The following is a 70,204-nucleotide window of genomic DNA, read 5'->3' as shown; positions in this document are numbered from 1 at the left end:
GAGCTGTGTCCCCAAAGCCCCCGCTGTTGTCACCTCGGGAAAAGCGCGAAAAAAGCGGCCCCGGGGGTCCCCGCGCTTCGCTTCGCGCTCTGAGGGAAAGCGCGGGAAAACGAGCGGAGACGGAAAGAGCCGAGCGGAGCCGAATGGGCCCGAGCGGAGCCGAATGGGCCCGAGCGGAGCCGAACGGCGCCCGAGCGGAGCCGAGCGGCGCCCGAGCGGAGCCGAGCGGCGCTCGAGTCCCGGCCGGGGCCGAACGCACCCGAAGGGACCCGAAGTCTTCCCGAAGGGGTCCGAGTGGAGCCGAACGCACCCGAACGCACCCGAAGGGGCCGAACGCACCCGAAGGGACCCGAAGTCTTCCCGAAGGGGTCCGAGTGGAGCCGAACGCACCCGAAGGGACCCGAACCCACCCGAAGGGGCCCGAGTGGAGCCGAACAAACCCGAAGGGACCCGAACCCACCCGAAGGGACCCGAACGCACCCGAAGGGACCCGAACGCACCCGAAGGGACCCGAACGCACCCGAAGGGACCTGAACGCACCCGAAGGGACCCGAACGCACCCGAAGGGGTCCGAGTGGAGCCGAACGCACCCGAAGGGACCCGAACGCACCCGAAGGGACCCGAAGTTTCCCCGAAGGGGCCCGAACCCACCCGAAGGGGCCCGAAGTCTCCCCGAAGGGACCCGAAGTCTCCCCGAAGGGACCCGAAGTCTCCCCGAAGGGACCCGAACCCACCCGAAAGTGCCCCAAAAGGCGCCAAACTCCCAAATCCCCCCCTTTTTACCCCAAAACCCGTGTTCCGCTCCCCCCCCGGCCCCTCCTCTTCCTCCCCCCGCCCCCTTTCTTCCCCTTTTCCCGCCTCACGATCGTTTCCCGCCGCGGCGGTGGCTGCGAGCGAGGCCACGCCCCCTTCCTCAGGCGGCGGCCAATGGGAAGCGGGGGGGGTGCGTGGCCACGCCCACTGTGCGTGGCGTGCGCGGAGGCGGCTCCGAGAGGAGCCGAAGATACACGAAGGGAGCCGAAGGGACCCGAGGGGACCCGAAGGGACCCGAACGCACCCGAAGGGACCCGAACGCACCCGAAGGGACCCGAACGCACCCGAAGGGACCCGAGTGGGGCCCGAACGCACCCGAAGGCACCCGAAGGGACCCGAAGGCACCCGAAGGCACCCGAAGGGACCCGAGTGGGGCCCGCACTCACCCGAAGGGACCCGAAGGGACCCGAACACACTTAGGGGGCTCCATGAGTCACTTATGGGTCACTATGGGGCACTCCTGGGTCCCTAAGGGGGAAATTATGGGGGTCTATGGGGAGTTCAGGAGGGACCCAGGAGTACCCCAAGGGACCCAGGAGTGCCCCAAAGGACCCAGGAGTTCAGGAGGGACCCAGGAGTGCCCCAAAGGACCCAGGAGTTCAGGAGGGACCCAGGAGTGCCCCAAAGGACCCAGGAGTACCCAAATGTGTTGTGTTTTGTTTTTTCTCTCTTGTTTATGTCCTCTTTTACCTGAAATGGGACAATGGGGGCAATGGGGGGCAATGGGGTCAGTGGGGGGCAATGGGGTCAGTGGGGGGCAATGGGGTCAGTGGGGGACAATGGGGGCAGTGGGTACAATGGGGGCAATGGGGGGCAATGGGGGCAATGGGGGGCAATGGGGGGCAATGGGGGGCAATGGGGGGCAATGGGACAATGGGGGGCAATGGGGTCAATGGGGGCAATGGGGGCAATGGGAGTCAATGGGTCAATGGGTCAATGGGGTCAATGGGGTCAATGGGAGTCAATGGGGGGCAATGGGGATCAATGGGTCAACGGGGTCAATGGGGGTCAATGGGGGTCAATGGGTCAATGGGGGCAATGGGGGCAATGGGGATCAATGGGGGGCAATGGGGGGCAATGGGGATCAATGGTGATCAATGGGGGGCAATGGGGGGCAATGGGGGGTCAATGAAGTCAATGACTCAATGACTCAATGGGGGTCAATGGGGATCAATGGGTCAATGGGGTCAGTGGGGTCAATGGGTCAATGGGAATCAATGGGGTCAATGGGGGTCAATGGGGTCAATGGGGATCAATGGGTCAATGGGAGTCAATGGGGTCAATGGGTCAATGGGGTCAATGGGGATCAATGGGTCAATGGGGTCAATGGGGTCAATAGGGATCAATGGGGGGCAATGGGGATCAATGGGTCAATGGGGTCAATGGGGTCAATGGGGGTCAATCGGTCAATGGGGATCAATGGGGGTCAATGGGGTCAGTCAATGGGGTCAATGGGGTCAATGGGGTCAATGGGAGTCAATGGGGTCAATGGGTCCCACGGTCGCATTCCCGCTGTCCCTGTCCCCGCTGTCCCAGGGCTCAGTGCTCACTCCTCATTGGTTCCTGGCCTTTTGCATTCATTAATATTCGGTTAATTATTCGTTAAGGTTTTCTTGCCATAGTTGAGCCCAGCAGGAACCCCCGGGGTCCTAAAACCCTCCCTCTCTATGGGTCCCTATGGGGCTCTATGGGTCCCTATGGAGCTCTATGGGTCCCTATGGGTCCCTATGGAGCTCTCTAGGTCCCTATGGGGTTCCATGGGGCTCTGTGGTTTCCTATGGGCCTCTATGGGGCTCTATGGGTCCCTATGGGTCCTTATGGGTCTTAATGGGTCTCTATGGGGCTCCTTGGGTCTCTATGGGTCCCTATGGGTCTCTATGGGTCTCTACGGGTCCCTATGGGTCTCTATGGGTCTCTACAGGCTCTATGGGTCCCTATGGGGCTCCTTGATGCTCTATGGGTCTCTATGGAACCCCCAGGGTCCTAAAACCCTCCCTCTCTATGGGTCCCTTTGGGTCTCTATGGGTCCCTATGGGTCTCTATGGGGTTCCATGGGGCTCTGTGGCTCCCTATGGGCCTCTATGGTCTCTATGGGTCCCTATGGGGTCCTACGGAGCTCTATGGGTCCCTATGGGTCTCTACAGGCTCTACGGTCCCTATGGGTCTCTATGGGGTTCCATGGGGCTCTGTGGCTCCCTATGGGCCTCTATGGTCTCTATGGGTCCCTATGGGGTCCTACGGAGCTCTATGGGTCCCTATGGGTCTCTACAGGCTCTACGGTCCCTATGGGTCTCTATGGGGTTCCATGGGGCTCTGTGGCTCCCTATGGGCCTCTATGGTCTCTATGGGTCCCTCTGGGGTCCTATGGAGCTCTATGGGTCCCTATGGGTCTCTACAGGCTCTACAGTCCCTATGGGTCCCTATGGGTCTCTATGGTCTCTATGGGTCCCTATGGGTCCCTTTGGGTCTCTATGGGTCCCTATGGGGTTCCATGGGGCTCTGTGGCTCCCTATGGGCCTCTATGGTCTCTATGGGTCCCTATGGGGTCCTATGGAGCTCTATGGGTCCCTATGGGTCTCTACAGGCTCTACGGTCCCTATGGGTCCCTATGGGTCTCTATGGTCTCTATGGGTCCCTATGGGTCCCTTTGGGTCTCTATGGGTCCCTATGGGGTTCCATGGGGCTCTGCGGCTCCCTATGGGCCTCTATGGTCTCTATGGGTCCCTATGGGGTCCTATGGAGCTCTATGGGTCTCTATGGGTCCCTATGGGTCTCTACAGGCTTTACGGTCCCTATGGGTCTCTATGGGGTTCCATGGGGCTCTGTGGCTCCCTATGGGCCTCTATGGTCTCTATGGGTCCCTATGGGGTCCTATGGAGGTGGGTGCTTTTTTCCAACCAAAGTGATTAATGAGTTTTTAGGGTTTATCCCAAATGATGGGAACCCCCGGTTCCTTCCTTCCTTCCTTCCTTCCTTCCTTCCTTCCTTCCTTCCTTCCTTCCTTCCTTGCCCTCTCATAACCGCACGCGAGCCCCGATGCTGAGGGCCCTTGAGCTCCTCCTCGCCTTTGAAAACAACATGGACGACCTCACCTTGTTGATGATGGGGATCTTCTGGAGCAGGCCAGGGATCCTCTGGAGATCCTCGCAACGTGGTGCTTTCCTTTGAGCCCACGACTTCTCTGCCTGGGGCCTCTTCCCATTGGACGCTCTTGGAGGAGCCACTGAGTTTTTGGAGCTCGCCACCTCTTTTGGATGAAGCTGGAGCAGCTGGGGATGGGCCTGGGATGCTGGGCAGGAAGAGCCAGGGCCGGTGCTGGACCCTCCCCAGCCCATTTCTCTCTGTTCGCTCCTCCAGAATCCTCTGAATCTGATGGCGAAGATGACGAAGATGACGAAGATGACGAAGATGACGAAGATGACGAAGATGACGAAGATGACGAGCGTGTCCCCACGCGGGAAGACATCAAGAAGCTGATGGAAAGCAAGAAGAAGCAGCAGTCGCTCCAGGAGAGCTTTGGATACCCCAGACCACCCCTTGTGCTTCGGATGCCCACACCACCCCTTGTGTTTTGGATACCCCAGACCACCCCTTGTGCTTCGGATGCCCACACCACCCCTTGTATTTTGGATACCCCAGACCACCCCTTTGGGGAAGACCCTCCGTATGCTGAGGTGTTGCGTCTCCTTCCTCTTCATCCTCTAAAAGGTGTTTGGTGAAGAGCAGAGCTGGAAGCGGGGGTTCCCATCATTTGGGATAAACCCTAAAAACTCATTTTGGTTGGAAAAGACCCTCGAGGTCATGGAGGCCAAGCATAACCCACCCCTGGCACTGACCCGTATCCCTGAGGACGGTGTTTTGTGACACCATGGGGACCCCGCCTTGTCCCCAGAGCCCATTGTGACATCCTGGGGACCCCCTTTGTCCCCAGGGCCCATTGGACGTCCCATGACTCCCCCTTGTCCCCAGGGCCCATTGTGACATCCAGAGGACCCCGCTTTCTCCCCTGGGCGCATTGTGACTTCCTAGGACCCCCCATTGTCCCCAGGGATCATTGGGACACCGTGGGGACCCCCTTTGTCCCCAGGGCCCATTGTGATATTCGGGGGACCCCCTTGTCCCCAGGGCCCATTGTGACATCCCAGGACCCCCCATTGTCCCCAGAGCCCATTGTGACATCCTAGGGACCCCCTTTGTCCCCAGGGCCCATTTTCGCACCATGGGGACCCCCTTTGTTACTGGGTCCCAATGTGACATTCCAGGACCTTACTTTGTCCCCAGGGCCCATTGTGACACCATCGGGACCCCCATTTGTCCCCAGGGCCCATTGTGACATTCAGAGGACCCCTCTTTGTCCCCAGGGCCCATTGTGAATTCCCAGGGCCCCATGTTGTCCCCAGGGCCCATTGTGACATCCTGGGGACCCCCTTTGTCCCTGTCGAGGGTTAAGATTCCTAACCCCAACTCCTAACCCCAACTCCTAACCCAGACCATAACGCTAATCCTAATCCTAAACCTAAGCCTAATTCCTAACCCTAAACCCAATCCTAACCCAATCCCTTAACCCTAACCCAATCTCTTAACCCTTATCCCAATCCGTTAACCCTAACCCAAACTCCTAACTCTAAGCCTAAGCCCAACCCAGACGCCTAAGCCCAACCCAGACGCCTAAGCCAAACTCCTAACACTAAGCCTAACCCTAACGGAAACTCCTAACCCTAACCCAAACTCCTAGCCTTAAGACTAACCCTAAATCCTAACTCAAACTCCTAACCCTAAGTCTAAGCCTAAACCAAACTCCTAAGCTTAAGACTAAGCCTAACCCAAACTCCTAAGCCTAACCCTAACCCAAACTCCAAAACCTAAGCCTAACCCTAACCCAAACCCAAACTCAGTGGCCACTAAGCAGGCCTGGAGCTGTCAGGAGAAAGGACTCCCTGGAGCTCACCCAGCTCTAAACTCAGCCCCAACCTGCTGCTGCCTCGGCAGCCGGCACTGCGAGCGGCGCAGAGATGGAGCAGTTGGCAAAGAGCTTTGCAAGGCAGAGCCCTCTGGGGCACAGCACTGAGCTGGACCCACTTCCCCTCTGCGTGACCGAGCGTCAGCCAAGAAAGCAGCAAGCTAAATTTCACAGGAACGGAAAATTAACATGGAAACGCTCATTTGTTCCCAGGTCGTACCTGTGGGATTGCCCCGAGGCTCACGGACACACTCAGGTGAAGCAGTCAAGGAGCCGCTGCCTACAGGGACGGCTGGAATCGAGCAGAAAGGAAAAGCGTTTCCATTTCACGTTGTGAAATGACCTGCAGCGCCTGGACGGGGGTCAGGCAACAACACGGGACCCAGACGCATGCTGAAATTGCCAAAGCTGCAGAGGGGCTGCAGACCCCTTGTCTGGGACCTGGCAGCTTCCAAACTACTGTGTCCAGGCCACATGCAACACCCCTCAAGGACCAGATGGACCAACACGGGGCCTCTCAGGGCCTTCTGACCAGGAGACCTCTCACACACACAAAAGGAAACCCACACTAACGTGGGAGCATGGAGCACCAGGGCAAAAAATGATCATCCATGTTTCTCCTAAATCAGAGCCTGCTGGCTACTGCAAGGCTCAACTATTGCAAGAAAACGTTCACAAATAATAAACCAAATACTAACAAACGCAAAAGGCCAGTAACCAATGAACACTGAACACTTACCCCTGCGATTCCCCTCAGGCTCAGGAACAGGATTACACCAAGAGGCTTGATCAGCATGGACTGCAGGAACCAAACAGGGAGTCAAACACGGGTGGGGAGCTTCCATGGCACGTTGTGATCTCCTGCTTCCTCAGTCACCTGCTGTGATGGGAGAGGGTGAGATAATGACACGAGACACATACAGAGGTGTGTGTTCCCACAGCTAGAAACAGAGCACGGGTGACCTTTTTGCTGAGACCTAGCAGGTTTTCAGGCAAATTGAACATTCATGACTTGTCTGTGTAATACCACCAAGGCACAAAAAGCTTTTGGAAAGCCTCTGAGAGGATCTTGGGTACAATCACACATGAATAACCTATTAAAACACGAGTGTTTATTCGCTCAAGCAGACAGACAGTGACAACTCACCTCTGGGACAGCCCAAGGCTCCTAACCAGGACCCAGCTGAGAAGCTCGATCAACTCTGCCAAGGCCATGTCCTGGAGTCAAGCACAGATCAGAGAGGTTTCCAGGCTCACCGAGCAACACTCCTGCATTCCAGGTAAAAGAGGACATAGACAAGAGAGAAAAAACAAAACACAACACAACATATTTAGGACAACAGTGCCCATATCTTGCAGAAAAATAGCCGTATTTGGGGAAAAAACTGGCAAAATGACAAAATATTCCAAATATTTGGGGGCTAAATTGGTCAATACAGGCAAAACAATCTGAGTATTTGGGCAAAAAGTGGCCCAAAGAGGCAAAAACATCCACACTTGGGTGCAAAGCTGTCGGCAAACATGAAAACATCCCATATTTGGGATCACAGCGCCCATATCAGGGGAAAAAATGGGCAAAAGCACCTGAGTATATCGGGTCAAGAGAGGCAGAAAAAACCAAAGCACCACTAGATTTGAGCAAAACTGGCCAAAAAGGGGTATAACATCCCCAGATTCAGGGTGAAACTGGACCAAAGAGTCGAAGTATGCCCAGATTTGGGTAAAAAAATGGCCAAAAATGGCCCAAACACCCCCAGATTTGGGTATAAACAAAACTGGAAAACCAAAGAACTCCCAGATATAGGCAGAAACGATCCCAAAGGGCACAAATGTGCCCAGGTTTAGCTCTAAAGTGGCCCAAAGAGCCAAAGCAATCCCAGCTTTGATTTGAAACGGGCCCAAAGGCTCAAAGCGCGCCCTGGGATGGGGCCGTGTGGCACGAGGCTGGGGGGCAGGGAGGGCCCCACAGGGACTCAGTGCTGGTTTCTGCCCTGTGCCAGCACTCCCAGCCCCTGCTTGCCCAGAACCTGCCCCTGAAGCAGCCGCAGCCCCTCTCCCCTCCCTGCGGGTGTCTGCCCCCTGCCCACACCCTGGTGCTGCCTGGCTCGCCCTGCCCGGCCCAGCCCGGCTGCTCTCCCGGCCCCAGCCCCAGCCCTGGCCCCACTGCTGCCCTGCTGAGCTGCTCGGGGCTGGGTGCTGCCCCTGCTCGCCCACCTGCTCCCTGCGCTCGGCTGGAGCAGCCTGGGCGTCCCGGGCTGGCAGGGACACCAGGAGGAGGAACAGGGTGAGGACCATGGCCCCCACGCTCGCCCCATGATGCTGCTGCTGCCAAGACACAGCACAGCACGTCACCGAGGGGCTCTGACCTCACAGTCACATTGGAATCACCACATCTGCACACTGCTGCATGGCCTTGTGCTACACCAGCATGGAAGGAACAGAAGTGGAGAAGGGGGCACCTATTTTGGGAGGCAGCTCTGCCTGTGGGAGTGCACAGGCTCTCACTTCTTGCTTCCCAGAAATCAATCAATCAATCAATCCCAAAAGCTACATATTAATAGTAAATTTAAATAAAAAAAGCCAACTTCAAGGGTCTTTACTTGTAGCTATATTTGTCAGGCAGCTCTCTGGGAAGAAACCAGCTTTTCCTGCTAGTTTGACCACAGCTTCAACGCCTTTAAAGCCACCACTTCTGACCTCTGCTGCTCCAACACAGCCTCACAGCCCAGCAAAATCATAGTGCAGGCAGAAAGCTTCACCATACAGAGATGGAGACAGTCAGGAATACGTTCCTCTCAAAAGCAGACACTGCAAGCCACTCTTCCTCTTGCTTACCAAATTCAGACAGCGTTAGAAAACAACAACAACAAGGAAGCGAGATTCTTCTTTTATGCACCCCATTGTATGGACCATTCAACATCAAGTCCAACCGAAGTCTGAACCTCCGAATGAGAAATGCCATCTTCAAATTTCTAGGAAAATGAAGGGCTTTGAAGTGGCAAGACCATAAAATGTTCATTAAAGCACTGCCATGCAAGTCCGCACCCCTGATCACAGACCACCTGCCCTGGTACCAAAGGCAGTGATGTTCTCAGCTGACATCTGGAACGCAGCACAAAGTCTCATGTTCTCCAGTGCCAAACATGTAGTTTGGAACTGAAACAGGGCAGTAAACCATCTCCAGTCAGTCTGTTTTCATTCGAGTACATCAGGACAAGTTCAGTTCACGTTCACCAGGAATCACAGCAGGTCCCACCCGTCCCTGCAGACCCCAACACCGCTCCTGTGCAGGGTCCCCAGGAGCAGTAAGCACAGAACAAGAAACCTCCCTTCCAAAGAAGGCCCACAGCTGCTCTTCCAACGAGCTGCATAAGCAGCAGCTGAGAACAACCTCTGCTGTAGCTGCACCAGGCTCTGCTGTCTGCAGAAGGAGAGCAGCTCCTAAATGATCCCCAGCCCTACAGACACAGCCCAGGGCAGTGATGAGGAACCACCAGAGTGCAGGGACACCTGGCCATTCAGTTGAAGCTGCTGGGGAGAAGGACAGAGGACCAGCAAGAGACAAATCAGACAAGAGAGAAGACAGAGGAGCTGAGAGAGAAACAAACACACAGGGAAAAGGATGGAGAGATGAAGGCAAAAAGGCACAATGAGCTGGGATGAGACAGGGAGGAAGAACCAGCAGGGCTGATGAGCAGGACAGAGGGATGGGGAGGGGGGAGGAGGAGAAGCAGGAAGGGGCTGGAGAAAGACAGGGAGGGGGATGCACAGATGGAGAGACAAAAAGAAAGACAGGGAACAGAACAAAGGGAGTGAGAAATAAAGCAAAGTGGGGATCCAAATGAAGAGACTGGAAAGGGGAAACATGCAGCAAGGAGCTGGAGAAAGAGGAAAAGAGGGCTGAGCAGCAGGAAAGAGGAAGAGAAGACAACGAAAAGGCAGAGCCAGCTGGACAGGGGTGATATAGCGAGAAGGGATGGCACTGGGAACAGGGATGGGAGACAGAAAGAAAACCAGGACAGAAAGACATCAAAAGGAAGAGGAGCAGTAATCTGGACAGAGCTGGAGAAAGAAGCAGCCGGGAAAGGGAAGACAGGCAGAAAGACAGAAGGGGAGCAGGAGAGAGAAAGAACAACAAGGGTTGGGGGCAGGACAGAGATTGGGGAAAAAATCCTGGGGCGGGCAGCAAGATGGAGAGGGAGTAAAAAAGAAGAGGGGCAGGAATAGGTGCAGGGAGCAGGACAGAGGGATACAGTGAGAAATGATGGGGCAGGGAGCAGGACACAGCAACAGAGCAGAATGGTGACAAAGAGAAACCAGGGATGATGAGAAGCACAGAGCAGCGGAGACAGAGAGGGAGATACGAGAAACCCTGCACAGAGGTGGAGACGGGTGGAGGAAACGGTGAGGAAGAAGCAGAGAGGGGCAGAGAGAGAAGAGATGAAGAGGGAGAAGGACACGGTAGGAAAGAGGAGGGAGCAGGGAGGGAGGGAGGGGAGCACAAAACAGGATGAAATGACCCCAAGGGCCCAGCACTCACCACAGTTCCTGCTCTCTGCACTGCCAGGCAAGCTGTGGAGTTCAGGCCCTTCTGTCTGCCTGTCTTTCCCTCCCCTCCTATTCTGTAGCTCCAGCCGTTTGTCCATCCCGCACCTAAGAGAACACATGGGTGTCTGACAGCTCTCACAGCACGAGGCTCCCCAGACGCACCCCACACACACACACACTATACGGCCGGACAGTGATTTTCCCCACTTACACAGGCCCTGCGGTGCACCTTTGTGATCTGCTCTGCTGAGGCTGCTCACAGGGACTCTTCCTCACCCAGAGGGGCAGCTGTCTCTGGTGCAGCTGCAGCAGCAGCTGTGGGGATCCCCTGCACTTCACCCTCCAGCTGCTTCCCCTTCTCCTGCTCTCTCCAGCTCCAGCCCCAGCCCCAGCTGCTCCTCTCCAGCAAGTGCCCCCTGCCCCCTCCCCCGCCCAGGAGAACAAGGCCAGAGCAGCCCACACACACCTGGGCCAGAGGCAGCAAGACATCTCCAGGGCCCCAGAGGGAGGAAAAAGGGCCCCAGGGCTGGGCCGGGGGCTGCTCGGCCTCGGGCAGCTCCACGGGCGCCATGGCAAAACTCACGCTGGCCGCCTGCAGAGCAACCGCCTGCTCAGCCTGGGCTGCGCCACCATTGGTCAGGAGGGCTGTCAGTCTCCCCCCCTGAGCTGATCCTGCAGCTGATTGGCTGCCTGGGCAGTGATTCTGTCCTGCTTTGGGGCTCACCCTGCCCTGAGGTGATACTCTCTCTGATTGGCGACCTGAGGGGTTACTCCCTCCACAGTGTCCGCCTTCCCTGAGCCGCTGTTTCCTCTGATTGGCTGTCTGGGATTTCCCACTGGCTCCCCCCACCAAATGATTGGTCAGACTATTTGTCAATCATCCTGTGCTGCACTCCCACCAGGTGTGATTGGTGCAGTCAGCACAGCCCACCCCTCAGGGCTGCCCAGTTTGTTCAACTGTCGCCAACTGTCCTGCAGGTCTCAAAGCTCGATTGGCTGCTTATGTTTCAATCACATGACTTGCCCCGCCTCCTCAAATGTGATTGGCTGCATTTCATCCACTGGCTGTCCACAGACTTCCGGGCGGTTGTTGCCAGGCAGTGGCTCCACCTGAAAATGAAGCTGTGGACCCTGACCAAAGGCCGTGGGTGATGAAAGACGCGTTGGGACCCTAAACATGAGGATTTGGCCCCAAGAAGAGGGCTCTGGGCACTCAGAAAGACGGGCAGATGCTACAGATGGCGCTTTGGGCCCTGCACACGAGGGGACCCTCTTGGCTCCACCCGAGCTGGGTTTGGTGCCCGTGACCCCACGTTCCAGCTCTGCTCTGCTTTCTGACCTCATGGGCCCTCTTGTCCTGCCAAACTTCTGCTGCCAAACCCTGCTGTGGGAAACAATCCCCTTGCCAAGAGAACAGCCCCGGGCAGGATCTCTCAGCAAAGCGTATTTTATAAACGATTTGGCAAGACCAGGTGTTCTACCCAAAGACAGCACAGGGAATGGGACAAAAAGCCCCCGCTTACACATCCACCAACCCCAGCTGCACATTCCCTGCCCTGCTCCCCAGCGCTTGGCACTGCAGGGGTTACAGACTCCCCAGGGCTGGCCTCAGTTTACCTGTCTCATTCATCTAATTAACAACCCTCTCACCTTATTATTTGAAATATGGATTCCTGGCTCTTTGGTTGCCCTTCCCCCTCGATTATCTTTTTAAACACAGTGATCAGTTTGGACTGTGAGCACCTTGGTGCCACCCTCGCCACCCTTGGCCACCGCCACCGCCACCCCAGTGACCCCCACGGCTCCACCAATGAACTGGAATGATGGCACGAGGCGTGCGTGTGTCTCTGGGGTCCCTGTGGCCAGCTGTGTGTCCCACGGGTGTGTGTCTGTGCTGGGGCACGTATCCCATGGCTGGCATGGCCAGGACAAGCACGTCTGCAGGATGGAGCTGCCCCAGCCTCCCTGCTCCTGTGCTGGCTCTGACTCGTGCCCATGACCCAGCCCGTCTGCACATCCCAGCAGTCTCTGTGACCCAGGCCATCCATGTCCCAGCCTATCTCTATGTCCCAGCCCACCCCCGTGTCCCAGTCCATCTCCATGTCTCAGCAGCCTCTGCGCCCCCACCTGTCCTGGTTTTGGTAAAAACAAGTTTCTCTTTTAGTGAATTTTGCCTGTCAGCCAAAGCCTTCATGTCAGCTGCATTTTCCTGGAGAACCAGACACATGTTTTGGCAAACCCAGCAATGCAATGGAAACTTATTGACAAGCACAGATGGACATCTCGCGAGAGGGGCAACGAGAAACCGGTGAGCAACTGTGTATAACATTCCGTTCACGTGAATACTTCATATAAAAGCGGGAGATCACGAGGATCTCGTCCCTTTTTCCCTTCCCTTTTGCCTTTTTCCTTCCCTTCTGCTCATGGCCGACATCAGGAGAGGACCTTGCTGGTCGTCCCTGCGAACGGAGGCCAGTGAGAGACTGAATCCAGCTCCGGTTGGCTGCAGAGTCTGATCCAGGACTTTGGGTGCTGGCTCTGCAGTTGCTCAGACTTACAAGATGGGTTTTGTATATTTGTATTATTTTCTCTGTTCTCATCAGTAGCATCAGTAAAACATCTTGAACTTTTCCAACTCTCTCCCCTCTGTGCTTCTTCCCCTCCCGATCGCCTGTGCTGAGTGGGAAGGGGGGAGAGGGAGGGGCAGAAGGGGGAAGTGGGGGGCAGAGGAGGTTGACAACACATCTGCCAGGGTTTGATTGTCACCCCGCAATCTTAACCCTCGACAGGGACAAAGGGGGACCCAGGATGTCACAATGGGCCCTGGGGACACCGGGGGGTCCTGGGATGTCACAATGGCCCCTGGGGACAACGGGGGGTCCTGGGATGTCACAATGAGCCCCAGTGACAAAGGGGTTCACCATGGTGCCACAATGGGCCCTGGGGACAAAGGGGGTCCCCATGGTACAACAATGGGCCCTGGGGACAAACGAGGTCCCAAGGATGTCACAATCGGCCCTGGAGACAAAGAGAGGGTCCCCTGAATGTCACAATGGGCTCTGGGGACAAGGGGGGTCCCCAGGATGTCACAATGGCCCCTGGGGACAAAGGGGGTCCCCAGGATGTAACAATGGGCCCTGGGGACAAAGGGGATCCCCAGGATGTCACAATGGGCCCTGGGGACAAAGGGGGGTCCCCATGATGTCACAATGGGCCTTGGAGACAAGGGGTGTCCCACCCCGTCACAATGGTCCCTGGGGACAAAGGGGTCCCCAGGATGTCACAATGGGCCCTGGGGACAAGGGGGGGTCATGAGATGTCACAATGGGTCCTGGGGACAAAGGGGTCCCCACGGTGTCACAATGGGCCCTGGGGACAAAGTGGAGTCCTGGTATGCCACAATGGGCCCCAGTGACAAAGGGGGTCCCCACGGTGTCACAATGGGCCCTTGTGACAACAGGGTCCCCAGGATGTCACAATGGGGTCTGGAGACAAGGGGGGTCCTGGGATGTCACAATGGGCCCTGGGGACAAAGGGGGCTGCCCAGGATGTCACAATGGACTCTGAGGACAAGAGGGGTCCCAAGGATGTCACAATTGGCACTGGAGAAAAAGGGGAGGGTCCCCACGGTGCCACGACGGGCCCTGGGGACAAGGGGGTTCCCAGGATGTCACAATGGGCCCTGGGGACAAAGGGGGTCCTGGGATGTCACAATGGGCCCTGGGGACAAAGGGAGTCCCCAGGATGTCACAATGGGCCCTGGGGACAAAGGGGGTTCCCCACGGTGTCACAATGAGCCCTGGGGACAATGGGGGATTCTGAGATGTCACAATAGGCCCTGGGGACAAAGGGGGTCCCCAGGATGTCACAATGGGTCCTGGGGACAACGGGGGTCCCCACAGTGTCAGAATGGGGCCGGGGGATAAAGGGGGACCGCAGGATGTGCATAATGGGGCCTGGGGACAATGGGGGGTCATGGGATGTCACAATGGGCCTTGGGGAAAAAGAGGGGGTCCCCAGGATTTCACAATGGGCCCGGGGAACAACAGGGGGTCCTGGGACGTCACAATGGGCCCTGGAGTAAAGGGGGGTCTCCAGGATGTCACAATAGGCCCTGGGGACAAAGAGGAGTCCCCTGAATGTCATAATGGGCCCTGAGGACAAGGAGGGTCTCCACGGTGTCACAATGGGCCCTGGGGACAAAGGGAGTCCCCAGGATATCACAATGGGCCCTGGGGACAAAGAGGGTCCCCATGGTGTCAGAATGGGCCCTGGGGACAATGGGGGGTCCTGGGATGTCACAATGGGCCCTGGGGACAATGGGGGGTCCTGGGATGTCACAACAGGCCCTGGGGATAAAGGGGGTCCCCATGATTTGACAATGGGCCCAGGGGACAATGGGGCATCCTGGGACGTCACAATGGGCCCTGGGGACAAAGTGGGTCCCCATGGTGTCACAATGGCCCTGGGGATAAAGGGGGACCCCAGGATGTGTATAATGGGGCCTGGGGACAATGGGGGTTCCTGGGATGTCACAATGGGCTCTGGGGACAATAGGGGGTCCTGGGACATCACAATGGGCCCTGGAGAAAAGGGGGGGTCCTGGGATGTCACAATAGGCCCTGGGGACACAGGGGATCTTCAGGATGTCACAATGAGCCCGGGGGACAAAGGCGGTCCCCAGGATGTCACAATAGGCCCTGGGGAAAAAGAGGGCTCCCCAGGATATCACAATGGGCCCTGGGGACAAAGAGGGGTCCACAGGATGTGCACAATGGGCCCTGGGGACAAAGGGGGCTCCCCAGGATATCACAATGGGTTCTGGTGACATAGGGGTCCCCAAGATGTCACAACGGGTCCTGGGGACAAGGGGGTCCCCAGGATGTAACAATGTGCCCTTGGGACAATGGGGGCTCCTGCGATGTCACAATGGGCCCTGGGGACAAAGGGAGGCCCCAGGAAGTCACAATGGACCCTGGGGACAAAAGGGGTCGCCAGGATGTCACAATGGGCCCTGGGGATAAAGGGGACTCCCCAGGATGTCACAATAGGCCCTGGGGATAAAGGGGGTCCCCAGGATGTCACAATGGGCCCTGGGTACAAGGGGGGTCCCACCCTGTCACAATGACCACTGGGGACAAAGGGGGTCCCCAGGATGTCACAATGGGCACTGGAGACAAAGGGGGGGTCTCCACGGTTTCACAATGGGCCCTGGGGACAACGGGGATCCCCAGGATGTCACAATGGACCCTGGGGACTGCAGGGGGTACTAGGATGTCACAATGGGTCTTGGGGACAAAGGGGGTACCCAGGATGTCACAATGGGCCCTGGGGACAATGGGGGGGCCCTTGAAGGTCACAATGGGCCCATGGGACAAAGAGGGTGCCCACGGTGTCACAGTGGGCCCTGGCGACAAAGGGGGATCCCCAGGATGTCACAATGGGCCCTGGGGACAAAGTAAAATCCTGGAATGTCACAATGGTCCCCAGTGACAAAGGCGCTCCCCATGGTGCCACAATGGGCCCTGGGGACAAAGTGGGTCCCCAGGATTTCACAATGAGCACTGGGGACAAAGGGGGGGTCCCATGATGTCACAATGGGCCCTGGGGACAAGGGGGGGTTCCCATGGAGTCACAATGGGTCCTGGGGACAACGAGGCGTCCTGGGACGTCACAATGGGACTTGGGGACAAAGGGGGTCTTCCACAGTCTCACAATGGGCCCTAGAGACAAGGGGAGATCCCCAGGATGACACAATAGGCCCTGGGGACAAAGAGGAGTCCCCCTGAATGTCACAATGGGCCCTGGGGACAAGGGGGGTCCCCATGGTATCACAATAAGCCCTAGGGACAAAGTGGGGTCCTGGGATGTCACAACTGGCCCCAGTGACAAAGGGTGTCCCCATGGTGCCACAATGGGCCCTGGGGACAAAGAGGGTCCCCAGGATGTCTCAATGGGCACTGGGGACAAAGGGGGGTCCCCACGGTGCCATGATGGGCCCTGGCGACAAGGGGGTCCCCAGGATGTCACAATGGGCTTTGGGGACAAGGCGGGGTCCCCAGGATGTCACAATGGGGTCTTGGGACAAAGGGGGGTCCTGGGACGTCACAATGGGCCCTGGGGACAAAGGCGGTCCCAGGGTGTCACAATAAGCCATGGGGACAAGGGGGGTCCCCAGGATGTCACAATGGGCACTGGGGACAAAGGGGGTACCCATGGTGTCACAATGGGCCCTGGGGACAAGGGGGGTCCCCAGGATGTCAGAATGGGCCCTGGGGACAATGCGGGGTCCTGGGATGTCACAATGGGCCCCGGTGACAAAGGGGGTCCCCGTGGTGTCACAATGTGCCCCTGGGACAAAGGGGGTCCCCAGAATGTCATAATGGGCACTGGGGACAAAGGGGGTCCCCAGGATGTCACAAGTGGCCCTGGGGATAAAGGGGGTCCCCATGGTGCCACAATGTGCCCCTGGGACAAAGGGGTCCCCAGGATGTCACAATAAGCCCTGGGGACAAGGGGGGTCCCCAGGATGTCAGAATGGGCCCTGGGGACAACGCGGGGTCCTGGGATGTCACAATGGGCCACGGGGACAAAGGCGATCCCCATGGTGTCACAATGGGCCCTGGGGACAAGGGGGTCCCCAGGATGTCACAATGGGCTCATGGGATAAAGGGGGTACCCACGGTGTCACTATAGGTCCTGGGGACAACGGGGGGTCCCCACGGTGCCACGATGGGTCGTGTGGACAAGGGGGTCCCCAGGATGTTCACAACGGGCCCTGAGGACAAAGGGGGTCCCCACGGTGTCACAATGGTCCCTGGGGACAACTTGGGGTCCTGGGATGTCACTATGGGCCCTGGGGACAAAGGCGGTCCCCAGGATGTCACAATAAGCCCTGGGGACAAGGGGGGTCCCCAGGATGTCACAATGGGCACTGGGGACAAAGGGGGTACCCACGGTGTCACTATAGGCCCTGGGGACAACGGGGGGTCCCCACGGTGCCACGATGGGCCCTGGGGACAAGGGGGTCCCCAGGATGTTCACAATGGGCCCTGGAGACAATGGGGTGTCCCCAGGATGTCACAATGGGCCCTGGGGACAAAGAGGGTCCCCAGGATGTCACAATCGGCCCTGGGCACAAAGGGGGGTGCACATGGTGTCAAAATGGGCCCTGGGGACAAAGGGCGTCCCCAGGATGTCACAGTGGGCCCTGGGGACAAAGTGGTCCCCATGGTATCAGAATGGGCCCTGGGGACAAAGAGGGGTGCCCTGAATGTCACAATGGGCCCTGAGGACAAAGAGGGGTCCCCAGGATGTCGCAATGGGCCTTGGGGACAATGGGGGGTCCTAGGATGTCACAATGGGCCCGAGTGACAAATGGGGTCTCCATGGTGTCACAATGGGCCCTGAAGACAAAGGGGGTCCCCTGAATGTCACAATGGGCCCTGAGGACAATGGGGGTTCCTGGAACGTCACAATGGGCCCTGGGGAGAAAGGGAGGTCCCCAGGATGTCACAATGGGCCCTGGAGACAATTGGGGGTTTTGGGATGTCACGATGGGCTCTGACGACAAGGGGAGGTGCCCATGGTGTCACAATGGGTTCTCAGTGACAAGGGGGGTCCCTATAGTGTCACAATGGGCTCTGCAGACAATGGGGGGTCCTGGGATGTCACAATGGGCACCAGTGACAAAGGGGGTCCTCATGGTGCCACAATGGGCCCTGGGGAGTAAGTGGGGTCCTGGGATGTCACAATGGGTCCTGGGGACAAAGGGTGATCCTTTGATGTCACAAGGGGCCCTGGAGGCAAGGGGGTCCCCAGGATGTTACAATGGGCCCTGGGCACAAAGGGGGGTCCCCATAGTGTCACAATGGGTCCCCAGTGACAAGGGGGTCCCCATGGTGCCACGATGGGCCCTGGGGACAAGAGGGGGTCCCCATGGTGTCACAATGGACCCTGGGGTCAAAGGGGGTTCCCAGGACATCACAATGGGCTCTGGGGACAATGGGGATCCTGGGACATCACAATGAGCCCTGGGGACAAGGGGGGGTCCTGGGACGTCACAATGGGTCCTGGGGACAAAGCGGTTCCCCAGGATGTCACAATGGGCCCCGGGGACAAAGGGGGTCCCCACAGTGTCACAATGGTCCCTGGGGACCAAGGAGATCCCCACAGTGTCACAATGGGCCCAGGGGACAAAAGGGGGACCCCAGGATGTCACAATGGGCCCAGGGGACAATGGGGGGTCCTGGGACGTTATAATGGGCCCTCGGGAAAAAGGGGGTCCACATGGTGCCACAATGGGCCTGGGGACAACGGGGGTCCCAGGATGCCACAATGGACACTGGGGACAAGGGGGTCCCCAGGATGTCACAATGGGCCCTGGGGACAACGGTGGCTCCTGGGATGTCACAATGGGCCCTGGGGACACAGGTGGTCCCCAGGATGTCACAATGGGCCCTGGGGACAAAGTGGGGTCCTAAGATGTCACAATGGGCACTGGGGACAAGGGGGGTCCTGGGATGTCAAAATGGGCCCTGGGGACAAAGGGGGTCCCTTAATTGTCACAATGGGCCCTGGGGACAAGGGGGGTCCCCACGGTGTCACAATGGGCCCTGGGGACAAAGTGGGGTCCTGGAATGTCACAATGGGCCCAGAGGACAAAGGGGGTCCCCATGGTGCCACAGTGGGCCCTGGGGACAAAGGGGGTCCTGAGACGTCACAATGGGCCCTGGGGAAAAGGCGGGGTCCCCACGGTGTCACAATGGGCCCTGGGGACAACTTGGGGTCCTGGGATGTCACAATGGGCCCCGGTGACAAAGGGGGTCCCCGTGGTGCCACAATGTGCCCCTGGGACAAAGGGGGTCCCCAGAATGTCATAATGGGCACTGGGGACAAGGGGGGTCCCCAGGATGTCACAAGTGGCCCTGGGGATAAAGGGGGTCCCCATGGTGCCACAATGTGCCCCTGGGACAAAGGGGTCCCCAGGATGTCACAATAAGCCCTGGGGACAAGGGGGGGTCCCCAGGATGTCAGAATGGGCCCTGGGGACAACGCGGGGTCCTGGGATGTCACAATGGGCCACGGGGACAAAGGCGATCCCCATGGTGTCACAATGGGCCCTGGGGACAAGGGGGTCCCCAGGATGTCACAATGGGCTCATGGGATAAAGGGGGTACCCACGGTGTCACTATAGGTCCTGGGGACAACGGGGGGTCCCCACGGTGCCACGATGGGTCGTGTGGACAAGGGGGTCCCCAGGATGTTCACAACGGGCCCTGAGGACAAAGGGGGTCCCCACGGTGTCACAATGGTCCCTGGGGACAACTTGGGGTCCTGGGATGTCACTATGGGCCCTGGGGACAAAGGCGGTCCCCAGGATGTCACAATAAGCCCTGGGGACAAGGGGGGTCCCCAGGATGTCACAATGGGCACTGGGGACAAAGGGGGTACCCACAGTGTCACTATAGGCCCTGGGGACAACGGGGGGTCCCCACGGTGCCACGATGGGCCCTGGGGACAAGGGGGTCCCCAGGATGTTCACAATGGGCCCTGGAGACAATGGGGTGTCCCCAGGATGTCACAATGGGCCCTGGGGACAAAGAGGGTCCCCAGGATGTCACAATCGGCCCTGGGCACAAAGGGGGGTGCACATGGTGTCAAAATGGGCCCTGGGGACAAAGGGCGTCCCCAGGATGTCACAGTGGGCCCTGGGGACAAAGTGGTCCCCATGGTATCAGAATGGGCCCTGGGGACAAAGAGGGGTGCCCTGAATGTCACAATGGGCCCTGAGGACAAAGGGGGGTCCCCCGGATGTCGCAATGGGCCCGAGTGACAAATGGGGTCTCCATGGTGTCACAATGGGCCCTGAAGACAAAGGGGGTCCCCTGAATGTCACAATGGGCCCTGAGGACAATGGGGGTTCCTGGAACGTCACAATGGGCCCTGGGGAGAAAGGGAGGTCCCCAGGATGTCACAATGGGCCCTGGAGACAATTGGGGGTTTTGGGATGTCACAATGGGCTCTGACGACAAGGGGAGGTGCCCATGGTGTCACAATGGGTTCTCAGTGACAAGGGGGGTCCCTATAGTGTCACAATGGGCTCTGCAGACAATGGGGGGTCCTGGGATGTCACAATGGGCACCAGTGACAAAGGGGGTCCTCATGGTGCCACAATGGGCCCTGGGGAGTAAGTGGGGTCCTGGGATGTCACAATGGGTCCTGGGGACAAAGGGTGATCCTCTGATGTCACAAGGGGCCCTGGAGGCAAGGGGGTCCCCAGGATGTTACAATGGGCCCTGGGCACAAAGTGGGGTCCCCATAGTGTCACAATGGGTCCCCAGTGACAAGGGGGTCCCCACGGTGCCACGATGGGCCCTGGGGACAAGAGGGGGTCCCCATGGTGTCACAATGGACCCTGGGGTCAAAGGGGGTTCCCAGGACATCACAATGGGCTCTGGGGACAATGGGGATCCTGGGACATCACAATGAGCCCTGGGGACAAGGGGGGGTCCTGGGACGTCACAATGGGTCCTGGGGACAAAGCGGTTCCCCAGGATGTCACAATGGGCCCCGGGGACAAAGGGGGTCCCCACAGTGTCACAATGGTCCCTGGGGACCAAGGAGATCCCCACAGTGTCACAATGGGCCCAGGGGACAAAAGGGGGACCCCAGGATGTCACAATGGGCCCAGGGGACAATGGGGGGTCCTGGGACGTTATAATGGGCCCTCGGGAAAAAGGGGGTCCACATGGTGCCACAATGGGCCTGGGGACAACGGGGGTCCCAGGATGCCACAATGGACACTGGGGACAAGGGGGTCCCCAGGATGTCACAATGGGCCCTGGGGACAACGGTGGCTCCTGGGATGTCACAATGGGCCCTGGGGACACAGGTGGTCCCCAGGATGTCACAATGGGCCCTGGGGACAAAGTGGGGTCCTAAGATGTCACAATGGGCACTGGGGACAAGGGGGGTCCTGGGATGTCAAAATGGGCCCTGGGGACAAAGGGGGTCCCTTAATTGTCACAATGGGCCCTGGGGACAAGGGGGGTCCCCACGGTGTCACAATGGGCCCTGGGGACAAAGTGGGGTCCTGGAATGTCACAATGGGCCCAGAGGACAAAGGGGGTCCCCATGGTGCCACAGTGGGCCCTGGGGACAAGGGGGGTCCCCAGGATGTCAGAATGGGCCCTGGGGACAATGCGGGGTCCTGGGATGTCACAATGGGCCCCGGTGACAAAGGGGGTCCCCGTGGTGTCACAATGTGCCCCTGGGACAAAGGGGGTCCCCAGAATGTCATAATGGGCACTGGGGACAAGGGGGGTCCCCAGGATGTCACAAGTGGCCCTGGGGATAAAGGGGGTCCCCATGGTGCCACAATGTGCCCCTGGGACAAAGGGGTCCCCGGGATGTCACAATAAGCCCTGGGGACAAGGGGGGTCCCCAGGATGTCAGAATGGGCCCTGGGGACAACGCGGGGTCCTGGGATGTCACAATGGGCCACGGGGACAAAGGCGATCCCCATGGTGTCACAATGGGCCCTGGGGACTGCGGGGGGTACTAGGATGTCACAATGGGTCTTGGGGACAAAGCGGGTACCCAGGATGTCACAATGGGCCCTGGGGACAATGGGGGGTCCCTTGAAGGTCACAATGGGCCCATGGGACAAAGAGGGTGCCCACGGTGTCACAGTGGGCCCTGGCGACAAAGGGGGATCCCCAGGATGTCACAATGGGCCCCGGGGACAAAGTAAAATCCTGGAATGTCACAATGGTCCCCAGTGACAAAGGCGCTCCCCATGGTGCCACAATGGGCCCTGGGGACAAAGTGGGTCCCCAGGATTTCACAATGGGCACTGGGGACAAAGGGGGGTCCCAGGATGTCACAATGGGCCCTGGGGACAAGGGGGGGTTCCCATGGAGTCACAATGGGTCCTGGGGACAACGAGGCGTCCTGGGACGTCACAATGGGACTTGGGGACAAAGGGGGTCTTCCACAGTCTCACAATGGGCCCTAGAGACAAGGGGAGATCCCCAGGATGACACAATAGGCCCTGGGGACAAAGAGGAGTCCCCCTGAATGTCACAATGGGCCCTGGGGACAAGGGGGGTCCCCATGGTATCACAATAAGCCCTGGGGACAAAGTGGGGTCCTGGGATGTCACAACTGGCCCCAGTGACAAAGGATGTCCCCATGGTGCCACAATGGGCCCTGGGGACAAAGAGGGTCCCCAGGATGTCACAATGGGCTTTGGGGACAAGGCGGGGTCCCCAGGATGTCACAATGGGGTCTTGGGACAAAGGGGGTCCCCAGGATGTCACAATGGTCCCTGGGGACAATGGGGGGTCCTGGGATGTCACAATGGGCCCTGGGGACAAAGGCGGTCCCAGGGTGTCACAATAAGCCATGGGGACAAAGTGGGGTCCTGGAATGTCACAATGGGCCCAGAGGACAAAGGGGGTCCCCATGGTGCCACAGTGGGCCCTGGGGACAAAGGGGGTCCTGAGACGTCACAATGGGCCCTGGGGAAAAGGCGGGGTCCCCACGGTGTCACAATGGGCCCTGGGGACAAAGGGGGTCCCCATGGTGCCACAATGTGCCCCTGGGACAAAGGGGGTCCCCAGAATGTCATAATGGGCACTGGGGACAAGGGGGGTCCCCAGGATGTCACAAGTGGCCCTGGGGATAAAGGGGGTCCCCATGGTGCCACAATGTGCCCCTGGGACAAAGGGGTCCCCAGGATGTCACAATAAGCCCTGGGGACAAGGGGGGTCCCCAGGATGTCAGAATGGGCCCTGGGGACAACGCGGGGTCCTGGGATGTCACAATGGGCCACGGGGACAAAGGCGATCCCCATGGTGTCACAATGGGCCCTGGGGACAAGGGGGTCCCCAGGATGTCACAATGGGCTCATGGGATAAAGGGGGTACCCACGGTGTCACTATAGGTCCTGGGGACAACGGGGGGTCCCCACGGTGCCACGATGGGTCGTGTGGACAAGGGGGTCCCCAGGATGTTCACAACGGGCCCTGAGGACAAAGGGGGTCCCCACGGTGTCACAATGGTCCCTGGGGACAACTTGGGGTCCTGGGATGTCACTATGGGCCCTGGGGACAAAGGCGGTCCCCAGGATGTCACAATAAGCCCTGGGGACAAGGGGGGTCCCCAGGATGTCACAATGGGCCCTGGGGACAACGGTGGCTCCTGGGATGTCACAATGGGCCCTGGGGACACAGGTGGTCCCCAGGATGTCACAATGGGCCCTGGGGACAAAGTGGGGTCCTAAGATGTCACAATGGGCACTGGGGACAAGGGGGGTCCTGGGATGTCAAAATGGGCCCTGGGGACAAAGGGGGTCCCTTAATTGTCACAATGGGCCCTGGGGACAAGGGGGGTCCCCACGGTGTCACAATGGGCCCTGGGGACAAAGTGGGGTCCTGGAATGTCACAATGGGCCCAGAGGACAAAGGGGGTCCCCATGGTGCCACAGTGGGCCCTGGGGACAAAGGGGGTCCTGAGACGTCACAATGGGCCCTGGGGAAAAGGCGGGGTCCCCACGGTGTCACAATGGGCCCTGGGGACAATGGGGGGTCCTGAGATGTCACAATGGGCCCCAGTGACAAAGGGGGTCCCCATGGTGCGACAACGAGCTCTGGGGATAAAGGGGGTCTCCAGGATGTCACAATGGGCCCTGGGGACAAAGGAAGTCCCCAGAATGCCACAATGGGTCCTGGAAAGAAGTGGGGTCCCCACGGTGTCACAATGGGCCTTGGGGACAAAGGGGGGTCCCCAGGATGTCACAATGGGCCCCAAAGACAAAGGGGTCCCCAGGATGTCACAATGGGTCCTGGGGACAAAGGCGGGGTCCCCATGGTGTCACAATGGACCCAAGTGACAGGACGAGTCCCCACGGTACCACTATGGGCCCTGGAGACCAGGGGGTTCCCCGGATTTCACAATGGGCCCTGGGGACAAGGGGGGTCCCCAGGATGTCACAATGGGCACTGGGGACAACGAGGGGTCCTGGGACGTCACAATGAGCCCTGGGGAGAAAGGGGGGTCCCCACCCTGTCAGAAGGGACCCTGGGGACAAGGTGGGGTCCTGGGATGTCACAATGGGCCCTGGGGACAAAGGGGGTGTCCATGGTGCCACAATGGGCCCTGGGGACTAGGGGGGGGGGGGTCCCCTCGGTGCCACGATGGGCCCTGGGGACAAGGGGGTCCCCAGAATGTCACAATGGGCCCTGGGGACATTTGGGGTCCCCAGCATGTCACAATGGGCCCTGGAAACAATGGGGGATCCTGAGACGTCACAATGGGCCCTGGGGACAAAGTGGGTCCCCATGGTGTCACAACACCCTGGGGACAATGCAGGGTCCCCAGGATGTCACAATGGCCCCTGGGGACATTAGGGGTCCCCACGGTTTCACGATCTTAACCCTTGACACCCCCCAACTACTGGGTCCTTAGGGTTACTCCCGGGTCCCTCCTGAACTGAATCCCCGCCCGAACTCCTGGGTCTGATAGAGGGCACGAACATTTTAAGGGTTAACAAAACATAATTGGGTGCCCACTAACGAGCCAACACTTTAGGGCTGAGCCACACGAGCCCTTAGTTCAGAGCTTTAGGTGAACTCATGGTAAGGAAACCAGAACCCAGCAGTGCCAGGATCAGGAGTTTTACGGCACCAGCTGTGAACTCGAGGGGACGAGAGAACCGAGATTTACAGCAAAAAGGGGGCGCCAGGCTGGGTTCAACCGACCTGGAGCTTGGGTCCCAGTCCATTCAACACAAGGAGCCAAACCTGAGGAAGCTGAAGGAGCCTTCATCCAAAGACCCCTCCTCCAGAGCACCAGGTGGCGCCGCGCAGGCGAACAGGGGGCGTCCAGGCGGAGACTACGGCAGTGATGAGCGGGAAAGGTTATGGATGTGTGCGGGCGCTCCGGGGTCGCTGGGACACGAGCACCTCGCTGTATTTAAACGCAGCTCCTGCCGCTCGGAGCGGCGCACGAGGGGTGGAACCATCGCTCCCCTTGCGCCCGACGGCGAAACGAACGCAGCTGCTCTGGAGCCCTGCGGGGTGTGGAGGTTCATGGCTCCGGAGGCTGTAAAGTTGTTTCTGCGCCTCCGTTCCCCTCATGGCCCCCCATTCCCTTCACACCGACCCTCAATCCACCCCCCACCCGACCCCCAGCTCCCCCCAAACCCCGACCCCCAGCTCCCCCCCACCGACCCCCAAATGCCCCCCCGACCCCCAATTCCTCCCCAGACTGACCCCCAATGCCCCCTCACACCGACCCCCAAGGCCGCCCCCGCACACCAACCCCCCAGTTCCCCCCTCAAACACAGACCCCCAATCCCCCCCCGGACCCTAATTCCCCCTCGCACTGACCCCCAACGCCCCCCACACCAACCCCTAATGCCCCTCACATCGACCCCCAAATCCTCCCCAGACTGACCCCTCAAATCCTCCCCAGACCAACCCCCAACTTCCCCCCCACACCGACCCCCAATTCCCCCTCACACCGACCCCCAATGTCCCCCCCCCCCCACACCAGACCCCAATTCCCCCCCACACCGACCCCCAATTCCCCCCCACACTGATCCCCAATGCCCCCCCCACACCGACCCCCAATTCCTCCCCAGACTGACCCCCAATGCCCCCTCACACCGACCCCCAAGGCCCCCCCTGCACTGACCCCCCCACACCGGCCCCCCAATTCCCCCCTCAAACACCGACCCCCAGTGCCCCCCCACTGGACCCTAATTCCCCCTCGCACCGACCCCCAATGCCCCCCCACACACTGACCCCCAGTTCCTGCCCCCCACACCAACCCCTAATGCCCCTCACATCGACCCCCAAATCCTCCCCACACTGACCCCTCAAATCCTCCCCAGACCAACCCCCAACTTCCCCCACACCGACCCCCAATTCCCCCTCACACCGACCCCCCAAGCCCCCCCCACCGATCCTCAATTCCTCCCCACACCGACCCCTAATGTCCCGCTCACACCGACCCTCAGTTCCTCCCCCACACCGTCCCCCAATTCCCCCCTCACACCGACCCCAAATCCCCACCCCCACACTGCCCCCCAAATCCCCCCCTCACACCGACCCCCAATGCCCCTGACGCCGACCCCAATTCCTCCCCCCACACCGACCCCCAATGCCCCTCACGCCGACCCCCAGTTCCCCTCACAACCTCCACCAAAACGGCGGCGCCTCCCTCTCCTCCCTCCCGCCTTTTCCCGCCACACACTCCCGGACGTGACGCCGGCGAGGGGGCGTGGCCGGCGGCGAGGGGGCGTGGCCGCGGCGCCGGCGGGCGGGAAGCGCCGGGGCGGGAAACGCCGGGTGAGGAGATCGCGTCCCCTCGGGTCCCTCGTGTCCCTTCATGTCCCATCGCGTCCCTCGGGTCCCTCGTGTCCCTTCATGTCCCATCGTGTCCCCTCATGTCCCATCGTGTCCCGTCGCGTCCCTCGGGTCCCTTCATCGTCCCCTCGTGTCCCTCGTGTCCCTCGTGTCCCCTCATCTCCTCAGCACCCCCGCTGGAGCCCGCCCGTCCCTCCCCTCCAGGAGAGACCCCGGGGCTGGGGCAGATCCGCCATCAATCCCCCCACAGACTTTTTCCCTCTTTCCTCCCCCTCTTCCCTCTTTTGCCCCCTTTTCCCCCTTTATCCCTCTTTCCCCCCTTTTTCCCTTTCCCCCCCTTTTTCCCTCTTTTTCCTCTTTCCCCCCCTTCTCCTCTTTCCCCTCTTGCCTCCCTTTTCTCTCTTCCCCCTTTATCCCTCTTCCCCTCTTTTTCCCTCTTTCCCCTCTTTTCCCCCCTTTTTCCTCTTTCCCCTCTTTCCCTTTTTCCCTCTCTCCCTCTATCCCTCTTTCCCCTCTTTTTCCCTTCCCCCCTTTCACCCCCTTTTCCTCTTTCCCCCTTTCCCCTCTTCCCCCCTTTTTCCATATTTTTCCTCTTTCCCCCTTTATCCCTGTTTCCCCCTTTTTCCCTCTTTCCCCCTTCTCCTTCTTCCCCTCTCCCCCCTTTTCCCTCTTTTCCTCTTTCCCTCTCCCCCCTCTTCCCCCTTCCCCCCTCTCCCTTTTTCCCCCTTTTTCCCCCTTCCCCCTCCCTCTTTTCCCTTCCCCTCTCCCCCCTTTCCTCTTTTTCCCTTCCCCCCTTTCCCCCCCTTTCTCCCCCTTTCCCCCTTCCCCTTTTTCCTTCTTTCCCTCCTTTTCCCTCTTCCCCTCTTTCCCCCCTTTCCCCCTCTTTTTCCTCTTTCCCCCTTTCCCCCCTCTTCCCCTTTTCCCCCCTTTTTCCCTCTTTCCCCCCTTTCCCCCTCTTCCCCTCTTTCCTCCCTTTTTCCCCCTTTTCCCTCTTTCTCCCTTTTCCCTTTCCCCCCTTTTCCCTCTTCCCCCGTTTCCCTCTCCCGTTTTCCCGTCCCTCCTCCCATTCCCGTGCAGCCCAACCCCTTCCCCCCTTTTCCCCAGAGCAGTTTTCATACAGATCCCCCCTTTCCCCCCAGCCCCGAACCCCCGGGGGTTTCTCAGCATCAGCAGCCACTTCACTCCCCCCCAATTTAACTCTTTGTGTCCCTTTTCCAGGCTCTTTTGGAGCCCGGGTGTCCTGGGGCCGCTCTGGTTTTTGCTCCGGGGTGTTTGGAGCCCGGTGACCATGGACCTGTTTCCCTTGGGCGACGAGCTGCGTGGCTTTGCCCAGAGCCCCGGGCTGCTCTGCGGGGAAGCGCTGGACCTGAGCCTGGAGCCCAGTCTGAGCCTGGAGCCCGACCTGGAGCCCAACCTGAGCCTGGAGCCCGACCTGGAGCCCGACCTGAGCCTGGAGCCCAACCTGGAGCCCAACCTGACCCTGGAGCCCGACCTGGAGCCCAACGTGAGCCTGGAGCCTGACCTGGAGCCCAACCTGAGCCTGGAGCCCGACCTGGAGCCCAACCTGAGCCTGGAGCCCGACCTGGAGCCCAACCTGAGCCTGGAGCCTGACCTGGAGCCCAACCTGAGCCTGGAGCCCGACCTGGAGCCCGACCTGAGCCTGGAGCCTGACCTGGAGCCCAACCTGAGCCTGGAGCCTGACCTGGAGCCCAACCTGAGCCTTGAGCTCAGTATTTACTAATGATCAGTATTTACTAATGATGGTCAGTATTTATTAATGGTGATCAGTAATTATTAATAACGGTCAGTATTTATTAATGACGATCAGTATTTATTAATGATGGTCAGTATTTATTAATGACGATCAGTATTTATTAATGATGGTCAGTATTTATTAAGGACAATCAGCATTTATTAATGATGGTCAGTATTTATTAATGATGATCAGCATTATTAATAAGGATCAATATTTATTAATGGTGATCAGTAATTATTAATAACGGTCACTATTTCTTAATGACGATCAGTATTTATTAATGATGGTCAGTATTTATTAAGGACAATCAGCATTTATTAATGATGGTCAGTATTTATTCATGACAATCAGCATTATTAATAAGGATTGATATTTATTAATGGTGATCAGCATTTATTAATAACGATCAGTATTTATTAGTGATGGTCAGTATTTATTAATGGCGATCAGTATGTATTAATGGTGGTCAGTATTTATTAGTAACGATCAGTATTTATTAATGACAATCAGTATTTATTAATGACGGTCAGTATTTATTAATGATGATCAGTATTTATTAATGATGATCAGTATTTATTAATGATGGCAAGTATTTATTAATGATGATCAGCATTATGAATAAGGATCAATATTTATTAATGGTGATCAGCATTTATTAATAACGATCAGTATTTATTAATGATGGCCAGTATTTATTAATGGCTGGAAGGACCATTCAGCCAGCCAGCCACAGTCCAGGAGGTTCCTCCAGCGCATTGATGATAACTTCCTCATGCAGATGGTGGAGGAGCCGACCAGGAGAGGTGCACTGCTGGATCTCATCCTCACTAACAAAGAGGGTCTGGTCGAAGCAGTAAAGGTCGAGGGCTGCCTGGGTTGCAGTGGCCACGAGAGGGTGGAGTTCAGCATCTCGTGTGGCAGGAACAGAACAGCAAGTAGAATTGCAACCCTGGACTTTGGCAGGGCTAATTTCGGCCTTTCCAAGCAATTGCTGGGGGCAATCCCATGGGCAAGACTGCTTGAAGGAAAAGGGGCCCAAGAGAGCTGGATTGCATTCAGAGATTGCTTCTTCCATGCTCAGGATCAGAGCATCCCCACACGCAGGAAGTCGAGGAAGGGAGCCAGGAGGCCTGCGTGGTTGAATAGGGGTCTGTTGGGTATGCTCAAGCAGAAGAGGCGAGTTTACAGGTCATGGAAGCAGGGGCTGGCCACTTGGGAGGAATATAAGGCTGCTGTTAGAGGATGCAGGAGGGCAGCTAGGGTAGCCAAGGCCTCCTTAGAATTACAGCTGGCGAGAGGGGTCAAGGACAGCAAGAAGAACTTTTTCAAATACATAGCAGATAAAACTAATACCAGAGGCAATGTAGGCCCACTGATGAATGAGGTGGGTGCCCTGGTGGCAGAAGACACAGAGAAGGCAGAATTGCTGAATGCCACCTTTGTCTCTGTCTACTCCGCTGGAGGCTGTCCTGGGGAACCCTGTACCCCTGAGACCCCGGATGAAGCCAGGTTAATGGAGGAGTTTGCTTTAGTCGATGAGGACTGGGTTAGGGAACAATTAAATAGTCTGGACATCCATAAATCCCTGGGTCCAGATGGGATGCATCCGCGGGTGCTGAGGGAGCTGGCTGAAGTCATTGCTGGACCGCTCTCCATCATTTTTGCCAAGTCTTGGGAAACGGGAGAGGTGCCCGAGGATTGGAGGAAAGCAAATGTCACTGCAGGCTTCAAAAAGGGCAAGAAGGAGGACCCGGGTAATTATAGACCGGTCAGCCTCACCTCTGTCCCTGGGAAAGTAATGGAACAGCTTATCCTTGGTGTCATCTCAAGGCACATCAGGGATAAGAGGGTCATTAGGGGCAGTCAGCATGGCTTTACCAAGGGTAAGTCATGCTTGACCAACCTCATAGCCTTTTATGAGAATGTGACAAGGTGGATGGATGATGGCAGAGCGGTGGATGTGGTCTACCTTGACTTCAGTAAAGCCTTTGACACAGTCTCCCACAGCATCCTCACAGCTAAATTGAGGAGGTGTGGTCTGGACAATAGAGTAGTGAGGTGGGTTGCAAACTGGCTTAAAGAGAGAAGCCAGAGAGTGGCGGTCAATGGTGCGGAGTCCAGTTGGAGGCCAGTATCTAGTGGAGTGCCTCAGGGGTCAGTACTGGGGCCAATATTATTCAATATATTCATTAACGATTTAGATGAGGGAATTGAGTGTACCATCAGCAAGTTTGCTGATGACACCAAGCTGGGAGGAGTGGCTGACACTGGAAGCTGTGCTGCCATCAGAGACCTGGACAGGCTGGAGAGTTGGGCGGGGGATAACCTGATGGAATTTAACAAGGGAAAGTGTAGAGTCCTGCACCTGGGCAGGAACAACCCCAGGTTCCAGTATAGGTTGGGGAATGACCTATTAGAGAGCAGTGTAGGGGAAAGGGACCTGGGTGTCCTGGTGGACAACAGGATGACCATGAGCCAGCACTGGGCCCTTGTGGCCAGGAAGGCCAATGGTACCTGGGGTGTATTAGAGGAGGGGTGGTCAGTAGGTCAGAGAGGTCCTCCATCCTCTCTACTCCACCCTGGTTAGACCACACCTGGAATATTGTGCCCAGTTGTGGTCCCTCAGTTCCAGAAGGACAGGGAACTGCTGGAGAGAGTCCAGCATAGGGCAACAAAGATGCTGAAGGGAGTGGAGCATCTCCCTTATGAAGAAAGGCTGAGGGAGCTGGGGCTCTTTAGTTTGGAGAAGAGGAGACTGAGGGGTGACCTTATTAATGTTTATAAATATATAAAGGGTGAGTGGCACGAGGATGGAGCCGGGCTCTTCTCAGTGGCAAACAATGATAGGACAAGGGGCAATGGGATCAAGCTGGAACACAAGAGGTTCCACTTAAATTTGAGAAAGAACTTCTTCTCAGTGAGGGTGACAGAGCACTGGAACAGGCTGCCCAGGGAGGTTATGGAGTCTCCTTCCCTGCAGACATTCAAACCCGCCTGGACATGTTCCTGTGCGACCTCTCCTAGGCGTTCCTGCTCCAGCAGGGGGATTGGACTGGATGATCTTTTGAGGTCCCTTCCAATCCCAAACACACTGTGATACTGTGATACTGTGAATTCCGTGGCAGGTTCACTCTATCGTTCACTGAATGGGGGAAATACGCCAAGCCCAGTGCTGCTGACCTTCTCTGCAGGTGCCTGTACCCGTTCACGGAGCACACGGTCAGGATTCTTCTCTCCCTGATAACCGTTCGCCCTGGAGTCCCTGTTTAAAGCTCCAGTGGCAAACTTCTCTGATTCCACGTGGGCTTTGCTGTGTTGAGCTGTAGACGTTGTTTATTGTCCATAGCCTTGCAGGTGCTGTTTTGCCTGGACGCAAATTCCTTTCTTCTCGGCGAAGTGCAATACGGACCTTGTCTTGTAAGTGATCAGTGTAGTTTGGAGTTGCTTTTGGTAGATATGAGCAGAACTTCGCAGCCTAAAATTTTAGCAAATCCAGCTTACCAAGTAACAAAAGCAAAGAGTATATTAAAAATCATACCAGCTTATGTCCCAAAAGAATTGATTATATTTAGTGTGCATCTACTTAAGGTAAATGATTAATATTAAACTTATCTCTGAGTAGCAAAACCATTGCCACACAGCTCACTTATTTAGCAGGGAGAGCTCACAGTGGGCTCATCCAGGCTGTCGTATTTATGGAGTGAAGTGATAGGCTCGCAGTCACGTTGCGCACAGTAAGAAAAGTGTGTCTGAGACTCATGCGCTCACAAATTACCAGCGTTCATCTGCTCTTCTGCATCCCCGTGGGTCTCCTGGCAGGAGTTCTTGGCCTGGACCAAACTGCTCTGGTTTGGCTGGGGGTGATTGGGGATCGAGTGCATCTGCCACCCCTGGCAGCCCAGAGAGAACTGAGCCAGCCAACGGGATCCTTTCCGCAACATCCTCATAGGCACCGGGAGCAAGGAGCGTGGCATTGAGTGTGTCTGTGACACCCCCATCATGCACCAGCCGCTGGGAACATGGAGCGGTGCAGCAGACTGTTCAAGACTCTGCTCAGAGCAATGGGTGCTGGAGCTTTTAGAAACTGGGATGGAAACTCAGCAGCCAGGTGCCCAGGGCTGAGCTGGCCTGTGCCTCCCAAGGGACATCCTGACCCTCCCTGCCCAGGCACAGGGTCACAGTGGGGCCCTTGGGACATCCTGACCCTCCCTGCCCAGGCACAGGGTCACAGTGGGGCCCTTTGTGACGTCACTTGGTGACACCCACTGCCCCGCATGTGCTCAACGCCGCTGCGGGCCCAGCCCACACTGTCCGACAGGACAGTGACGGGACAGGGTGCGAGCACGGAGCTGGCGAGAGCCCCGAGCGTAGCCCACGTCTCTCAGAGAATCAGAGAATCTTCTTGGTTGGAAGCGACCCTTAAGATCATCGAGCCCAACCACAACCCGGCTCTGCTGCCCCGGCAGACTCTGCTGCCCCCGGCAGACTTGGAGCAGGGAGATCCTGAGCTCAGCTCCCGTCTTTCCCCGACGAGGAGCACACGGGCGCATCCCACACCTTTCACCGCTGCCTCTGGCAGAGCTGCAGCACCGAGGCGTTTGCCGAAGCGTCCGCCTTCTTCATCCGTAGTCCTTCCCCATTGACTGAAAAATGGCGGAGAGACCCCCCATCCGACCTAGGCTGGGCTGGCAGGAGAGACCCCCCAGCCGCCCCCGGGTGGCCTGGCAGGAGGAGGTTGGGGGTCCCCAGGAGGTCAGATCTCCACCGCAGCCCAACCAGGTGGATGTGGTCCAGCCACTGCAGATCGGTGAGTGAGGGGCCCTGATTGTCTGGGCAGGGTGGGGCCCCGCGATCGCTCCCCGCTCCACACCAAAATCACGTTTCCCCACACGCTGGCAGGGGTTCCCATGGGTGGTGATGATGCTGCCTGAAGCCCAGGGCTGCTCCGAGCTGGGCGCCGGCCCCAGCGCAGCCTCTGCGGGCAGAGGGGACCCAGCTCCTGCTGCAGGGCACGGGCAGCGAGAGGCAGCTGGGCGGGCAGGAGGCACCGTGCTGCGGGACGGGGACCTTTCCTGCCTGTCTGAAGCGAGTTCCTCACCCGCTGCACTGGGGGCTTTCCCCATCCTGCCTGGCTCCAGCATCGCAGCCCCTCTGCTGGGCACCCTCCAGCCCCCACACGCACAGGGAGGCTGTGCCGGGGCAGCGGGCACTGGGATGGACATGGGGCAGAGCTCCTTCCTCTGCTCTCTCTTGCCTGCAAACCCTCTGTGCAGCCCTCCCTGCTCTCCTCCTTTATTAGATGCCGATTCGTTACCCGCGTATGAGGTGGAACCAGAACATGTGGACTCCATCGTGTCCCTTTTCAGCAGCCCAGACAAGGTAACCGCGGCCCTTTGGAAGGCGGCTGTGCCGGCGTCTGCTGGCAGGGGCTCTGCTGCGGGGTGCTGGAGGGCGCTGGCTGGGCAGAGCTGCTGCTCCCAGGTCTCTAATGGGCACTGCACCCCATGCTGCGGTGCCGCTGGCCGCGAGTCCTCATCTCATGCTTCCTGTTTGTCTCTCTGTCCCCTGGCTGCCAGGACGAGGAACAGAAGATGGAGTTCCTTAAATGCATTGCCATGATCTTCAGAGATGCAACATACAACGACTTGTCCCAGGGCCTAGACCTCTTCTGCCAGAGATACGAGCTGGTAGAGAATATCGAGGTGAGGGGATACCCGGCAGCGCTGGGGAAGTGAGCAATGCCCCCGGCACCGGCACCTGTGAGGACAGTGCTGGGCAGGGCCGGGGGCTGGTGGCACTGGGTGCTGGCAGCTGCCAGGTCCCATCCCGGCTGTGCTCTGCAGGTGCTGCTGGAAGAGGAGCCCAGGGACCAACTGCCCACAGTGGTGCAGCGGATTGCCGCATTTGCCATGGCCGACATGAGGTACCTGTCCATCCTTCCTGGGGACTCCTGCCCCAGAGCCCCGTGTCCACCTGTACGAGACCTCCAGGCACTGCTCCCAGCACCCATGTCCTACTGGCCCCTCTCTCTTTGTAGCTTCGTGGAGGAGGTGCTGGAAGGCAAAGATAGGAGCCACATCCAGGCCTGCTTCTCCAGCGTCTTCATGCTTCCTCCAAAAGAGGAAATGAGGGACCTGAAACCTTACCTCTACTTCATGGTAAGTGCTGGGGGAGCTACAGGAGCCCCAGTCCCTCTGGGCTGCTCTCTGGTCACCCCGTGCTGCGCTATGACCAGAGATCCCAGACAGGCTTTGCTTTCCCACTGTTGTCCCTTCCCCCGTTCCCGTGGGCCTGGCCTCATCCAGTGCCATGGGCTGCTCTGACAGCAGCAGATTATTTGCCCCTGGGTCTCTCCCAGGCACCGTGAAGCAGCGCACGAGTCCTCCCTTGGTGCTGGGACTTCAGATCAGTCTCTTGGGGTGAGGGGGATGGCAGGAAACGTGGCCATAACTCGTTGTCTTCCTTGCAGACCATGAAGGCTGTGGACAGCATGCTTGTGGCGTTGGTGCTCAACTCTCCTGCCTCTCAAGTCAGTGAGAAGATGCAGGATATCTTCCAGGTCTGGCGTGTGCAAAGAGTGGGCTTCACCAGGGCTGTTCCTCGCCCTGGGGGACGGGGTGTCCACTCTGGAGGTGACAGTCCCACCCGTGCCGTGCAGAGAGCGCTGCCGGGAGGGTGCCCACCTCCTTGGGGAGCCAGGGGCTGCCCACCAGGCTCTTCCGCAGCACAGTGGCCGCAGAGGGTGGCATCCGCCTTCCTGCCTGGCCGCAGGGCTGGCCCGGGGCATTTGTCCCAAGCCTGCCAGAGGACAGGAAGCCCATTACAGGCTTTGTTCCAGATCATAGGAAGCCTTAATAGACTAGGCCAGTCCAAGCCTGGACTTGAGCAGTGCTGCTTCTGCTGGAGCGGTGGCTGCTCCCAGGGCTCACCAGCAGCTTCTCTCTTCCCAGATGCTCTTGACTTTCAGCACCTCTGAGAGGGCATCTGTGCGGGAGAGGGCTGTGGGCAGGATGAGGCTGCTGAGCTTCTTGCTGACCAACTACTCCTCACTGAAGGTAAGGACCAGGCACTCCCTGCTCTGCCAGGACCCAGCTCTGCCCCAGTCCTGTGTTGGCCGGGACTGCCCAAGGAGCACCGAGGGAACCCAGGTCTGGCAGCTCTGCCTGCATGGGGCTGTTCTGGGATTGGGGTCTGCAGGGCCCTGCAAAGCTCTGACCACCCTCGATCCAGCCCTGGGCACATTCTTGGGTTCAGGGCTTTGGCCCCACATACCCTCAGCCCTTCTGCACTTCCTTTGCCCTTGTCCAGGCTGATCCGAATGAGGACAGAGATGATTCCGGTGCTGAGATCCAGATGCCAATCCTTGGACAGCTGCTAGGACATCTCCTCCTATTCCTGTCATTCAAGGAAGAAGAGACCAGCTGCTTGGCTTTGGACACTCTCTGTTTCCTCTTCCAATTCAAGTGTCAGCAACACTGTAAGAGAAGCTGTGGTGGGATACATCCCTCTGCACAGCCACATCAGCCAGCACCTCTGCTTGTCTTCCTGGGTGTTGTGATGGACTCTTCTGCTGCTTCCTGGAGACAACACCATGTCACCAGCACTGTCCCTCCTCTGCTCCTGACCCGCAGCACTGCAGCCATGCGAGACGTCCCCCACATCACTGCTATTCCAGCCATGGGGGACTGAACTGTGGCACTGCATGCAGAGCTCTAGGGCCTTGGAGTTTCCAGGGCCAGGAGCATTCGCACATGTGCACTGGAGGAGGGTCAGCCTTTCCGTGGCACTGCTCTCCACCACCTCCTCCCCTGACTGTTGGTCATAACCTCCCTGCTTGGGCATTCCAGGTTCAAAGCTCTGTCCGGTACTGGCGAAGCTGCTGTGTCTTACCAGCTCTTCTGTATTTCCCTGCTTTTTAGGTGTGACGGTGCCAGAGGAGAATGCACAGCTCCAGGAGGACTGGGAAGCCGAGGTCGCCTCCTTGACCTCTTCGTCCAGAGCTCCTCACATTACCAAGGTAATGAGCTCCCCCCTTGCTGTGGCACCAGCAGGGGTCTTGTGAGAGCAAAGGCCTCCAAACTCAGGGGGCTGCTGTGGCCTCCCTATCCCTGCTGAGAGGGTTCCTGCTGTCCCCGAGCAGGGACCATGCGAGGGCTGCTCTCCAGTGTCCCAGCAGCAGCCCCAGTCCTGCTGGCCACCAGCAAGCCCTGGTTCACGGCAGGACCAGCACCCTCTGCCCATGACTCCAACTCTCCCCCCTCACCCCGGGCCTCTCTCCTCCTCCTCCCCAGCAGTCCCTGCCGCCCCTGCTGCCAGCTTTGCCGCAGCACCCACAGCACCGCCGGGCGTCTCTGCAGGGCTGCTGGCACCGCCCGGCGAAGCAGCAGCACCAGGGCACTCGGTGTGACTTGGCTTCGCTGCCTCCCTTCCTCCCTTAGCTCTTTGCAGAACATCTCCAGCCTTCCGACAGAACAGACATGGTCCTGGTGTTCATCGAGGCACTGACCGACTCCAGCACCTTTGACAAGAAGGCGGCCAGAAACATGCTGGACATGGTCAAGAGAGACTGCGATTTCTGGCTGGTGGATGTAAGTGGTCTTTGGCTGGATTGCCCTTCGGCCCTGTCAGACCTTGTTCTCCCTCCATCCATCTCTTCCTCTCAAATCCCAGTAAAGTGAAGCCACATGAAGGCGACAGAGAGGGATGGGAAGGGCAGTGAGGAAATGGCTGCACTCCAGTGGCAGCACCATCCTCACCTGTGTCTCCTCCAGGTGCCAAAGATCACGAGCTGCATCCACAAAACCCTGGGGTGCATCAACACGGCCCCAGCCCGGCAGAGAGTGGTGTCCCTAATTGTCTGGATGGCTGACAAGTGCCCTGGGGAGGTGGTGTCCACGCTGCTGACAATCGCACCACCAGCAGACAGGTACTGGCCCCAAAAGCCATGAGGGCTTGTTCCCTGTGGGGAGAGGGACACAGAGCCAACAAATCCTGCAGGACACCCCCAAGGAGCAGGACCCTCCATCCCACCACGCTTCCCAGTGCTGGGGGTCAGCCAGGCCCGCAGCAGCCACAGCTGAGCAAGCCAGCCCAGAGCCCCCCACTGTGCTCCTGCCAGCCCCACGGGAGCACCAGCTCAGCCTCTGCTGCTGCCCAGGGCATCCCCACCGTCCTGCAGCGCTGGCCCGGCCACGCTGCTGTGGCCCAGGCTGCCCTGCTGACAGAGCGCTCTCCCGCAGCACTGCCCTGGCACTGTGGGAGGTGATGTTCTCCGTGCCCCAGACCCTGCAGAACGTGTTGAAGGAGCTGCACATCCAACTCCAGGACCGGCACCGTAGGGTCTTACATACATGCTGGGAGGACACATCCATCCTTCGCTTGGCTGTGAGTTACTGGATAAAGCTCCTGGTGCCCCAGGAGCTGCACGGTGCAAGGAACCCCACCAGCTCTGCCGGTCGCTCACTGCTGGCTTTGCTTTCAGATCCTGGCCAGCAATGACCTGCAAGATGAGGAGTTTGCTCCAATGTACCTCATCATGAGGTTTCTGAGGCAGCGAAGACCAAAGGTGCTCTCCCTGGTGCTCAGGGGCTTGATGACGCTGTCAGAGAGAGAAGAGATGGTGAGTAGGGTCATGCCAAGGGAGCCGTGGTGGCAGCCAAGGGTGCAGTGGGTTCGGGCTTGGCCTGGGCTGGCAGTCAGGCGCTGGGGTGCCTGCTCCAAGGGCCCTCCCTGCCATGGTGGGACCTGCTGGCTGCCTGGGGAGCTCTCCAGACATGGACCCGGTGCCAAGAGGGAAACTCTCTTCTTCATACAGGCCAGAAAAATGAAGGTCATGCTGCCAGACCTGTCGTGGGTCCTGCAGTACGGCAATAACGTCATCAAGACCAAGGCTCTGGTGGTCTTCAGAAACGTGATGGCTCAGCTGGAGAGGGAGGAGGCCAGCCCCATCGCCGTGGTGCTGGCAAAGCTTCTCCTGCCCTTCTTTGATGACGTAAGGCTGGTGTATAAACCTGAGCCTAGTGGATGAGAACTGGGCAATGACATCTGCCCTTCAGCCCGGCCACGCAGAGCAGGGGCTTCTCCTCCGCTTTCTCCCCGGGGCTCTTGTGGGATGGTTTCTGGTTCTGCAGCCCAGCCCAGCTGCTCCCTGCCAGCTGCTCCCACAGCTCCTCCCCACCATGGCTGCTGAAGCTGGTGGGGGATGCTGGGTGGTTGGGAGAGCACTTTGACGCACAGGCACTGCTTAACAAGTCTCTTGAGTGGCCTTTCGTGGACCCAGGGCCACAGATCTGGCCACAACTGCAGTGTGCACAACGCCGCCCTGGAGCATCTCCCCTCACATCAGCCGTGCAGGAGCTTCTGCTCCCCGTGGGCAGAGAGCTGCTGGTGCTCAGGTCCTACTGTGCTTCTCCCTCCCAGGAGCTGAGCCAGCTGAGAAAGTTCTCCATCAGCCTCTTCAGGGACCTGATGAAGATGGTGGTGGAGAACGACAAGAGAAAGATGAAGAACACGGTGCAACTTGGCCTGCTCCCTCTCTTCTTCCACATGAGTGACCAAGTGCAGAGCGTGGCCAAGGTGCGGATTTCAAAGCTGAGCGGTGATGCAGGGAAGAGACCCCTGGACGTTTGGGACCCCTGCTCCCTAAGGGCAGAATCACCCCGGGAACAAAGCCCAGAGGAGGGGGACACCAGGTCTCCTTCCCCAACCGTGGTGCCATCTCCCAGCTTCTGCTGTTCTGTAGGTGGCCAGGGAAGCCCTCCTGGATGCAGCAGAGCTCCTCAAGTGGAAACAGCTCGGACATCTCGTGCAGACTCAGCAGACATGGAGGACTGGAGAGAGCTTGGTGAGGACAACCCCAGGGCCCAGGGCCCAGGCTGGACGGGGCTGCCCCACATGTCTGTGCTGTGGGCTCTGCAGATGTGCCTCGCCTGTCCTGCTGCAGCCCTGAGCTGCATCCTTGTTCCCTGAACTCAAGAACAGAGCCCCCAAGGGCTCTTCCCTCTGCCCCGCAGCCAGCGGGAGGGAGGGCACTCAGCACCCCTGGGACCCCTCGGCCTGTGTCTGTCTTCAGCCTCAGCCCCACAGGGCTCCTGGCTGGGACACGGGAATGGTCGGAGGGGAAGGGGAATGTGGGTTCCTGGGAGGAGGGACTGGTCTGGCCAGCTGGGGAGGGACAGTGAGGTGCTCACACCCCTGTGCTCTCTCCAGCTGGAGCGGGACAGGAGCAGGGCTCAGGAGCTCTTGAGGCAGAGCCTGCCGTACCTGAGGGACCCTCAGGCCAGCTTGCAAGAGGCCGCCTTGAGGTTCATTGGTGAGTCACAGCCCCCAGGTCCCCCTTTTGGCAGCCCGACCCCAGTCCCCGCCGCTGCCCTGGCACAAGGAGCAGCCCTGTGGCTCCAGAGCCCCGGCTGCCCCGTGCAGGCCCTTGGCCTCCCCTCCCAGCCCTGCCCACGCACGTGGCCGTGGTGGCCGCCTTGCTCGGTCCCAAGATCTCGGCTCCTGCTCTCCCCTGGGGTCGGCGCTGATGAGGGGAGGGAGCAGGGGCTGATGGAGCTCTGTGCCCAGGGCTGGCTGTGCGGCACCTGAGGGACCCAAGCAAGGAGAGTCTGTCTGAGATCTGCAGAGGTGAGCAGGGAGCGTGGTCGGGAGGGGATGCCTGGGGGTCTCTGCAGACATGGGAGCTCATTTGGGCTCTGCTTCTTTCTGTTGCAGCCATTCAGCCCTTGGAGGAGGAGACTGACCCCTCCATCAGCTCCCTGGCAACCCAGACCATTGTCACCGTGTGCTCTTCATGGAAGCGGCCAAGATCTCGATGGAGCCTGAGAGCCCTGTGCTGCTGGCGCTAAACCAGCTGGAGGAGCAGCTCTTCTTGAGGAAAACGGCTGGATTTTAATAAAGAGCCCTTCTTGAAGTTGGGTTGGATGTCTGCCTTTTCCAAGGACCCCAGAACCTCTCTGAGTGCTCTGGTACTTTTGAGAGCACAACCCAGGATCATGGGCAAGGGTGACGGAGCAGACAGGAGCACTTGCAATGAGCCATTCCAGCAACTGAGATGAATCTCACTGAGCCACTGAGGTTTGTTCTTGGAGTCACACACAGAAATGTCAGGGTCTGTCAGGTGTCCTTGTCTGAGCTGGCCTCGTGAACTCCTTCTGCACCCAGGAGTGTTCAGAGACAGAGTCGGTCCCTTTTAAACACAGAGGCAGGAGTCACAGTGTCCCTCTGGCCTCCCGTTGCCACTCCCAATGGACGGGAGGCACCTCAGCCCTGCGCTGTGTCACCTGCTCTGCACCCATCTGAGATGTCCCATGGCAGAAAGAATGGACACAAGGACCTTGGGTGAAGGAATCACATCCCAGTGCTGCATGCAGGCAGTGAACAATGGGATGCTTCTTCCAACATGAAGTGACCTCAAGACCTGGTCTGTGCCACAGGCCTTCATGGAACCCCAAGGAATAGTTGATGGTGTTTGTGCTCACTCGGGTTCATGTCACCTGACGTACACGGTGTGCATGCTCTCATCTCAGCTGTACAAAGCAAACACAGACTGCTGAATACTCATTCAGTGTCCATGCATGGAGGGAAGAACAGCTTCTCTGGGTGAGAGGCCAGGGCTGGAAATGGTGGATTTGAGGGGACAGTGCACGGTGATTGACCTGAGGCTCCTTCCGTGGGGTGTCCAGTGCACAGGGGCACAGCCCAGCCCCTGCTCTGCTGGTCCTGCAGGTCTCTGGCAGGAGGCCTGGCTGTGAGAGGACGCTGCTGTACCAGCCCTGCACACACACACTGCTCAGCTGTACAATGGTGTTGCATCTGTGGCCACTTGTGTGGCCGTGTTCTTGGGAGAATCTCTGTACGAAGACCGAAATCTTCCCATCCTGCCCATAGGAGATCACCTTTCTCTCCGGAAAGGCTGTTGTGAGGCCAGCTCTGTCACAGCAGTGCCCATTGCCTGTCCCTGCCTGCGCTCACAGCACTGACACACAGCAGGACGGGGACCAAGCTGCCAGAGCACTCAGGCCTTGCACCAACACAAGGGGTGAGAAGGAGAGTGGGGGAGTGGAACCAGAACAGCTCTGGAAGAACAAGCAGCAGCAGAGGGTGTGAGGTCACTGTCAGTGTAACCAATGAGCACACAGCGGTGGCAGTAGAGGGTGCGAGGTCACTGTCAGTGTAACCAATGAGCACACAGCAGTGGCAGTAGAGGGTGTGAGGTCACTGTCAGTGTAACCAATGAGCACACAGCAGTGGCAGTAGAGGGTGTGAGGTCACTGTCAGTGTAACCAATGAGCACACAGCAGTGGCAGTAGAGGGTGTGAGGTCACTGTCAGTGTAACCAATGAGCACACAGCAGTGGCAGTAGAGGGTGTGAGGTCACTGTCAGTGTAACCAATGAGCACACAGCAGTGGCAGTAGAGGGTGTGAGGTCACTGTCAGTGTAACCAATGAGCACACAGCGGTGGCAGTAGAGGGTGCGAGGTCACTGTCAGTGTAACCAATGAGCACACAGCAGTGGCAGTAGAGGGTGTGAGGTCACTGTCAGTGTAACCAATGAGCACACAGCGGTGGCAGTAGAGGGTGCGAGGTCACTGTCAGTGTAACCAATGAGCACACTGCAGTGGCAGTAGAGGGTGTGAGGTCACTGTCAGTGTAACCAATGAGCACACAGCAGTGGCAGTAGAGGGTGTGAAGTCACTGTCAGTGTAACCAATGAGCACACAGCGGTGGCAGTAGAGGGTGCGAGGTCACTGTCAATATAACCAATGAGAACACAGCGGTGGCAGCAGAGGGTGTGAGGTCACTGTCAGTGTAACCAATGAGCACACAGCAGTGGCAGTAGAGGGTGTGAGGTCATTGCCAGTGTAACCAATGAGCACACAGCAGTGGCAGTAGAGGGTGTGAGGTCACTGTCAGTGTAACCAATGAGCACACAGCAGTGGCAGTAGAGGGTGCGAGGTCACTGTCAATATAACCAATGAGAACACAGCGGTGGCAGCAGAGGGTGTGAGGTCACTGTCAGTGTAACCAATGAGCACACAGCAGTGGCAGTAGAGGGTGTGAGGTCATTGCCAGTGTAACCAATGAGCACACAGCAGTGGCAGTAGAGGGTGTGAGGTCACTGTCAGTGTAACCAATGAGCACACAGCAGTGGCAGTAGAGGGTGTGAGGTCACTGTCAGTGTAACCAATGAGCACACAGCAGTGGCAGTAGAGGGTGTGAGGTCACTGTCAGTGTAACCAATGAGCACACAGCAGTGGCAGTAGAGGGTGTGAGGTCATTGCCAGTGTAACCAATGAGCACACAGCAGTGGCAGTAGAGGGTGTGAGGTCACTGTCAGTGTAACCAATGAGCACACAGCAGTGGCAGTAGAGGGTGTGAGGTCACTGTCAGTGTAACCAATGAGCACACAGCAGTGGCAGTAGAGGGTGTGAGGTCACTGTCAGTGTAACCAATGAGCACACAGCAGTGGCAGTAGAGGGTGTGAGGTCACTGTCAGTGTAACCAATGAGCACACAGTGGTGGCAGTAGAGGGTGTGAGGTCACTGTCAGTGTAACCAATGAGCACACAGCAGTGGCAGTAGAGGGTGTGAGGTCACTGTCAGTGTAACCAATGAGCACACAGCGGTGGCAGCAGAGGGTGTGAGGTCACTGTCAGTGTAACCAATGAGCACACAGCGGTGGCAGTAGAGGGTGTGAGGTCACTGTCAGTGTAACCAATGAGCACACAGCAGTGGCAGTAGGAGGAGCAGTGCTCTCGTCACCAGTGACACCCCATGGCCATGGAGCTCGGTGCCAACCGTCCATGTGCTGTCACAGGGTCCCCAGGAGGTACAGGAGCTGCCCAGCCCCGTGCCCTTTCCCACCTGCTGCTCCCAGCACAGCGGGCTCTGTCACAGGGGCTGTTTCCTTCCCTTCCTGACACAGCCCCGGTGCAGTCCCAGCCCCCTGGGTCTTATGGCACCGGGGTCACTGGACACTCTCACCTCGGGCTCTTGGATGTGCCAGTCGCAGCACATGCTCAGTGCTCCTGGTCCACACTCAGAGCTCAAGGGGTGAACAAATTGTTTCCCCCACTACAGCCAGCCCTGTCCTGTGATGTTCTACCATTGCAGTGATGTGGCACCTGCAGCGGAGCCGTCCCTCATTTATGGTCATGAATGGCGCTGGAGAAGTTCATTGGAGGACTGGGGAGGGGAGATGGCTCCCCACGATGTCTAAAAAGGTGCTGCTGCTTCGATTGGCTCCTCCTGTAACTGGGGGGATCTGCAGAGATATATTGCCCTCCTGTCATCATTATCATTGCTGCCACGAGTCCCTGGAGCTGTGGCAGGGAGTGCGGCACAGAGGGAGGTGCCATCAGGGCAGGAGGCTCAGGATGGGCACAGAGGGACTGCTGTGCCCTCAGACGCTGTGGCTGCTCCTCTGGGTACAGCTGTGCAGGGGTAAGTGCTGACTCCCTTGTCCTACCGCCCAGGGCCAGCAAGTACCAGTGTGGTCATGGGGATCTGTGTGGGAATGGGGTTCCTTTGCTGCTGAGACAGGGAGCAGAAGGTGCTCAGATCCATGGAGCCTGTGCCTTTCCCTGTATCTGTCTGGGTGGCACAGAGTATCTTCTTGAACAGGGCTCCAGTGTTCTGTGCCTGGCTGGATTCACAGACCCCCTGTCCTGGGGTACCTTTGGGGACCCCTTGTCCCCAGCACTCTGCCTCTGGACCAGCGGTGGCCTCACTGGCGATGGCAGCACCCAGAGATCCCCAGGGCACTGCCAACCTCTGGGGTGCCCCGGAGGGTTTGTGTGCTGCTCACTGCCCCTTGTTCAGAGGGAAACCGGACCCCACGAGGGCAGTTTGTGCCCCCCAGAGAGAAGAGGACGTGGACACCTGCAGCAGAGACATGTCCTTCTGTCCTGCTTTTGTCAAAAACCAAGTTTCTCTTTTAGTGAATTTGCCTGTCAGCTAAACCCTTCATACCGGCTGCATTTTCCTGGAGAACCAGACACATGTTTTGGCAAACCCAGCAATGGAATGCAAACTTATTGATAAGCACGGATGGACATCTCGCAAGAGGGGTAACGAGAAACCGGTGACCAAGAGACTGACCAACGGTGTGTGACATTCCATTCACGTGAATACTTCATATAAAAGCGTGAGATCTCGAGGATCTCATCCCTTTCCCTTTGCCCTTTTCTTTTTTCCCTTCTGCTTATGACCGACATTAGGAGAGGACCTTGCTGGTTGTCCCTGCGAACTGAGGCCAGTGCCAGACTGAATCCAGCTCCGGTTGGCTGCAGAGTCCAGTCCAGGACTTTGGGTGCCTGCCCTGCAGTTGCTGAGACTTTCAAGATTGGTTTTGTGTAGTTTGTATTATTTTCTCTGTTCTTATCGGTAGCAGAGGGAAGAGGTGGGGGATTCGGTTGCGGGCACACGCTCCCACGTCTTCACCAGGGGCTGGGGGATGACTGGCTCTGCTCAGCGTGGGGTGGACGTGGGGCTTCTGCCCCTCACCTTTGCTCTGGAAAGGCCTCCTCTGCCTTCGTGTCTCATTGTAATGGTGCTTGTTAGCAGCGGGTCCCAGTCTTCCTCACGCCCAGCTCTCCTGCTCGCCTGAGCTGTTTCCCCTCGCTCAGCACTGCGGTGCTGTTAGTGCGGGAAGCGGCTGTGCTGCCAGCAGAGGGGGTCTGGAGAGCCCTTGAGACTTGGGCCTTGTGGGAAGTGCGGTTGTGATCCGTGCTGAGATGTTCAGTGTGCACAGATACAACCAAATGAGGCACGGACTCCGAACCTGGAAAAAGGAAAAAGGTGGTTAAGTTCTGTGTAAAATATTATGAAGCTCGTTTAGGAAGTTATATTGATAGAGGGAACTAACGTTTTAAGGGTTAAGCAACTACATAGTAAGGGCCTACTAACAAGCTAACATTCTAAGCCACATAATGAATATCTAGTTTAGAGCTGTATGTAACCGATTGTGCTAAAAAGAGCAGGACTTCATCAAATGCCGAGATCGCCACAGCACCAGCTGCAACCTTGAGGAGACGAGATGGCCAAGATTTACAGCAAAAAGTGGGTGACAGTCTGGTCTCAGTCGGTTTGGCCACTTGGGTTCCAGCCAGTTCCTCATAATGAGCCAAAGGTACAAATCCACTGTGAGGAAGCTGAAGGAGCCTTCATCCAAAGACCCCAAGGACCCCTCCTCAAATTCACCCAGTGCCACTGCGCAGGCGAACAGGGGAGGGCCAGGGAGGGGCTATGGAAATGGTGACCTGAGACTCACTTTATGAACATGTACGGGCGTTCCTGGGGTCATTATGGACATGGAACACCTGGTGGTTCATAGAGCCCCATAAGTGCCGCAACCAGGAGTCCGGGGGGACCCATAGAGCGGACCCAGGCGTCCGGGGGGACCCAGGAGTGCCGCAGGGACCCAGGAGTTCGGGAGGGACCCTGTCTCTATGGTCACTTATGGGGCACTAGGTCACTTATGAGCCACTTATGAGTCACTTATGGGTCTCTACGGGGCACTAATGGGGAACTTGTGGGTCGCTATGGGGCACTTGGGGGTCACTAACAGGCACTTATGGGGCACTTATGGGTCGCTAAGAGTCACTTATGGGGCTCCATGGAGCACTTGTGGGGCACTATGAGTCATGTAGGGGGCACTGTAGGTTACGGGAGGGGGGACACAAATGGGGACCCAGGCGTCCGGGAGGGACCCAGGAGTACCCCAAGGGACTCAGGAGTTCAGGGAGGCACTCCTGGGTCCCTTGGGGCACTCCTGGGTCCCTTCTGGAGCCCGGATCCCTGTACGGGTCCCGGATTTGATTCCCCCCCTGGACGCCTGGGTCCCTTATTTGGGTCCCTCCCGGACGCCTGGGTCCTTTCTTTGGGTCCCTTCCCTGATCTCCCGGGACTCAGGGAGGGACCCAGGAGTGCCCCAAGGGACCCAGGAGTTCGGGATGGACCCAGTCTCTATGCATCACTTTTGGGGCACTAGAGGTCACTTATGTGGCTCTATGGGGCACTTATGGGGCTCCATGAGTCACTTGTGGGGCACTATGGGGCACTGGGGAGACACTATGGGGCACTTGTGGATCTGTATGAGTTGCTTATGGGGCTCCATGAGTCACTTGTGGGTCAGTATAGGCCTCTTTCGGGGTTATATGGGTCACTTATGGGGCTCTGTGAGTTATTTATGGGGCACTATGGGTCACTTATGGGGCTCTATGGGGCAGTTATGGGGCTCCATGAGTCACTCGTGGGGCGCTATGGGGCACTGGGGAGACGCTATGGGGCACTTATGGGTCTCTGTGAGTCACTTATGGTGCTCTATGGGGCACGTATGGGGAACTTGTGGGTCGCTATGGGGCACGTGGGGGGTCACTAAAAGGCACTTATGGGGCACTAAGAGTCACTTATGGGGCACTATAGGTCACTTATGAGGCTCCATGGGGCACTTGGGGGTCACTAACAGGCACTTAGGGGGCACTTGTGGGTCGCTAAGAGTCACTTATGGGGCTCATGAGTCATTTGTGGGGCACTTACGGGGCTCTATGGGGCAGTAATGGGGCTCCATGGGTCACTTGTGGGGCCCTATGGGGCAGTGCGGAGACGCTATGGGGCACTTATGGGTCTCTGTGAGGCACTGATGGGGCCCTATGGGTCACCTATGGGGCACTATGGGTCACCTATGGGGCTCTATGAGGCACTGATGGGGCTCTCTGGGGTACTTATGGGGCTCTATGGGGCACTGATGGGGCTCTATGGGTCACTTATGGGGCACTATGGGTCACTTATGGGGGTCTATGGGGCACTCTATGTCACCCCCAACCCACTGGAGAACCCAACACCCTTCTGTTCATCCACACGCACGACTCCTCGGTCCCTCCCGAACTCCTGGGTCCCTTGGGGCACTCCTGGGTCCCTTGGGGAACTCCTGGGTCCCTGCCCGGACTCCTGGGTCCCTTGGGGAACTCTTGGGTCCCTCCCAAACTCCTGGGTCCCTTGGGGCACTCCTGGGTCCCTCCCGAACTCCTGGGTCCCTTGCGGAACTCCTGGGTCCCTCCCTGAGTCCTGGGTCCCTCCCTGAGTCCTGGGTCCCCTGGGGAACTCCTGGGTCCCTTGGGGAAATCCTGGGTCCCTCCCGAACTCCTGGGTCCCTTGGGGCACTCCTGGGTCCCTCCCGAACCTCTGGATCTTTTGGGGTTCTCCTGGGTCGTTCCCTCAGTCCTGGGTCCCTTGGGGCACTCCTGGGTCCCTCCTGAACTCCTGGGTCCCTTGGGGAACTCCTGGGTCCCTCCCGAACTCCTGGCTCCCTTGGGGCACTCCTGGGTCCCTCCCGAACTCCGGGACAACCCCCCCAAACAATCAATTATTGGAGTCACTGTCGCTTTAAGAGCCGGGAGGGGGCGGGGCCTCGCGGAGGGGGGGGAGTCACGCTCTTTATCGTTCAGCCAATCAGCGGCCGGTGGGCGGGGCGCCCTCAGGCCACGCCCCGAACGCCTGGGTGCTCTCTGGGGGGTCGATGGGTTAATTACCCCCACCCCACCAATTAGCGGCTCCCGCTCTTTAGGAATTGAGTTTATTGGTTACTACGTTAATTAAGCGTTGGCCCTTAACGAGCCACGGGGTTCATTAATGAGCAGATTCCCCCACTCATTAATTCAGCCCTTAACGAGCGGCTTTTCTCTAGGTGTTCATTAATTGGGTTCCGTAATGAGCTGCTTCTCCAGATGTTCATTAATTGCTTTCCGACCTCATTAACCTCAATCCAGCTCCTCAATCAGCCCCATCCCCTCATTAGCGCTAATTAGCTCATTAACGACCTCCAGCTCCGTGACGGCCAAGATGGCGCCGTTGTCCCCGCCTCCTCTTCCGCGCCGTTCGGAAGCGCTCGGGTGTCCCCGCCTCCTCTTAGGTGCCGTTCGGAAGCGCTCGGGTGTCCCCGCCTCCTCTTAGGTGCCGTTCGGAAGCGCTCGGGTGTCCCCGCCTCCTCTTAGGTGCCGTTCGGAAGCGCTCGGGTGTCCCCGCCTCCTCTTAGGTGCCGTTCGAAGCGCTCGGGTGTCCTCGCACGCTCTTCGGGGCCGTTCGGAAGCGCTCGGGTGTCCCCGCCTCCTTTTAGGTGCCGTTCGGAAGTGCTCGGGTGTCCTCGCACGCTCTTCGGGGCCGTTCGGAAGCGCTCGGGTGTCCCCGCCCGTCTTCGGCGCCGTTCGGAAGCGCTCGGGTGTCCCCGCCCGTCTTCGATGCCGTTCGGAAGCGCTCGGCTCTCCCCGCCTCCTCTTCGGCTCGCCCCGGCAACGCTCGGGTGGTGCCGCCCCTGCTCGTTACCCTTCGGCTCTTTCCGCCACCTTCGGCTCTTTCCGTACGCGCTTCGTCTCTCTTCTTCCTGCGCCTTCGGCTCTTTCCGTCCTTGCTTCGGCTCTTTCCGTCCCCTCTTCATCTCTCTCCGCCTTGCTCCTTCGGCTCTTTCCGTCCCCTCTTCGGCTCTTTCCGCCTCCTCGTCGTCTCTCTCCGCCCTGCGCCTTCGGCTCTTTCCGTAACCGCTTCGGCTCTTTCCGGCCTCGCCGCCTTCGTCTCTTTCCGTCCCCGCTTCATCTCTCTCCGCCCTGCGCCTTCGGCTTCGGTTCTTTCCGTCCTTACTTCGTCTCTTTCCGTCCCCGCTTCATCTCTCTCTGCCCTGCGCCTTCCGCTTCGGCTCTTTCCGTCCCCGCTTCGTCTCTCTCCGCGCTGCGCCTTCGGCTCTTTCCGTCCTTACTTCGGCTCTTTCCGTCCCCGCTTCGCTGTCCCCAAGCCCATGCCCAGATCCCTGGAGGGATCTCTAGGGTGTCTATGGGGCAGCCTGGGGGTTTTGGGGTGCTAACGTGCTGCAGCCGCGCTCTCGGTGTTTCCTGCAGGGGTGGGGATGGGTTTTGTCCGAGCGCCGGATCCCAAAAGCCGGGGTGCGGGAACCCCAGTGATAGTAATCGACCTTACAAAATGTTTTTTTTTTCCATGGAACAGGACAGGATGGGTCTTCCCTGAATATCGCTGGATCTGTTACAGTTGGATTAATATTAGGATGGCAACCAGCCCTGTAGCCATAGAACTCTTGTAATCAGTAACCAAACTCTGTTCTTAAAGCTGACATAGATTTATGGTATATTCTTATAAGGCAGGTAACTGTAACCGAGCCTTATTCTTAAGGTGGACATAGATTTACGATATATTCTTTTAAAGTTGGTACCGTAGAAAATAACTGATAATTATAGCATCTTTTAGATAGAAAGTTTGTGTTAGAATAGGTGTGCGATGTGCTAATGGTTGTCAGGGGTGTAATGAATATGTATGTGACCAACTTGTATAATAAGGTATGGTCTGAATCAGCTGTTCGAAGCTTTGGGTGCGAACCCCTGGTTTCCCAGCGCTGAAATAAAGCACCGCATAGAACTACGTCCGTGGTTATGTGTCCTGATTGCTGACATTTTGGCGACCCAGATGGGACCTCGTGAGCATTGCTGAGATGGATTGCGTCTCGATCCTGCTCTGGCTAGCACCGAGGTATTCTTGGGGAGTGCATCGGACGCGACCGGCTCTCCGCTGCTCACGACGGACCTCTGATTGGTAAGAAGGTGCTTTATCTGTTGTTTTCCCTGGATTATTGGGTACCCATCTGGTCTGGTTCTGTTCTGGTCCTGTAGCCTGCTGGTCAGGCATTTGGTAGCCTGCCGGTCAGACGCGGCGAAAGCCACGCTCGGTTGGGCAGGGAGCTCCCGGGGTATTGCCCAGGCCGCCGTCCGTTAGACAGAGGGAAACCTCTGCAGGTTCGGCATCTGGTTCTGGTTCTGGTTATTTACGCCGCAGGCTCGGCACCTGGTTTGGTCTGGTTATTTGCGCTCACCTGTTCTGGTTATCTGTGCTGTTCAGGACCTGGTCTACAGTTTTAGCAATTTGATCTGTATTTGCTGTTGAAACTGGTGGTTTGATCCGTCTTTACTGCTGTTCTGGTAAAGTTATCTGTGTGTTACCTTTCTGTGTTAATCGTCTGTGTGTTACCCTTTTGTGTTGATATGAGCGATACAAAGATGTCACCATTGGACTGTTTGTTGAAACATTGGAAGGAGGGTGGATTTGGACAATCAATGAGTCAAAAGAAATTAATTGAATATTGTACTCACTGCTGGCCTGAGTATGACTTGCCTAATGAAGTACGGTGGCCGCCGGAGGGTACTTTAGAACCTGGAACTATTAGTGAATTAATGAGGTTTTGTCAAAGGGAAGGTAAATGGGATGAGGTACAGTACGTGGATCTCTTTTTCTATCTTGTACAAAAACAGGACTGGAGGAAGGAATGTGGGTTAATGTTAGTGTGGAGGAGTGGTACTAATGATAAATGTACGGGCTGTACGGCAGAAAAGAAATGCATGACGTGTTTGGCAATAGAAAGCAGCCGCGGTAACGCCTTAGATCTGCCGTGTTTGGACGTTGCGCCTTCAGAAACTGAACCCTCTGCACCTAAACCCCTTAAACCCTCGGCACCTGTGCGTCTTACTGAAAGTGATATTGATCCCAGTGGGGATGTGGGGGCAGCAACTGGTGCAAAAGGAGTAACAACTACACCAATATCCCAGAGGACTAGGAACAGAGGAAAGGAAGCCCAAAAGGGGGGTGGACTGCCAAATGTAATAGCACCCCTGCGACAAGCAGTAGGAGTGGGGGGAAAGCCGTTTTATGTAAAAGTCCCATTTTCACCAGGAGATTTAATGATCTGGAAACAATCAGCTGGTCCTTACCCGGAAAACCCGGACAAAGTTGCAAGGATAATTAAAATGATAATTAAAACGCAGAATCCTGATTGGGATGATTTGCAAGTGATTCTTGACACTTTGATGGATTCTACAGAAAAGGATATGGTTATACGGGTAGCAAGAGATAGAGTAAGGGAGGATATTCGGAATGGAACAGTGGGCGGTAATGTTGATGAAAATTTCCCAAAAGAGGATCCCCGATGGGATTATAATACTGGGGGTGGTCAGCTTCGCCTCCGGAGGTATCAGGACTGGTTATTGATCGGTGTTCAGACTGCTATGCCAAAACAAATGAATTGGTCAAAATTGTATAATGTGAGGCAGGAAAAGAACGAATCCCCTTCAGCCTTTTTAGAAAGATTGAAGGAAACTGCAAAGAGATATACGGATTTAGATATTGAAACAGAACAAGCAAGGGTTCAGTTGGCTTTGATCTTTTTGGGACAGTCTCAGGATGACATTTGGAAGAAATTACAGAAACTGGAGGGGGCACAACTACGAGATCTGGATGTTATGTTAGAAACAGCCTGGAAAGTTTATAATAATAGAGAAAAGGAACAGTCGAGGCGTTCTCAGCAAGACTTGTTGGCCCTGCTCCAAGGGCAAGGCAGGGGAATAGGAATGGAAGCCCGTGGTAGAGGAACCAGAGGCGGCCGAGGGCGCGGTTTTCGGAATGTTCAGGGAACTCCTTTAAGACCTGTTGTAAAGCGTGGTATAAATCAATGTGCTTATTGTAAGGAGGAAGGACACTGGAAAAATGAATGCCCGAACCGTCCGGGCTCCACGAGTCAGGTACCAAGTGCAGCAGGGAATGCAATACAAACTATGGTGTTGGGGGAGTATAATAATAATAACAGCTGACTATATGGCAGCACAAGAACGGAAACCCAGAATAAGGAACCCCTGGTGACAATACACGTGGGGGACCAGGATGTGAGATTTTTAGTGGATACAGGGGCTACTTATTCTGTGCTAAATTCCTTACAGGGAACAATAGGTCATAAAATGACAACGATTGTTGGTGCCAAAGGGAGGGAAGAAGTACGGCCATTCCTGCAACCCTTACATCTGTGTTTTGGAGAAAAGGAATTAACCCATATGTTCCAGATTGTCCAGTTTCCCTTCTAGGACGGGATGTATTGACCAAATTGGATGCTGTGATAACATTCGAGAATGGAAACCTGGTAATGAAAATTCCAGAATCCAAGGTAGGACAAATCCAGTTATTAAAAGAAAACCTGGTAGTGGAAATACCACAAGCTGTGGAGGAGGTGGTGATCCCCACGGTATGGGCGACTGACACACCTGGGAAATCGAAAACAGCCCAGCCCGTAAAAGTGGAATTAAAGGAAGATGCCAGGCCAGTACAGTTGAGGCAGTACCCACTGAAACTAGAAGCTAGGTTAGGAATAGTGCCTCTAATTGAAAAATTTTTGAGATATGGAATTCTAGAGGAATCTGAATCACCTGCACTGGCCTGGCTGCCTTGCTGACTTCCAGGTAACAGACCACCCCTGCTCTGCCCACATCCAAACCCTGTCCTTTCCTCACAGAAAACAAAGAGGATGGACAGGCAGAACCTGCCCTGGGTAAACCCCGTCACCTTGTCTTCCAGACACCCAGAAATGGGGTCCCAGTGGACATGTTCTGGGGCACAGCCCTTAGTTCCCCTGCTCACCCATTGGCCACTTTGAAAAGTGCACACACTGTGTGAGAGCTGCCAGTGGTCAGGGAGTCCCCCCAGTCTCCATGAGCTTTCCAAGATGGTGCAGAGTGGCCTCAATGCGACATCGTCCTGCTGTCTCAGCTCCTGGGATGCTGCCCCTGCTGTCCCATAGACTGGAAAGGATTGTGGTAGTTCCAGTGACCCCTGACTTGATCCACATCTTCTGCTGGTTGTTCTGCCTTAAGTCACAGAGGCCTGGTAGACCTTGCTGGTGAAGCGGGAGAACAAGAGGACACAGGGATTCTTACCTCTTACTCTTCTTATATTCATCAGTGGCCACACAGTGTCTTTGTTTCTCCTTTAACTGTTCCTGCAGTAGTAACAGCTCATTATGGGTCCTTGAATTCCCTTACAGGTCTGGACTCAGCTCTGATCTGGGCTGTTCTGTGCTTGGAGGCTGCTGTCCTTGCAGACCAGATGAACTCACTTCTGCCACCCTGCCTGGCAGTTCATTCCACCCGTGTCACAGCTCTGTCTGCAGCACTGACAGCTCCAGCTCCCCAGGCAGGTCCCTGGCTGAGGACATTGCCTCACATCTGGGCTGGACCACCCCAGCTGTGGCACCAGCCCAGCTCTGACCTGCCACAGGAAACCTGGTACCAAGTGTCCAAGAGCCCATGTGTGCAAAGGCTTTGTCTCAGAGCACAGACATGGCATGGCCAAAGATTGATGAATGTCTCTCTAGACCTAGGATATAAAACCAGAATACAATGCCTTAACTCATTCAACTGAAGATATTCCTCCTCTAGCTTTGAGGAATTAGATACTTTGCTGTAAGATTCCTGGTGTCCTGTCTAATGATGGGACAAGAAAATATGATTCTCATAGTGCTTTATTTTTTAAAACTAAATATACAGTGCTGGAAAGAAGTGTCTGTTCAGAGCAGAGAGAATCAACATCACTGATTACTTCAACTTTGAAGTTGTGCCCCTGAAGCCCCAGAGGCATGTGGAGGGAGCCCAGAGGGGACAGAGAAAGGGACATCATGGGCTGCTCCTGTGCTGCTGAGCTGGGCTGGGCTCCTGGGACAGAGGGAGCTCCTGGCAAGCGGCAGCGCTGCAGAGAGACAGCTCTGCCCAGGAGCAGCTCCTCTGCACAGCGCAGCAGGGCTGAGGGCTCTGCCTGCAGCACCGAGGGCACAGGAGCCAGGCAGAGAGAAGGAAACACAGGCTGGGGTGGGAGGATGCTGAGAGATCACTGGAAATGAAATGTTCACAGATATGAAGCCTGTGGCTGCAGGGCATTGCATCTGCAAATCTTGGTAGGATCTCAGAAAGCTGTCACATTGCAGAGCCTGCGAGAGATGTAAGTACAACTCTCAGAGATTCTCTGATGCAGAGGGAGGATGAGCTGCAGAGCAGGGATTGCCTTCTGCACTGTCAGAGGGACAAGACGTGAAAGCTGCGTTCTCCCAAGAATGGTTGTGGGGTGTAAATGTAAATGTGCAGGCAGGGGTGCCCAGGGCTGTCCTGCAGAGCAGGGTCCCTGCACCCCAGGGCTGTGCCAGGGCAGGGACTCTGCCGCCTGCCAGGGTCAGCGCTCAGCCTGCCTGGGGAGAGCCCAACAACACTGAGGGGAGAAACTCTGGGGGGAAGGAACGAGCCCCAGCAGGGCAGGGTCCTTCTGCTGCTGGGTTCTCCATGGGTCAGGGCTGCTCACAGATCCAGCTCCCTCCAGACTGCTTCCAATTGGAGGTTTCAAAGAGAAGATCTATACAGGTATTACTACAAAGATAAGGAGCTTTCCTGGGTCTGTCCTTTCAATTTTCTCTTCCATGACTGTGCAGGATGGGAGGAAAGGATAAATGAAAAAGGAGCTCACAAGTCACTGAGACTCTCGAACCACAACTCTGAGTGATCAGTACATCTGCCAGAAGGCTCATAACATCCCTTCACCACCCCTCTGCCTGTGCACAGCACCTGCATCACCTTGGCTGGACCCCTCAGCCTTAGTCTGACCTGTCCTGTTTTCCAACCTGCAAACAGGAAGATGCCCCCAGGCAGTGCCCTGTGAACAGGCAGGATCTGCAGGGCCAGGGGGAGGGCACAGAGGGTGGGATGGGGTCTGTGAGCACTGACAGGGAAGAGACATGGACAGGGAAACACCTCCCAGGGGGAGAATCTCCAGGCAGCAGGGAAATGATCAGAAATGAGAGGAAACTAAACCCGGAATTGTTATGGGAGGGAGAACAGAGAAAAGTCCCTGTGATCCCCTGCAGTGCAGATCCCTCCTGTGAGCAGCCCCCTGGCCTCCTGTCCCACCCAGCAAAGCCTCTGCCCTCAGGGCCGGGGGCTCCAAGGCATGGAGCAGCTCCTGTGCAGCCAGAGCTCCAGTTCCTCTGCAGAGCACAGGGGCTGAGAGCAGCTGCCCGGCAATGTTGGTGTCTGGGAGGTGGCTGCACAGCTGGGGAAGGGTGACGCTGTCTGAGTGCCCGGCTACCTCTGCCCTGGCCTCTCTCACACCCACCCTCACCGCATTGTCCTTCTTGCTCCCCTGCTCTGGGTCACTGCTGTTGGGATCTTGTTCTTGCTGTCAGGCTCTCTGGGGATGGCAGTTTCATCTGCAGAGTCACAGCCTGATCTTGTGGGTCCTTTCCTGCAGGTGTGTCCATGGGAACACGTGTCCAGCTTTGCTCTGACCTGGGGGCTGTGGGCAATGCAGTCTGTGGGGCTGGGGACTGAGCCGTGTGTGTCTTGGGCTAAACATGGGGAGCTGAGACCTTAGGAAAGGGTGAGACATTTCATGGACTGAGGTGGATCCCTGTGCTCTCAGCAGTGTCTGCTGACTTTTCAGGGTAACATGGGAGTGTGATGAGTCCCCATGTCAGAAAGGTGCCAGCCCAGGGCAGCTGGAGCAGGACAGAGGGACAGAGCAGCTGCCCTCACTCTGCACTGACCCACAGGCATCCTCTGGTCTCACAGGACTCGCTCTGTTCTCCCTGAGTGCACCAGAAATGCTGAGGGTTTCTGACACCCAACAACACTCCCCAGGGTGGGAGGGCAGAAGGAGCTGTACAAACACCAAACCTCTCCAACTCAGTTTCTCAGGCCTGGGGGTACAGATGCTGACAGTCCCTTCTGCACCAGGAGCGGTTCCAGCTGACAAAGCTGAACCCCAGGACTGGCCCCTGCCCACCCAATCACACAGGGTCAGGCTGACTGCTCAAGAGCCCCTGGGCAGAGACCCTGCTCTTCATTGCACACTCATCCAGGACCGACGAGGGCTCCAGCCAAGACATTCTCCTGGAAAAAGAAAAAAATGGGTCTCTTTGTGGGAGGGTCCGTGGGAAATGGCTTTGGTTTCTCCCAGAGGAGTCTCATCTAAACTATCACTGTCTTTTCCTCCTTGCACACGTCCTCATGCCCACAGACAGCAAATGTCCAACAGCAGCTCCATCACCCAGTTCCTCCTCCTGGCATTCACAGACACGCGGGAGCTGCAGCTCTTGCACTTCTGGCTCTTCCTGGGCATCTACCTGGCTGCCCTCCTGGGCAACGGCCTCATCATCACCACCATAGCCTGGGACCAGCACCTCCACACCCCCATGTACTTCTTCCTGCTCAACCTCGCCCTCCTTGACCTGGGCTCCATCTCCACCAGTCTCCCCAAGTCCATGGCCAATTCCCTCTGGAACACCAGGGCCATTTCTTATATGGGATGTGCTGCCCAACTGTTTTGCTTTGTCTTTTTCATTTCAGCAGAGTTGTATCTTCTCACTGTCATGTCCTACGACCGCTACGTTGCCATCTGCAAACCCCTGCACTACGGGACCCTCCTGGGCAGCAGAGCTTGTGTCCACATGGCAGCAGCTGCCTGGGCCACTGGGTTTCTCAGTGCTCTGCTGCACACGGCCAATACATTTTCACTGCCACTGTGCAAGGGCAATGCCCTGGACCAGTTCTTCTGTGAAATCCCCCAGATCCTCAAGCTCTCCTGCTCACATTCCTATCTCAGGGAAATTGGACTTCTTGTGATTTGTATATTAGCAGCATTTGTGTGTTTTGTGTTCATTGTGGTGTCCTATGTGCAGATCTTCAGGGCCGTGCTGAGGATCCCCTCTGAGCAGGGACGGCACAAAGCCTTTTCCACCTGCCTCCCTCACCTGGCCGTGGTCTCCCTTTTCATCAGCACTGGTATGTTTGCCTACCTGAAGGCCCTCTCCATCTCCTCCCCATCCGTGAACCTGACGATGGCCATTCTGTACTCGGTTGTGCCTCCAGCAGTGAATCCCCTCATCTACAGCATGAGGAACCAGGAGCTCAAGGATGCCCTGAGGAAACTGATGACTGCATTTCTTTTGAAGATATAAACTGCCTCTGTCTTCTTCTATATAAGAGTTATAATGTAACACCTTGCAGATTCATCAAGTGTGAAGGTTTTTCTGTCTCTAGTTGTGCTTTTGTTATTATGATAATATTTTAATTCCCTATGGAATTCACCGCTTGCTTTTCTTTTCACACTGAGTGGCTGTGTCAGTGAGGAATTGTGCTCTCTGTGTTTAAGCAAAATAAAGGGTCCTTCACCAAATTTTTTAGTTGACATGCTTTCTCCAAGAACTTTCTGGAGCTGCAGGGATGGTTCCTGTGTCCATGGATGGAAGAGAAAAGAGTCCAGCAATGCAGCTCTGACAGGGAGCACCAGCGCTTGTTCTTCCAGAGCTGTTCTGGTTCCACTCCCCCACTCTCCTTCTCACCCCTTGTGTTGGTGCAAGGCCTGAGTGCTCTGGCAGCTTGGTCCCCGTCCTGCTGTGTGTCAGTGCTGTGAGCGCAGGCAGGGACAGGCAATGGGCACTGCTGTGACAGAGCTGGCCTCACAACAGCCCTTCCGGATAGAAAGGTGATCTCCTCAAGGCTGTGACTGAAGGTTTAGGTCTTCTTGCAAAGTTTCTCCCAACCACATCCCCAAGAAAGTGACCTACATATGAAACACCATTGTACAGCTGAGCAGTGTGTGTGTGCAGGGCTGGTACAGCAGCGTCCTCTCACAGCCAGGCCTCCTGCCAGAGACCTGCAGGACCAGCAGAACAGGGGCTGGGCTGTGCCCCTGTGCACTGGAAACCACACGGAAGGAGCCTCAGGTCAATCACCGTGCACTGTCCCCTCACAACCACCATTTTCAGCACTGGCCTCTCACCCACAAAGATTGTTCTTCCTTCCATGGAGAGACACTTAATAAGAAGGTCAGCAGTCTGAGATTGTATTGTACAAATGAGATGTGAGCACACACACCATGTACGTGAGGTGACATGAACCCAAGTGAGCACAAACACCGTCAACTGTTCTTTGGGGTTCCATGAGGGCCTGTGGTTCAGAGAAGATCTTGAGGTTACTTCGTGATGAAAGTAACATCCCATTGTTAACTGCCTGAATGTAGTACTGGGATGTGCTTCCTTCAGCTGAGGTCCTGTGTCCATTCTTTCTGCCATGGGACATCCCAGATGAGTGGAGAGAAGAGTGACACAGTGCAGTGTTGAGATGTCTCCTGTCCTTTGTGAGTGGCAACAGGAGGCCAGAGGGACACTGTGACTCCTGCCTCTGTGTGTAAAAGGGACAGACTCTGTGTCTGAGCATCCCTGGGTGCAGAAGGAGTCCATGAGGCCAGCTCAGATGTGGACACCCGACAGAACCCTGATATTTCTATGTGTGAGTACAGGAACAAACCCCAATGCATCAGTGAGACTGATCTCAGCTGCCTTGGACAGGATCATTGCAAGTGCTTCTGTCTGCTATGTCACCCTTGCCCGTGATTCCTGATTGTGCTCTCAAAAGTGCCATAGAAACCAGAAAGATTCTGGGGTCCTTAGAAAACACAGATCTCAAATCCATCTTCAAGAAGAGCAGGAATAGGAACGGGGAGAATAACAGGCTGGCCACCCTACCTCCCTCCCTGGGAAGGGGATGGGACATGTTCTCCTGCAGCCATTGCCAGGAATGTGAAGGACAAGGAAGGTATTGCTGAATCCAAATGGACAGGGGAAAGAAAGGCATGTTGTGTACAGGGCGTTTGCAAGGCTCAGACATGGTCTCCTTCTGGCCAGAGCGGTGCTGATGGGGCTCAAGAAACGGATGCTGGGTGGGTAGTTGTCTGAACCATCAAACCCAAATATCAACAGTGGTCCAAAGTCCTCCGTGCAGCCAGTTACTGGTGTCATCTCTCAGTGACCAGCACTTGGGCAACACTGTTGAACATCTTTATTCTCCCTTTCTATGATGTAACAGAGTGAACTTTCAGTGCCTTTGAGGATGATGCAAACCTGGGTGGAGGCCTTGAGCAACCTGACGTGGTTCACCTGCCGTGAGCAGGAGAGTGAGACAAGATGAGTGAGACAAGGGCTCTCTGCAAACCTGAGTTATTCTGTGATTTGTCAGAATTTTTGCCTTGGAGAGGTTTCTGGAGAGAGAATAGGTAGAAAATAAAAAATTAAAAAAAATAAAAGGAAGGGCAGAAGAGGAGATACAGAAACACAGGAGTTCCAGTGAGGAGTGCCTCTCTCTCACAGTGTTAGTAGGAAATATGTTTGACAAATATGAACAAGGTGAGGAAGCGAGATGGGTGTCTGCAGCCTGTGGGAAAGAGGGGCAGGTGTAGGACTGAGTAGAACACGCTTCAGTCTTGGTCAGGTCCTGGGTGCTAAGCAGGGGGATGGATGGGTGTGGTATTATGAGGTCAGTTGAGTCTCAGAAACTCATAAACCAGTAAGCATCATGGGACTGTGAATGGGACAGTGAGGTCAGTTCTGTCTCTGGAGGTGACAGCCCAGCAGCAGGGACATGGCTGGGAAAGAACCTCTGCCTAGGTGCTCACAGACCCTACCCAGGAAGAGGCCTTGGGGATGGGTTGTCATGTCCATCCCACCTGAGAACATGACGGGACAGCAGCAGGAACATGGTCATCACAGTATCACTGTATCACAGTATGTTTGGGATTGGAAGGGACCTCAAAAGATCATCCAGTCCAATCCCCCTGCTGGAGCAGGAACGCCTAGGTGAGGTCGCACAGGAAGGTGTCCAGGCGGGCTTTGAATGTCTCCAGGGAAGGAGACTCCACAACCCCCCTGGGCAGCCTGGTCCAGTGCTCTGCCACCCTCACCGAGAAGAAGTTTTTTCTCAAATTTAAGTGGAACCTCTTGTGTTCCAGCTTGATCCCATTACCCCTGGTCCTATCATTGTTTGTCACCGAGAAGAGCCTGGTTCCATCCTTGTGACACTCACCCTTTATATATTTATAAGCATTAATAAGGTCACCCCTCAGTCTCCTCTTCTCCAAACTAAAGAGCCCCAGCTCCCTCAGCCTTTCTTCATAAGGGAGATGCTCCACTCCCTTAATCATCTTTGTTGCCCTACGCTGGACCCTCTCCAGCAGTTCCCTGTCCTTCTGGAACTGAGGGGCCCAGAACTGGACACAATATTCTAGATGGCGTCTCACCAGGATGGAGTAGAGGGGAAGGAGGACCTCTCTCAATCTACTGACCACCCCCCTTGTAATACACCTGAGGATGCCATTGGCCTTCCTGGCCACAAGGGCCCAGTGCTGGCTCATGGTCATCCTGTTGTCCACCAGGACCCCCAGGACCCTTTCCCCTACACTGCTCTCTAATACGTAATTTTCCAACCTATACTGGAACCTGGGGTTGTTCCTGCCCAGATGCAGGACTCTACACTTTCCCTTGTTAAATTTCATCAGGTTATTCCCCGCCCAACTCTCCAGCCTGTCCAGGTCTCTGGATGGCAGCACAGCTTCCAGTGTCAGCCACTCCTCCCAGCTTGGTGTCATCAGCAAACTTGCTCACAGTACACTCAATTCCCTTGTCCAAATCGTTAATGAATATATTGAATAATATCGGCCCAAGTACTGACCCCTGAGGCACAGCACTAGGTACTGGCCTCCAGCTGGACGCCGCACCATTGACCACCACTCTCTGGCTTCTCTCCTTAAGCCAGTTTGCCACCCACCTCAGTACTCTATTGTCCAGACCACACCTCCTCAACTTAGCTATGAGGATGCTGTGGGAGACTGTGTCAAAGGCTTTGCTGAAGTCAAGGTAGACCACATCCACCGCTCTGCCATCATCCATCCACCTTGGTACATTCTCATAAAAGGCTATGAGGTTGGTCAAGCATGACTTACCCTTGGTGAAGCCATGCTGACTGCCCCTAATAACCCTCTTATCCTTGATATGCCTTGAGATGGCAACAAGGATAAGCTGTTCCATTACTTTCCCAGGGATGGAGGTGAGGCTGACCAGTCTAGAGTTACTCGGGTCCTCCTTCTTGCCGTTTTTGAAGACTACAGTGACATTTGCTTTCCTCCAATCCTCAGGCACCTTTCCCGTTTCCCAAGACTTGGCAAAGATGATGGAGAGTGGTCCAGCAGTGACTTGAGCCAGCTCTCTCAGCACCCGCAGATGCATCCCATCTGGGCCCATGGATTTATGGATGTCCAGACTATTTAATTGTTCCGTGTGACTGGAGTTACATGAGGGATTTCACTGAGTAGATTTTCTTATTTTAATTTATATATTTCTATTTAATTTACGTGGACTATTTTCAGTGAAACCAAGGACTTCTCTGGAATCCAGATGCAGGTGCAAATTGGCAGGAGGGGACACAGACAAGACAGAACCTTGATTGACATCAAGGACAATCAACGAGCTATTCTCTACCATTAGTGTCATGCTTGGTATAAAGCTGCAAATGCCTTTTCCAACCAGTTAATTTCAATTTTCCAGCTCCTTTGCTTAGCTCTGTTCAGAAGTTCCATTCTATTGGGAGTTCAGTGTTAGTTCAGTTTTATGATGTTTCGTTGTTTTTCAATTGGCCCTTGGGCCTCTCTGCCTTTTGCACTTTTACTTTCTCTTGCTGGGATCAGCTGTTCAGGACCAGGGTGCTCTCTTCTTTTGGGCTGCCTTTTCAGCACAACTGGAGTTACGTGAGAGATTGCACTGAGTGTCATATATTTTACTTTATGTGTATTTTAGTATAAGCATATTAGTAGCAGCAATGTATTATTTTCATTGTCTTATTATATTTTTTCTAAACCCACAAGTTTCCCCTTCCCTTTCAGTTCTCTCCCTTATCCCACTTGGGGACTGGGAGCATGATATGAGCAGCTCTCATGGTCTTGGTTGGTGGCTGTGGTAAAACCATGACAAGAAAGGGCAGTAGTAGCTTCAGAAATCTTGAAAATCTCTTTACAAGATGGTAGAGGAAAACAGCATGAGAAAGGAAAACCATCAGAAAATGCAGCTCTGGAAGCCCAGAGTGGAGCTCAGGATAAAGAAATGTCATTCTGAGCACAGTGCTGTGGTCATTCAGAAGGACTCTGGATCAGTCATGGCTTTGTGTTTCCAGGAACAGCTGGTGAGGACGGAGAGACAGCAGCACAGGTGGGGACACACTGGGGTGAGAACAAGGTTGGGAAGCGCCTGGGATGTCTGCAGCCTGTGGGGAAACAGCCACAGGCCTGGGACAGTGTAGGATGGACTGTGGTGGACTTGGCCAAGGGCATTGGCAAGGCTGGATGTCCCTGCAAGAGCCAAGGTCTTTGTTCCCTTGGCTATGGCTGATGTCCCTGAAAGAGCCAAGGTCTCTGTCCCCTTGGCTGTGACTGATGTCCCTGACAGCAAGGCCTAAGAGGAGACACATGGTTGTCACGGCCATGGCACCCATTGCCTCCTTGCACTCCCCATGGAGGCCAGAAGGTGTCACACCATTGTCCTGCACTGGGCATTGCACTCCCCACATCCCCACCAAGAGCCCTGAGCCACACGTGAGGGACAGGATCTCCCTTCCTAGGGGCAGGGGCTCAAGGCTTGGCCATTGTCCTTCATCAAACAAACCAAGGGTTTTCTCAGCATCAGAGCTGCTGCACTTTGCCTTTGCCTGATGCAATCACAGCCTCCAATTATCTGCTCTAACGAGTCCCCGGGGAGGCTTTGTCAGTAACAGCCCTCAGTGGGGCCCATTAATGCTTCAAGGTACTTTGGAGTTTTCTCTGACTTGGACTTCTTGAGCAGATTCTTCAGTCTGTGCTTGGTATCTGAGGTTCATGGACTCACCACCAAATACACCATGGGGCTCATTAAAAGACAGAAAGCCCTAACGAGCTGTGTTTCTTTCGGTAATTTCATTCAAATCTTCTAGACTTGTAGAACTAACTGGAGAGGTTTCAATGGGACACTTGCTGATGAAGATTTCAAAGATTTCATAAAGGAGGGTATTTTCTTTCCAGGGTATTTTCTGTCATTTTTCAGTTTACAGAAAAAGTGACAGCAACATTCTACACTGGACATTGATCCAGAGGGTCTCCTGAAGACATCTGGACAGGCAGGAGAACAGTCCCTTGAGGCTGGACACTGTATGGACAACCTTGCTCCTCACCCCCTGCCCCCAGTCTGCCGGTTCCCTCATTGGCCACCAGAGATTGCATCGCTTCTCCTCACATCAGACTTCTCCACTGAGCTCTGCAGGAGATGCTGCAGCTCCTGCGCACCAGCTCCACCTGCTCTCCTGTGCAAACACTGCACAGTTTAATAAACAGTAAAACACTTTCCTCAGCTGTGTGTGTAAGCTGGATCTGGTGAGGTCCACCATCCACAAGGGACATCCACACAAGAACTGGTTTAGACAGAGAGACAGGAGAGGATAGAAATAAACACAATGAACATGTTGATTGCCATGTTAATTAGAGCTCTGAAGAATGGGGCAAGTTTGTAACTCCCTGAAGCTCGAAGCAGAAACCAGACAGTTGAGAGGCCACTGAAGGACCAAAGAGCAAGTGGAGGAGAAACCTGAGAGCACTGGGAAGGGCAAATGCCCATACAGTGCTGGAAAGTTGTGCTTTGACAGGGACATTGAATCAGGAGAGGGGGGAACTGAATGATAAGGGAGGTGAAATAATAGAGTGTTGGTAATAGAAGTACAGGGGAAGACCAATATCTCTTCTCCTGCTCTTAGTACACTTCCCATTAATTCACTTTTTGTTTTTTTTTTCTTTGTTTGTTTTAATATGTAAAAAAATCCAAAATAAAAACCAAAAATCACACCAAAAAAAACACACACAAAAAAACTCACAAAAAACATAAAAAACCACCACCAAACAGAAACAAAAACAGAACGCACACAAACAAACAAACCCCCCAAAAACCCACCGAAAACCAAAAAAGAACAACAAAGAAGTGCACCTTTCAAGGCAGACATCAGTCATCTGTTGTCCCACCATAAACAGACAGTGCTATTTTAGGGGCCCCAATGTACCTGAGGTGCCTGCCTGGGATTGGCATCTATCACACAGGACCTGGGGAGACCAGAGCACCTTGCAATGCAGGTGGAGCCTGGGCAGAGGTTCCTGGGGCACCTACACTGGCACCAGGTGTTTGTGTCCCTGGAGCTGAAGACATTTGTGTCCTAAATCCATGCCCAGTTCTGGAAAACTCTTTCAAAGAAAAGTAACTCTCCTAGAAAGGCTCTTAAATGAATGAGTGAATGAATGAATGAATGAATGAATGAATAAATAAATAAATAAATAAATAAGAAGTATGTTGACATCTTCCTTTGCTTTGGATCTTTGTCTTCAGTTCTTCTTATTTTAAATTTCATTGACATTAGCTGACATACAATGAGCTTACAAGCAAGAAGCCAAGATCATTTTGTCTTACATAGCGCCCCGTGCTCTCTGAACCTTCCCTGCCCTGGACTCCTCACACTTTGCCCAGAGCGAGTCACACTGAGGTGTTGGCTGGTTCACTGGCTGAGATGTTGGTTTGATGGTCACCTACAGCACAGGTGGATCGTGCCCCATCATCATCTGCTCTGCCCCAGTTAGAAACAGAGTCCAACATCACAATGGGATCATAAGAGAACTGAGGTTGAAGGGACCTCAGGAGTCTGCAGTCCAACCTGTCAGAAACTGGATCACACCAAGGTGTTCAAGCCTTGATCCAATCCGAGCTTTAGCAGGACTGAAGAAGTGATCATCCCTTTGTACTGGGCACTGGTGAGGCTGCACATTCAATCCTGGGGTCAGTTTTAGGCCCCTCATGGCAAGGAAGACATTGAGGTGCTGGAGAGAGTTCAGAGGAGGGTGACAAGGCTGGTGAAGGGTCTGGAGCACCAGTCTTATGAGGAGCAGTTGAGGGAGCTGGGGCTGTTCAGCCTTGAGAAAAGGAGGCTGAGGGGAGACCTTGTCGCTGTCCACAACTGCCTGAAAGGAGGTTCTGTCATGGTGAGTGTTGGTCTCTTCTCCCAAGTAGCAAGTGATAGGACAAGAGGAAATGGCCTCAAGTTGTACACGGGGAGGTTTAGATTGGATATTAGGAAAAAATTCTTCAGGGAAAGGGTTTAGAAGCAACAGAACAGACTGCCGAGCAAGGTTGTGGAGTCACCATCACTGAAGGTGTTTATAAGACAGATAGATGAGGCTCTTAGGGACATGGTTTAGTGCCAGATTTAGATTATGGTTGGACTCGATGATCTTAAGGGTCTCTTCCAACCACAATTATTCTATGATTCTATGATAAGTCATTTTTGATATTTTCTTTCTCTCTGACCATGCAACCTCCCTGAGAGCCAGGACTTTTCTGAGGTGCTTGAGAGATGTCTCACAGTCACACCAGCCAGTTCCACCAGCACCTGTCTGTCCCTTCACAGACCAAACCTTTTCTCCATATCCCAACCTTCCAGGTGAGTTTCTGGGACACAGCAAATCCTGTCCAGGTCTTCTGGGCTTGTTCAGAAGAGAACAGCTTGCCAACATGTTGATGGGCTCTCTGTGCACCTCAAAGCTTACCTGACCATTTTTCTCACTGCCCCGCTTGTATCCAACCTTTCTGGTCCTTAAGCTGTGGATGAGGGGATTGAGCAGGGATGTGGGGATGGTGCAGAAAAAACGCTTTGTCAAAATGTCTTGGGAGGGCTGTTCTGGCCATTCCACAGTCCAGGATGAGGATGCTGGAGAAAACAGTGGTGTTGGTGGGAAATCCAGGAGAAGGCCTTGTGCCTGTCTACATTGGGGTAGAGAGCAGTGATGCATTCATCTGCCTGCCTATGTGAACAGGAAGCGGACCAGTGCCTCTTAATGCCTTCCAGCCGGTTCTTTATCCATCACAGATACACCATCCAGGCCATGAGCTGCAGCTTCTCCAGGAGATGCTGTGGGATACGGTGTCAAAGGCTTTACTGCAGTCTAAGGACACAACACCCACAGCCTGTGTGGCGCATTCACTCCCCACGACAGACTTTCCCTCATCTGCTCAGCCGGTCACCTTGTCATAGAAGGAGATCAGGCTGGTCAAGCAGGACCTGCCTTTCACAAAGCCATGCCGATTGGGCCCGATTGCTCGTCTCGTATGTGTGACCTCACAGTCCTTTCCCAGCCATGTTCCTGCTGTTGGCCTATCCCCTGCAGAGGCAGAAGTGACCTCACCATCCCCTCCACAGCCATTGGCTTCTACTGGACTATGAGTTCCCGAGACACGAGTGACCACATGGCATCGTACCCAGTCATCACCCTCCTTGTGGTCCAGTGTGTGAGCAGATCAAACTCAGCTGCTTTCATCAAATTTATCCAATGGATTTCCTATCAAGGGTTTGAGTGGAAAAATGTTCCTGAGGGGAGCTTCTGTGTTTACTCTGGGGCATTTTATATCTCTGCGTCTGACTCTGATTTTTTTTTTATTTCTTCTTCCTCTGTCTATTCTGACATGAAAGAGCTCTCCAAGGAAAAGATTCATGGAATCCTACAATACCGCAGGTTGGAAGAGACCCCTGAACACCATCTCTGTCCCACTGATATTTATGGCACCCCAAGGAATAGCTGATAGCATCTGTGCTCCCTTGGGTTCTTCTCACCATGTGCACACAGTGGACATGCACATGATGTGTATGGTTAAAACTCATCTCAACAATGAAAAACTTTTGACCTCGTATTTCATAGAATTGTAGAATGTCCAGAGCTGGAAGGACCCACGAGGATTATCGAATCCAACTCCTGTCCCTGCACAGGACACCCCACAGTTTACACCGTGTGTCTGAGGACGTTGTCCAGTCTCTTCTTGAACACTGTCAGGTTGGGGCCGTGACACCTCCCTGGGAGCCTGTTCAGTGTCCAGCACCTCTGGGTGAAGAACCCTTTCCTCATGTTCAACTGACCCTCCCCTGGCATATCTTCCTGCCATTCCCTTGTGTTCTGTCATTGGTCACCAGAGAGAAGAGATCAGTACCTTCCCTCTCTTCTCCCCTTGTGAGGAAGCTGTAGCCACCATGAGGTCTCCTTTGAGTCTTTTCTTCAGCTCTGATGCTGAGAAACCCCTTGGTTTGCTTTCTCAAGCAGAAAGGAGAAGCCATGACCTGCAGGCAATGGGAAGGGGGATCCTGTCCCTCACAGACGGCTCAGGGTTCTTCCTGGGACTGTGGGATGTGGGTGTGCAAGGCCCAGGGAAGGACAACACTGGGACAACAACTTCCAGCTTCCCCATGGGGCTGCAAGGAGGCACCGAGGCCCCAGTGCCATGAGGACAACACGGCTTCTCCTGGGCCTCAGTGGCAGAGACAACTGCCATGGCCAAGGGAACAGAGACCTGGGTTCTGTGGGTCCCTTCCAGCCTTGCCAGCGCCCTTTCCCATCTCCACCACAGGCTGTTCTACACGGTCCTACCCCTGCCCCTCTTTCCCTGCAGGCTGCAGACACCCATCTCGCTTCCCCATCTGCTCTCACCCCAGCATTTCTGCACCTTCACTGCTGTGTCTGCACCCTCACTGGCTGCTCTTTGGAACACAAACCATGGGCTGATCCAGCTCCCTCTGGGTGACCTCTTGCATCACAGCACTGCCTTTACCGTGAATTTTCGTCCTCCTGATATCCAGTCCTCACCTTCCAAGCTGCACTTCGTGATATTTTTTTCTCTCCTCTGCTTTTTCCCAGTACAAAGGAATACTCAGCCACCTCAGAATCTGCCCTTCATGCAGGGAACCCAACCCGTTAGGCTTCTGGTGGTCTTTTACCTGACTTCACAATGATCTTCTAAATCAAATGACTGCTACTGGCCTTTCAGCTTCTCTGACAGACACGACCATGTTCCTGCTGCTGTCCCGTCATGTTCTCAGGCGGGATGGACATGACAACCCATCTCTAAGGCCTCTTCCTGGTTAGGGCCTGTGGGTACCTCGGCAGAGGCTCTTTCCCAGCCATGTCCCTGCTGCTGGGCTGTCACCTCCAGAGACAGAACTGACCTCACTGCCCCTTCACAGCCACACGCTTCTGACTGGATTATGACCAAGATTGAAGCATGCCCTACACAGTCCTGCACCTCCCCTCTTTCCTCGCAGGCTGTAGACACACATCCCAACTCTTTGCCTTGCTTGAAGAGAGCCCTTGTCTCACTGATGTTGTCTCACTCTCTTGCTCAAGGCCGGGTGAACCAGGGGAGGTTGTTCAAGGCCTCAACCCACCTTTTCCTCACCTTAAAAAGAGCAGAAATCCCACTCTATGGTAGGATGTGTCCAACCCCCTTCCCAGGGACAGAGGCAGGCTGACCAATGTGCAATTCTCCCAATACTTGCCTTCTTATGCACCCAGGGATGTTCAGAGACAGAGTCAGTCCCTTTTACACACAGGGGCACTGGCCTCCTGTTGCCACTCCCAAAGGACAGGAGACACCTCAGGCCTCTGGTGTGTCACCCATGTCCCATGTCATGAGGAATGGACACAGGGACCTCAGTTCAAGGAAGTATAACTGTTGCATTCAGGTGATTTCCTATGGGATGTTCCTCCCAACAAGAAGTGAGCTTAAGACCTTGTCTGTGCCACAGGCAAGGAATAGCTGGTGATGTTTGTGCTCACTTGTGTTCATGTCACCTCATGTACATGCTCACTTCTCATCTGTTGTCCTGGTTTTGTTTAAAACAAGTTTCTCTTTTAGTGAACTTGCCTGTCAGCTAAAGCTTCATATTAGCTGCATTTTCCTGGAAAATCAGTTACATGTTCTGGTTAACATAGCAATGGAATGTGAGGTCACTGATAAGGACGGATGTACATCTTGCGAGAGGAGCAATGAGAAACTGAGGGAATAGAGTGCACTATCAGCAAGTTTGCTGGTGACACCAAGCTGGGAGGAGTGGTGACACTGGAAGCTGTGCTGCCATCAGAGACCTGGACAGGCTGGAGAGTTGGGCAGGGAAAAATCTAATGGAATATAACAAGGGAAGGTGTAGAGTCTTGAATGTGGTCAGGAACAACCCCAGGTTCCAGTATAAGTTGGGAAATGACCTATTAGAGAACAGTGTAGGGGAAAGGGACCAGGAGGTCCTGGTGGACAGCAGGGTGACCATGAGCCAGCACTGGGCCCTTGTGACCAGGAAGCCAATGGTACCTGGGGTGGGTTAGAAACGGGGGGTCAGTGGGTCAGAGAGGTTCTCCTGCCCCTCTGCTCTGCCCTGGTGAGACCACACCTGGAATATTGTGTCCAGTTGTGGCCCCTCAGTTCCAGAAGGACAGGGAACTGCTGCAGAGAGTCCAGCGCAGCCACCAGGATGCTGAAGGGAGTGGAGCATCTCCCGTGTGAGGAAAGGCTGAGGGAGCTGGGGCTCTGGAGCTGGAGAAGAGGAGACTGAGGGGTGATCTCATTAATGTTTACAAATATATAAAGGGTGAGTGTCACAAGGATGGAGCCAGGCTCTCCTTGGTGACAACCAATGACAGGACAAGTGGTAATGGTTACAAACTGGAACACAAGAGGTTCCTCTTAAATTTGAGAAGAAACTTCTTCATGGTGAGGGTGGCAGAGCCTGGCCCAGGCTGCCCAGGGAAGTTTTGGAGTCTCCTTCTCTGCAGACATTCAAACCCGCCTGGACACCTTCCTGTGGAACCTCATCTGGGTGTTCCTGATCCATGGGGGGATTGCACTGGATGAGCTTACCAGGTCCCTTCAACCCCTGACATTCTGTGATTCTGTGAAACAAGTGACCAGAAACTGACCAACAGAATATAACATCCCATTCATTTGAATACTTCATATAAAAGTGGGAAATCACGAGGATCTCATCCCTTTTGCTTATGGCCGACATTAGGAGAGGACCTTGCTAGCAATCCTTGTGAACTGAGGCCTAGTGACAGACTGAATCCAGCTGCGGTCAGCTGCGGAGTCCAGTCCAGGACGTCGGCTGCCAGTCCTTCATCTACCTGAGCAGTTGCTGGGACTTTAGAGATTGGTTTTGTATATTTTGTATTGTTTTCTCTATTTTTATTAGTAGCA

General features: G+C 55.8%; 2 protein-coding genes across 3 annotated transcripts; both read left to right on the top strand.

The window, feature by feature from the left end:
* Window positions 1-28,346: 28,346 nt before the first annotated feature.
* On the top strand, window positions 28,347-41,127 carry LOC136115615 (maestro heat-like repeat-containing protein family member 7). 2 transcript variants are annotated; one of them, XM_071814424.1, is made up of 19 exons: window positions 28,347-28,460; window positions 33,753-33,832; window positions 34,030-34,155; window positions 34,297-34,376; window positions 34,491-34,611; window positions 34,923-35,012; window positions 35,404-35,508; window positions 35,762-35,930; window positions 36,373-36,470; window positions 36,892-37,041; window positions 37,225-37,379; window positions 37,693-37,837; window positions 37,935-38,072; window positions 38,268-38,444; window positions 38,873-39,028; window positions 39,195-39,296; window positions 39,662-39,764; window positions 40,019-40,078; window positions 40,166-41,127. In XM_071814424.1, the coding sequence occupies exons 3-19, from the start codon at window positions 34,045-34,047 to the stop codon at window positions 40,297-40,299; spliced, it is 2,094 nt and encodes a 697-aa protein (XP_071670525.1). In that variant the 5' UTR covers window positions 28,347-28,460; window positions 33,753-33,832; window positions 34,030-34,044; the 3' UTR covers window positions 40,300-41,127. The 2 variants fall into 2 exon arrangements, with proteins under 2 accessions (XP_071670525.1, XP_071670524.1); XM_071814423.1 differs by lacking the exon at window positions 28,347-28,460 and adding an exon at window positions 32,720-33,260.
* A 15,205-nt stretch (window positions 41,128-56,332) lies between these two features.
* LOC136115905 (olfactory receptor 14J1-like) lies at window positions 56,333-57,265 on the top strand. The gene has a single exon (XM_065862115.2). It carries the CDS (start codon window positions 56,333-56,335, stop codon window positions 57,263-57,265), a length of 933 nt encoding a protein of 310 aa, XP_065718187.2.
* The last annotated feature ends 12,939 nt before the right edge of the window (window positions 57,266-70,204 follow it).

Source organism: Patagioenas fasciata, chromosome 13, assembly GCF_037038585.1.
Source record: "Patagioenas fasciata isolate bPatFas1 chromosome 13, bPatFas1.hap1, whole genome shotgun sequence".
Classification (NCBI taxonomy): Eukaryota; Metazoa; Chordata; class Aves; order Columbiformes; family Columbidae; genus Patagioenas; species Patagioenas fasciata.
The sequence above is the reverse complement of the archived record's forward strand: the minus strand, read 5'-3'. Positions and strand labels throughout refer to the sequence as shown.

Excerpts from the sequence above, each read along its gene's own strand:
- LOC136115905 (XM_065862115.2), top strand. The coding sequence starts at position 56,333 with ATGTCCAACAGCAGCTCCATCACCCAGTTCCTCCTCCTGGCATTCACA.
- LOC136115615 (XM_071814423.1), top strand. The coding sequence starts at position 33,104 with ATGGCGGAGAGACCCCCCATCCGACCTAGGCTGGGCTGGCAGGAGAGA. Across the intron at positions 38,445-38,872 it reads TCCTGCCCTTCTTTGATGAC|GAGCTGAGCCAGCTGAGAAA; the intron begins GTAAGGCTGGTG and ends TCTCCCTCCCAG. Across the intron at positions 39,297-39,661 it reads GGAGGACTGGAGAGAGCTTG|CTGGAGCGGGACAGGAGCAG; the intron begins GTGAGGACAACC and ends TGCTCTCTCCAG.